The sequence below is a fragment of the Dicentrarchus labrax genome, unplaced genomic scaffold, assembly GCF_905237075.1.
Source record: "Dicentrarchus labrax unplaced genomic scaffold, dlabrax2021, whole genome shotgun sequence".
Lineage (NCBI taxonomy): Eukaryota > Metazoa > Chordata > Actinopteri > Moronidae > Dicentrarchus > Dicentrarchus labrax.
In genome coordinates, this window is record NW_026136721.1 from 34,940,199 (window position 1) to 35,010,156 (window position 69,958).

General features: G+C 38.4%; 3 protein-coding genes and 1 long non-coding RNA gene across 6 annotated transcripts; 1 reads left to right on the plus strand and 3 right to left on the minus strand.

The window, feature by feature from the left end:
* Window positions 1–9,371: 9,371 nt before the first annotated feature.
* egln3 (egl-9 family hypoxia-inducible factor 3) lies at window positions 9,372–29,537 on the minus strand. 2 transcript variants are annotated; one of them, XM_051383777.1, is made up of 6 exons: window positions 29,422–29,537; window positions 23,300–23,969; window positions 13,768–13,887; window positions 13,535–13,671; window positions 12,595–12,668; window positions 9,372–11,111 (listed from the first exon to the last, which is right to left on the minus strand). In XM_051383777.1, the coding sequence occupies exons 2-6, from the start codon at window positions 23,885–23,887 to the stop codon at window positions 11,077–11,079; spliced, it is 954 nt and encodes a 317-aa protein (XP_051239737.1). In that variant the 5' UTR covers window positions 23,888–23,969; window positions 29,422–29,537; the 3' UTR covers window positions 9,372–11,076. The 2 variants fall into 2 exon arrangements, with proteins under 2 accessions (XP_051239737.1, XP_051239738.1); XM_051383778.1 differs by lacking the exons at window positions 23,300–23,969; window positions 29,422–29,537 and adding an exon at window positions 20,743–21,643.
* Window positions 29,538–30,954: 1,417 nt separating this feature from the next.
* sptssa (serine palmitoyltransferase, small subunit A) lies at window positions 30,955–35,985 on the minus strand. Its single transcript, XM_051383787.1, has 2 exons — window positions 35,788–35,985; window positions 30,955–33,373 (listed from the first exon to the last, which is right to left on the minus strand). The coding sequence occupies exons 1-2, from the start codon at window positions 35,888–35,890 to the stop codon at window positions 33,270–33,272; spliced, it is 207 nt and encodes a 68-aa protein (XP_051239747.1). The 5' UTR covers window positions 35,891–35,985; the 3' UTR covers window positions 30,955–33,269.
* An 821-nt stretch (window positions 35,986–36,806) lies between these two features.
* Window positions 36,807–39,331, minus strand: eapp (e2f-associated phosphoprotein). Of its 2 annotated transcripts, none has more exons than XM_051383779.1 (6): window positions 39,145–39,331; window positions 38,746–38,924; window positions 38,378–38,509; window positions 38,183–38,297; window positions 37,977–38,102; window positions 36,807–37,895 (listed from the first exon to the last, which is right to left on the minus strand). In XM_051383779.1, exons 1-6 carry the CDS (start codon window positions 39,222–39,224, stop codon window positions 37,601–37,603), a joined length of 927 nt encoding a protein of 308 aa, XP_051239739.1. In that variant the 5' UTR covers window positions 39,225–39,331; the 3' UTR covers window positions 36,807–37,600. The 2 variants fall into 2 exon arrangements, with proteins under 2 accessions (XP_051239739.1, XP_051239740.1); XM_051383780.1 differs by having other exon boundaries at window positions 38,372–38,429; window positions 38,714–38,924.
* LOC127354116 (uncharacterized) lies at window positions 38,885–41,738 on the plus strand. Its single transcript, XR_007881458.1, has 3 exons — window positions 38,885–39,025; window positions 40,839–41,030; window positions 41,361–41,738. It is a non-coding gene; the product is annotated as an uncharacterized LOC127354116 (long non-coding RNA).
* Window positions 41,739–69,958: the final 28,220 nt, after the last annotated feature.

Here is a 69,958-nt window from a genome sequence, read left to right on the forward strand (position 1 = left end):
TATTATTATTATTATTATTATTTTCAAAAGACATCTTTTTGAGTTAATTTACCACGAATAATGCTGCAAATCCGAAAATGTACATACTTCATTTTTATAGCAGTTGTTCTTTTATAAGTTTACTAGGTTCTCATCCGTTCAGAGGAACATGTCACATACATGGTTGTCTTTCTGTAACCCGGTTTTGACCATCTTACAGGTGCCATATTCATAATAAAAATTTCTCTCGAATTTGTTACCAGATTGCATCATTTCTTCTGTTTTGACACATTCAGCCATCCCGCCCCCAAATGCTGTCAGTTTTTATAGTCGTTCAGCTTTCTTTCTCTTCTTTCTTCTGCTTTCTGTTTGTTTTCTGGTTAGAGAGATTGACCAGGGAGAAGACCGGGGCCTTGTGACAACAAGTGTGGTGTGAGCTTTATTTTAGTTTAATTTGCAGGCCACTATCACAGCAGAGTCCTGGTACATCTGGAAATGTTAGTTCTCCAGTCATGGAAACACCTGGAAATGAATTAAAATGAACACATATGAAGTAAAACCAGACGCAAATTAGACTTGCATCGATCTTTTCACTGTCAAGTCAAATATTTTCCATAGCAGAGCGATGTTAATTATATGTGCAACTATCTAGAGGGTAAAATAAAATTCTGTTTGATTTGAACTGCTACTGCAGTGGTTGAATTAATGTTAAGGTTTGATGAAAAGTGTAGTCTATTTGCTGGAGACCACTCCGGTGAGACCACAGCAGAAACATAAAAGCAAGCTAACGCTGAGTGTCCCATTGACACTGAGGACCTTTGACCGTCAATTATACGACTGTTTGTGAGCAACTGTCCTGTATTGATTTTAAGACGTGCTAGAAAACTTTAAAAATATACACAGTACGATATCTCAACATTTCATTCATTTCTGTGAAGAAAAATTAATGAAACTTATTTTTAAAGTTTAGATTACGCTGTAAAACCAGATGAGTTAATTTAACTCAAAAAACCTTTGAAACAGATTTTTTTTTTACTCAATTTGGTAAGTTATTTTTAATTTTAAGTGACAGACTATATTTAAAAATATTTATATCAGGTTTTGAATATAATATGAATAGAATTCTTTTTTTTTTTTGTTAAAATAACTGTAGCATTACAGTGTATTATTTAATATATAAAGTTTGATGACACAAGCTGTATTAGAACAATGGCCGAGTAACACGGAGAAGAAAATTGGTCCAAATGATTGTTAAAAATAAATAGATAAATAATACAGACAGAGGATTGTATAAAAATATAAGAAATATTCCTCCCTGATGAAGTATTCACAGGAAATAATCTTAAAATAATGCCAAAATTCATGTTTTACATGTTTTAAACTTCCTGCAGTTACTGTGTTCACTGTTTGGGTTCATTGTTCAGTTTGTCAGTTCTTCTGTATTTGTTGAATATAATCAGTGGTTGTCAGTTTACTCAGTAATAGATGAGGAGTCTCTTAAGGAAAAAGGTTGGGAACCACTGGCCTGTAATATACTGTGGGTTGGAGTTCTTGTCCCCTGTGTTGAATGTCATTAAAGGGATGACATCGCCAAGAGCTGCTTCCTGTCTCCTTGCTGCTCGCCACAATATTTTATTTTATTAATTATCCTGCGACCCCAGGTTGAGAACGACTGCCCTATAGGACACCGTGTCAGTGTCACGTTTGGTCTTTCCTCGGTGTGAAAAGTTCACACTTGTATAACGGTACAGTACCAACAGGGGGCGACAAGTACGGGAGCGCCGCACTGAGCTCTTTGTTTTCCTTTAAAATGTCGTATAAAATAAAGGTTTTGCCGTCAGATATCACAGAGTTAACAGTCTTTTACTGTCATTGATACAGTGTAGATAGATGGAGGAGACGCTGCAGAGTGAGGGACGCCACCACATCTAAAGAACAAAGATTAGCCCAGTTAATGGTTTTATTTCTCTCATTCACTCAGTTTGTCCTCTTTCATTCACTTCATGGTTACCAACAACCTGCCAGCACTCTTTTCCAGGGTTGCTCACGTATTTCGAGGCCGTCTCCTGGCGCCTTGTTTGAAACTCCCGTATAATTTGCACGGCCCTCCAACTGTATTAAAAATAATCTTCATACACAGAGTTTGTCTGAGCAACTCACAACCGGATTTAATGAGTTACAATATTAACAGAAACAATCTAAATACACCTGCAGATTTAAGACGTTTCTCAGTAAACTGTGTGAATTAAAGACTCTCCCATATGAAACCTTAATGTTGGCAGTTACACAACTGGATGATAAAGACTACAGGGGTTGTCAGGGACATTAAATGTTTAGTGCTGGTGAGGTTTAGGTTGTGCGTCTGTGGTTCAGTTTGTTTAAAGCGGAATTTCAGAAAATCATAGAAATGGTGATAATTAAGATTAAGATCATTAAGACTTTCTGCAATAATTTAAAATCAAGTGGTAAAATCCCAACGAACCAGGTTAACAAACTAAACTGGAGTTTAATCGGACACAATTACCAACTTTATAGAGTGAAAAATGTGTCAATCAAAACGAGGTTGCTCAGCCTTGGCTCTTATTGGCTGTCTCAGTGAACGCAGACATCTGATTGGATAAGGGGGAATTCGGTCCCGCCCCCTGCAGGTTGTCGTTCGGCAGTTAAAGCGTAAACACGAGCAGAAGAGTGAAGTTATAAAGTAAATTAGTTCATCTGAAACGAGTGGAAGTGGATAAATGAGTGAAGGCGACGTTGAGACGACACCGTGGGGAGCTGAAGGGCTGATTCTGGGGTCAGTGTGCCGGAAGTTTACCGCGTGTTGGCTTCGTCTTGGTGAGTTGAGCGGCTAATGCTTACTAGATAAAAAAGCATGGCGCCGCAGCGAGCGGTTTGTTTACATTAGTGATGTTGACATTGACATTGTGTTCAGAGTGAAAGCAACATATATCTGACAGGGAATATAACATATAATATAACATATAATATAACATATATCTGACAGGGTTTTTCCTTTAATGTTGGATTTTAATACTTTTATTACGTTTGTTAGTGTTGAACTGTTTAATATGGAGATCTATTTCCGCCAGTGTGATTGACAGAAAGGTTGTTTTGAGATGTTAAGTCACCATATCGAGGAGGTTTCTCATTATATTGACTTACAGACTGTGTTCTCCTGTCACACTGGCTCTGGTGGACCTCCACACTGGGAGCTGACCTGAGGTCTGTACTCGGGGTAATCAATGAAAGTCAGACAAACTCTGATCACTTTCACTGGTGTTAAACATTATTACTCTTCTAAAATGATGTGGCGTTACATTCATTGCTGTGACTGCAGAGTGCTGGTTGAGAAAGGGAACTTTTATCTTTAATTATTTAATAATACAACTTATACTCAATACTTTAACATTTAGGGTTAAAGCAGCCCGTAGCTCCAGTTGCTTAGTGTCTGTCATTGTCTTTCAACTCGTCCTACATCCATAAAAGTGACCTTGTTTTCACTTTGGTGCCATATTGGGGATCTGCTCCTTTTACAGTACTGGTTAATTAATTGATTACTTCAGTCAGTGGTGGGTGGAGCTAATCAGCTCTAAGCCAGAACTTTAACCTTCTGAATAGAAACAACTTGAGACACTCAGATCTGTAGTTCAGAAACCACGAGGAGCTTTCATCCAGTCCCAAAAGTTTCTGTTCATCAGTCGGAGAAATGCCAGAAAGTGACGGAAAACCCCGGAAATTAACCTACGATTACTTCTGTGGACGGGCAGCAGTAAAACGTCACTGCAGACGGGCTGTTAGTCTGTTGTCTGTTAGAAATGTTCAGTTTGGGTCTCCGGCGTTTAGAAACTGCCAGATGCTAACTTGAATATGTTGGGCAATTTGCATAATGAGCATTAATAATGAGCTGTATGGACGATGTTTCAGCTGTTGATTGGCTGGTTTGGACAATGGAGGAGGAGTTTCTGGGTTTACTGAAGATGTTGAAACCATTTCTGACATTTTCAGGCCATTTAAACGAGAAGTTTCAGTTTTAACTCACAGGGATGATTTTAATTCATTTTAATGTTATTTATAAGCACAAAGCATTGGACCGGGAATCAATGTCATTGGTGGGATTGTTTCAAATTATTTATTTTTGTTTTATTTTGTTGCACAGGGTTTCGTCATTGACCTTTGTCTTTGCTGCTGTCGTTGTGTATTCATCGTATAAATCACTGTTTCCCAACCTTTTTCTTTAAGGACCCTTTCTATCATTCAGTAAAGTGACTCTGACGTATTTTATGGATAATTCACATTATATTAAAACTGTACAATGAGTCCAAACAGTGAACGTTTACAGTGTAAAACCAGAGATTTGGATGAATTTTGAGCAGATTATTTCCTGTTTAGGGAACTTTTTATACAATTCTGTCTGTGTTATGTCTTTATTATACATTTTAACAATCAAACAGACTTTATAAGATTCTTTTTTGACAGAAGGTGTTTTCGTGTCCCTGACACTTGGACACATTTCTTCACAAAGGTAATCCAAATGTTGAGATATGTGCCGACTGTGTATATTTCTAACCCAGGCTGAGAACCACAGCCTCAAAACGGACTCCTCCAAAACCACTCCTATATTGTCCAAATCAGCCAAACCGTTACTGAAATATTATTAATATACAGCTGATTATTAATGCCAATTATGCTAATTACCCAACATATGCAAGTTATCACCCGTCAGTTTCTAAGTGCTGAGGACCCAGACTCAACATTTCTAACATTAATCTCTTTCTGGACTCACGCTGCTGCGAAGTAAACTGTGAGTTAATCAGAGGACCTTGACCTCCCCAATGTTTCTATATCTCCGAGTAAAACAGCCACTGAAACGAGCCAGCACCGAACATTTAAATTCAGTCTGATTATCAGGCAGCTATTGATCCACGGAGCCGATATCCATCCATATATTCATCCATATATTCATCCATCCATCGCTCCAGTTTTGTATCAGGCCTCCTCTTCGTCTCTCTCACTTTTATTACCTTCCTCTTCTCCTCTTTCTTGCCTGTATCTCCTCCCTCCTCCTCCTCCTCCTCCGTGCAGTAATAAGAGCGGAGAGGTCAGTCAGTCGACCCTCCGAGGCCGACCAGCCAACTTTAAATATTTCACACTATTTTAAATGAGCGCACATGAATCATAGATCACAGGCAGCGCTCGTGTGTGTGTGTGTGTGTGTGTGAGAGAGAGAGAGGAGGTGAACCTGAAGCTCCTCCTAATAACCTCTGGCTGTCCGTCTCAGTGAGGAGGTCTGATGTGGAATTTAGATCCGACAGCGTCAGTCGTCCACCGGAGGCGTAACGAGCCGCCTTTCATCATCGGCCGTGATGGACGGGTGATGAAACAAAGCGGTCGAGATGAAAACTCACCGGTTTCTTCATCCTGGCGTTTCACGGGCGGGGGGGGGGGGGGGGGATCTCCCTAATTCCCAACATGCACCAGAAGTCAAAACATCACAAAAATCTGTACAAGTATTTTGGAGACACGCCGTCGCTACTGGAGACACGATGTGACGTTTAAGTTCCTGAAGAAAGAATCAGTCCTGTAATGTTCCTACAGGGAGTCCGACTGACTGTCTGCAGCTTTAAAGAGAATTTATATTGAATTGATCATATTTATCTACGACCGGCGCTCCTTCTCTCTGTTTCATTGGAGTCTTTTACAGGCTGTAGAGTCTCAGAGTAGATATCTGTAGAGCTGCACCATGATTAACAGGATAAGAAAGAGGAAAGATATATATTTATTGTACACAAACAGATGGTTTTCTTTTCTCTAATCTTTGTTTTTACACATAAGAAACACTGAACTATATTTCAAATGAAACAAGTTCTGCTTTAACCACAACCTGTGACGAGGCTTTGCAGGTAGATTGTTAAATGGAGTTTGGTCTGTTAAGTTAACACTGATGTAGTTCGTAGAAGCTCTCTGCTTTAGGAAGCAGATGTGATTGTCCATGAGCTGGTTAGTATTAAATTGCTCTGTTTTTAAATGGAGTTTGGTGCAGGAGCAGTCACACTGAAGTGAGTTCATGTGTTGAATGTTGAAAGAAGACGGAGAGACGTGGTGGATAGAACCTGTAAACGTATTCACTTTATATTGAGCTCACAAGGTGATTGTTCCAGCCAGGTGAGGCTGAGAAGGTGATGTCTCAGTTTCAGTCATATTTTTGCTCTTAAACGTGAATTTGTTTGTGTCTACATTCCCTTTAAAGTTGTGCAGCACTAACCGATATCTGCTGTTAGGTTGGAGGTACAGCAGTGTGTCGTGTAGAAGAAGCAGAAGAATGAGGCTCATGGAAAAGATAAAGATATATTAATACAGAAGACAGTAACAGTATTTAAACATTATCTTTATCTGAAGTTGTTGTTCCCACAGAGTGAAGAGTGTTTGCAGCAGAGTGGAGCTACAGAGACATCCAGAGGATCAACATGGGAACTGCAGGTGAGTTCAGATCCTTTCATCAGAGCTTGTGTTCACTGCTCAGTCAGCAGTTTGTGAGTTTAATGCCTTTTAATTTCTTGTTTTTGTGCTACAGCTCAACAGCTTCTTAAATTAGAGACACATAATGCATTTTAACTGTGTTAACCCATTAATGGGGAACAGTTTTATAATTGTATTTACTGCACAAACTGAGCTAAACACACATTTTTAATTTGTTTTTCTCAACATACTTTCTTTAGTGGTTACTAGGGTTTCTTTTTTATTGTCCAGGAAAACACCTCTAGAACAAAAAGGTTGTTTTTTAATGGTCCAGTACTCTCATCATGACCTTTAGAGACATTTTATAACGTGTTCCTATGTGAGATAAAACCAGTAACCAATAGTGACTTATGATTAAACACAGAATGAGGAAGAAAGCCACATTGTTCACGGGATTGTCAGCGTGTATGTTTGGATTAAAGTGCTGGATTTTTAAATGGGGTTTGGTCTGCAGAGATTTAAAAGAATAACAGGGATGTAGCAGACGTCTTCCATTTCTATCCGTCTGTATCTTTATCCTCTGTTATTGATGTATGATTCATTCACTAAAGACTGAAGCTCTGTTGAATCATTGCAGCACAATATTATAAAACTCACTCACTTTCACTCAGATATCAGAATAAAACTCTCTCAGTCTGCGCGCCACGTCACCGTTATTCATCCCTCTGTCACTCAAATACCCTCATACCCCCCCCGAACGCCGTGGTTCAGAACAGCTTCAGTTTCAGAGATGTCTTGTAGCCACGTGTGTTAACAGTTTCCACCTTCAACAGAGAAACGTCTGTGAGGGATTCCTGAACAGGCTCAAGTTATAGAAACTGTTTGAATGTCAATGACGATTCATCTAAAAAAGTATTGACAGATTAATCTGTATTGTTAATAATAAACTAGTTAGTGGACTTCAGTTAAAATCTCTCTGCTTTGCTCTTTTGGGCTTCTTTAAAGAACCGATCACTCTCTGATCAATACCCTTATTGTCTGTCTGTCTGTCTATGAATCAGGTGATTGATGAGTTATTGTTATTATTTATTTCTCTAAAAGCAGTTGGAGGATTGGTTTGTTTACAGCGCGCTCTTATTTTGACGTAAAGGCTTACATGAGTAGAAAGCTCTGTATGATTGCCTGTTGTTACTTTGATGTTGCCAGGCAACCAGCAGAGTAATTGCGCTCCTCTAACTCGGTCTAAAGCTACATTTCTGTTTGTGTTAAACAAACGAGGTAAAAGGTGTTAATTCATTTAATTTCAATGTGTATTATTGATCTTTGGACTGCTAGCTGTTTCCCCCTACTTCCAGTCTTTATGCTAAGCTAGGCTAACCACATCCTGATTCCAACTCTGTACTGAAAGACCCAGAAAACCTGACTTCAAATCTTTTTTATAATAATAATTATTAATTATTAAGGCAGATCTTTAGTTCACTCAGAACTCTAATGTGTGCTTTGATCCGGGGTCTGTCTGTATAATGACGTCTTATTAAATATTAAATGGTGTTTTCATTCATTTGAACATCCAGAATAACTTATAGCTTATTTAAAATAGTTATTTCACACCAATTTATAACTTTTTACCAGATAAAAGTGATTTTAAAAAATGAGTCAAACCCTCTTTCCTGCTATAAATCTCAGCGTGCTCATAGAAATACGTTTTATTATAAGTTTATGAACTAATGCTTCTCATTCTGACAGCTTTTAGGAGCCTCCTCAGCACCCATAGTTTGATCAGATTTAAAGAATGCTTAATTATAATTTATTATATATATTAATTATATATTTTAAAGTAGAAGAAGGTGGCACACAAAACAGTTAAAGTCTTAGCAGCTTCATAATTTAATAAAAGATCTCTGCAGACGTGTTTTTGGTTGCTGACTGGTGCTCGTATATACACTCATATAATAACTTTAAAGATGTAATCTGATACATTTTTAACAGGTAATTAGTAACTAAGTATTGTACTGTTTACAGCTGGTATTAACCTGCGTCTCAGGTGATCTGATCACAAGTAGACAGATTTAAATACAGTGTAAACGACCTCCTGTGATCCACTTCAGAAACCTGCTGTCTGTGTAGTTCACTGATATAAATCACCTGTTTGAGAGATCAGTAGCAGTCTGTGAACTAGCGCCCCCGATATTACCAGACCAGAGTTATTGAGTGAGGAGGAACTTTATAAACTTTACCTACGGACTGATTGTTCATTATTCAGGCTGCACTGTAAATTTGGCAAACGTTCCACATTATTTCTTACTAACTCTTCCCAGCGTGTTCAGTTGGTTGCAGTCTGCAGTCTCACCACCAGATGCCACTAAATCCTAAATACTGGTCCTTCTTTAAAGCAGTGGTTCCCAACCTGGGGGTCGGGGCCCTCATTAGGGGTCACGAGGCATTCTTGATTTTAAGGGGTGTAAGAAAACTTAAAAAAAACAGACACAGTTGGTTTATAGTTGAGCATGTCCTTCATTTGTGGGAAGAAAACTAAGTTAAATTGTTATTTTTTTATAGTTTTATATTATTATTTAAACCGGCTATATTCACAGAGCCTTCACTGTCTGATAAACAGCCTAAAGTATGAAGCTAAAATACCCAAAGAGCTTATTGATTTGGCAAAAAAGAAGCCTGTTAAGTTTGTATGATTATTAAAAAATAAAAATAAATACATAATACAGACAGATTGTATAGAAAGTTCCCTAAAATCAGGAAAACTCATCTCTGATCAATAATAATCTGCTTAAAATTCATCCAAATGTCCTGTTTGTACTCAGTTTATCAGCTGTTATTGTTATGGATTGAATATAATATGAAATACAAACTTCTCGATTAATGAACATTACAGCTTCAGATTCGACCACAAAGTCGAGAAAACTCTGAAGAAAACTCACTTTGTGTCTTAGGTTGTGCATCGTTTATTGTTTGTGTCACAAACAAACAGTTTACAGAGCATTGAGAGAATCTGGACCGAGACAGAAGGTCTCTCTTCCAGCAGACACACAGTGCAGGTCCACTGAAACACCAACTGCAGTCAGAGTGACACATCAGTTTTAAAAAGGCGCACGTTGGCAGCGAGCGTTATTCTTTCAGGACGGCGACTCGGGGCTCAATAACGTCTCCGAAGAGCCGTTTGAACGGAGCATCAATTATTCATCCGCTCTCATACAGTCGGTCTGTGACAGCCGCTTCACAACGCCGCCCGTCAAATCTGCTGCATCAGTGGAATCTATCTCCTCTTCGTCCTTCTGCAGCGCCGGCGGCCATTTTAAGATTCAGGAGCAAAAAACTCACAGCGGAGAGAAAGTGAAGGAAGGAATCACAAAGTCATAACGCTCAGCAGCAGCAGCTCAGAGTGGAAACACACATTCAGTTATATATTCTTTGTAAAGGTGCTTTTTTTAATGTATTAATCACTTAAAATAACAGCCTGTGAACTGATTCCTAAAACCCACGGATGCTTTCCTCTCGGTGTGACCAGCACTCTCCACCAAGTCAGAGCTAACATTACAAAGTGTTACCTAACGTAGATACCTGTACAGACGGCTTGATCAATCGACTGTCAGTGCGGACGGTTATTGTTTGTTGGAAACACTTCATTCTGTAATTTCTTTATCTTAAGGGGTTTTTGTACATTTGAGGTCTACTCATTAGCTTTTATTGGACCTTTCAACCTCACAGTCTTCCTGCAGACGGAGTTTTCTCAGTGCAACTAGTAAGTGGACATTAAGATTGTCTATTATTATTACTACAAATGTTCTAGATGTTGAATTGACCCTCCATAAGTCCCACAGCCTCAGTCAACGTCCTCCTTTCCTGTATGTACTCCTGTGTATATGCTACCGGCTAAAAGACAACCACATCTCTTCTCCTTCTGAAGATGTGACTAAATGTCTCTTATCTTTTAAGTGTGGTTGTCTTTTCAACACAGATTAGCCTGGCACGTAGCATATCTAAGTACAGAAAAGGAGGAAGTTGACCGTGGGTTGCTCAACTGTGATTGGAGCACAGAGCAGAAAGGGGGCAGGGCTTAGGACTGTTGACTCTGCTCAACATGAACAAAATTAAACTTTACTTTCTTTTTTTCCTGCACAGTAAACTCCGTCCCTCTCCGTGGTCGTTTAATCGCCGCCGGCCTGCGTTAGCATCAAACACCAGTTTATAAAGTTTTGCAGATTTAAACATCCTGTTGTGAGTTCCAGCCCACAATCTGTCATTCTCTAGTCAACAGCTCCATGATGGTTCTCCACAGTTCTGTAAACACTCCTCCTCCTCCTCCTCCTCCTCCTCCTCTTCTTCGAAGCGTGCTGAAGCTTTAAAAGGTGCAGTCCGCTGTTTCCCTTAGTCAGCAAAGAGTATTGCACAAAGTAAAGCAGGAAAAGTCCAGAGCGGCTGCCGGTCACCTGAACGCAGCGTTCATCAGGTCGCAGCAGGTTGTTGTTTCCAGCCCCCCGACGGACCCTCGAGTCCTCCAGAGTCCAGAACAGAGAGAAAATACTTTTTTTTATGTCCTTTTTCTTTCAGCTTTTCCAGAAGCTTTGAGGAATCGCGCCGTCCTCTCCCGCAGATCAAACACCAGGCAGTCATGTTTGCTCTCCATCAGCCGGAGCTGCTGCCCTGCTGCTGGGTGGAGGCTGAAACACAGAACATCAGGATATCAGGTCAGTCTCAGGATGTAAAACCATCACATCAAACTGGTGATAGTCCCATCAGTCGGCATCTAAAGCCCCGAGCTTTAACTGTCGTACATCCTGCTGGGAACGCTGCTCGATCCACCGCTCACTACAACTACATTAATCACTCTGTAAATATTCTACACTTTTATGTTCAAATGTAGGAAATTATTTTAAAACCAGTGAATCTCTATTTGTGATTTTAAGCTTGAAGAAGATGTCAGAGAGGATTAAGAGACACTAACATGTTAGTGGTTTGAGATTTGTTGATAAAAGTCAATATAAGCTTTAATAAAACCAGATTTTATCTTTGTGTATTTACTGCATTTGGATTTGTTGTTGTTTGTATGTAACCTTTTACATGTTTTCTTCTATTCCAAATGCATCTTTACTTATTTACATTTGGGTTACTTGCTGACATTGAGTACATAACGATCCTCTCACAGTGTGACTGCAGTCTGTCATCGGTTGTCTTAAGATATCTCCAAACAGCTGACACTGACTCCGCTAACGACACATTAATGTAACGCAAGAGTCAGTGATTACAGACACATCAGCACAGACCTGAGATTGGTGCATCCCCAGTAATGATCTATATCACTGATTACCAACCTTTTAAGAGTTGTAAGAAAACAAAAAGAAAATATACACAGTATTTGATTCATTTATATTAAGAAGTGTATTAAACTGTTATCCACTCTCTGGTTGTTTTCTAATGCAGGACGAGGTTGTTTAAAACACTGAATCTGTCAGAAAAGAAGCCTATTAAGTCTGTATGATTGTTACACATTATAAAAACACAATACACACAGAGAATTGTATAAAAAGTTCCTAAAAAAGGAAACCTCATCTGTGATTAATATTCCGGAAATAATCTGCTCAGAATTCATCCAAATCTCTTGTGTTCACTGTTTGTGTTCATTAGACAGTTTATCTGCTGTTTATTGTTGTTGAATATAATATGAAATATTCATAAAATATAGGTTGGAAACCTTTATGTAATGTTTATATATGATGTTTGAATTTAGCTCAGATTAAGATTCAATGTACATTTATTGTTTTACTAATATTACTATTTTTGGTGGCGACTGTAGACCTTCACCTTGTAGACAGTAGGGTAAAGGGTAAAGCCTTAATAAGTGTCACTGCTGACAGCTGTGATTACCCGACTGTTTCATGTCAAAACAGCTGCTGTGGAAAATCTACTGCTCTTTTTATTTTTGGCCTCTTTGTTTGTTTGTGTAATTATAGACTGAAATAAATTCTCTGTAAGTGGTTTTTAAAACGGACTGTAGAGATAGCAGCTGTTGACAAGGTGAATAAACAACTTCTAACTCTTACTTACTTCTTAAGTTTTAAACTGTTCTCCCGTGTGTGTGTGTGTGTGTGTGTGTGTGTGTGTGTGTGTGTGTGTGTGTGTGTGTGTGTGTGTGTGTGTGTGTACCTGTCAAGTCTCTGAAGCGTCTCTTGGCCTCGGCTCTCTCCTCAGAGTCGAAATACCAAACTGTGATGGCGTACCTGAAACACAAACACTGACGTCAGTTTTCTGTGCAGTGAAATATATATATATATATAAATATATATGTGACAGGAACACCAGCTAATTAAAGCTGAACGCTCAGGACATTTGTGGTTTTCCATTCATGGAAGAGAGAAATAGAAATAAACATTGCCTCCATTTAAGACGCTGAAATTATAAACTGTTGTTATACATTCACACCAGCAGGTGGCGCCAAATATCTGTGGATGAAGTGTTTCTGACCTCAGAGAGTTTTATAAATAGTTTATCAGCATCTTATTCAGTGTTTTTTATTACAGCAGAACAGAAACTAACTATGGAAGCTCATCTGTGCCAGTGTGACGGAAAAAAATATTGTGAAAGTCATTTTAATGAAGGAATAACAAAAGGTTTCTCATTATAAATCCTTTTTTTCCATAAGATTGGAAGAAACGAATGTCTGTAACTGATTAAATATGTTCAGATTACAATTCACTCATCATGAGTCCGATGTTCGTGTTTCCAAAGATTAAAGATGGAAACCAACTTTAAACAGCATCAGAAAACAATTATTTACTTTAATGTTTTTATAAAATCTGTCAGCTTCCAGTCAGACATGCAGATGTTTAGTTTTTTTAATGTATTTCTGGAGTTTATTTTCCTTTTTTTTTACACATTTTACACTGATATTGTTTCTTTTACTTAAATAAAATTATTATTTTTGTTTAGTTTAAAGAAGAAAATAAATGAATTAATAGTCACTTTCGGTATGAAAGGTGAGGTAACGGTTTAAAAGTCCGTTTCAGGCTGCACTTTACATCCGTATCCACAAACCAATCAGTGGATCAATAACCCCGACTGGGAGATAAAATGATTGATTGGTTACCTGGTGGAGTAGGAGGGTTGCACCTCATGTGGGTTCCTGCGGTCGGACCAGAAGAAGAGCAGCCTGTCGAACAGCGGCTTGATGTCGGCCACGTATGATTTCCCCTCGGGAAAGATCCTGAGGATGCCGCCGTGCTCCTGATCAATAAATAAACAAACAAACAAACAAACGTAAGCCGGCTGCGACGTTAAACATCACAATCTGCTCTCCCGCGACATCGTGACTCTACGCACCTTGGCGTTCCAGTTCTTGTTGAGGTAGTAGATGCAGGTGATGCAGCGCCCGTCGAAGTTCGGGTTGTCCACGTGTTTGACGTAACCGGCCCCGTTTCCTGGGTAACATGCCACCATGGCCTACACACACACACACACACACACACACAGAGAGAGGACAAGATAGGTTTGATTAGACCTTTTGAATGGACCTTTTTCACAGCAGCTGCTGGGAGGAAGCAGATTATCTGTCTCATCATGTTCTACTGATACAGCGAACACTCAAACACTTTATAAAAGTTACCTACTGCAGCTTTAACAACTAACTCAGAGTCTGAAGGCCAGCTTCCAGTTTCAGACTATTAAAAATGATTCCAAGCATTAATGTTTCCTCCCTTTTTCTTCCTCTATGATACAATAGCATGTACTTAAGACCTTAATCCAGCTCCTGATTTAGTGAGGAAGAAGAAGAGGGAAGCACTGCTGACACGGTTTCTGTTAAAAATAAAAGCTGATGTGTTAAAGGTCAGTTATGTTGACAGACATCTTCACCAACTTCCTCCTGTGTGTGTGTGTGTGTGTGTGTGTGTGTGTGGATATTTGCCAATACGTCTTGTCGATGTGTGCGTCGGGGGTGTGCGCTGTGGTTGAATGCATACGGCTTCAGCTGCACGTACACAAATTGCATACATGCATGTTCATGTTCTCGTGTGTTTGTGTGTTCTGACTCAGGCTACTTTCGGGGACGCGTTACACACTTACACAGCAGATATTTGGGGCAGAGAGTCGAGTCCCCCAGTTGGGAAAAAAGCTGAATTTGTTTGAGAAAGTTAGTTAGTTTATTTTTTCATGCAGTTGCTGGTTTGTTTCTGTCAACCTCAGACAGAAAACTTGTTGAACCGGGGGAATAAAGTGCGCTGTGAAACAATGTCTGACAGTTCTGGAGGTCTTATAATGAAAAACCTTCTGACGATATCGGCTCAGGATCACAAAGTCATTATGTCGACATACTGAGTCACAATATTAATCATAAATAAGAGATAATAATTCAGAATCCTGAGACACTTTCTCAGTCTTTTCCTCCCGATAGTAACTCCCGATACTAATATTTAAGTGGATAAAAAGGTGAAAACAGTTTCAACTTCTGAGCTTCAGCCCTGAAAACTGCAATAAAAACCTGCTGCGTGTTAAATCATGTCTTTCTTTTACAGACAGGATGGGGGGGGGGGGGTCCCTGCATCCCCTCCCCGCAGCACTGAGACCTTCTGACCCGCACAGGAAGCGGCTGATAAACCGAGAGCAGCAGACGATTCACAAACACGTCGAAGTCGACACAAACTGTGGATTTCCTTCCAGGAACAACCAGCAGATGATCCTCTGAGAGGTTATCACAGGTCAGTTCACTGACACTGATATTCTATAAAGTCTGCTCCAATAACCACTTTATTCCCTATAAATTACTTTAAAATACAGTATAAATAAAGGTTTTACCATCAGATATCACAGAGTTTTACTGTTACAGAAACTTTAACCTAGTTACAGTTTTTACAGTGCGACAAAACTGTTTCTGTTGATGGTAAAAACTTTTATTTATACAGTAAAATATGATTCAAACTCATGAACAGCACTAATATAATTTTACTGTAATAGTAGTTCTACTGTATTTATTAAAGTAAAGTTCTGGCTGTCAGTTTTTTACCCTGTGTGTGTTAAAACACACACACACGTGTTTATATTATTTTTATGAGTTGCATTAAGAGAGCCTGAATATCATTATACAACCCTGCCATGTAAAATGATAATTATCATGTACCAACATTATAACTGTCTTTTGTTTACTAGAAAGATGAATATCTACAATAAAATACACCAAAAACACGTCAACAGAGCCTCAGTGAGTCTGATTTTATTTGTGATATTAAAGAACTTAAAATATTAAAAAATGCAGCAAAATTTAAAGCACTGTATTTTATATTTAAAAGTTGTTGTTTTTTTAAAGTACAAATAAGTAAAAGTATGAGCAAATTTGACTTCATTGATAATAAACTAAATAAATATGTTTTATGACTCGTTTATGACTAGTTAAACTTTATATTTTACAATAAAACCTCAATAACAGTAAAATGATCCTGTTAAGTGGAAGAAAAAAATCCATATTTTCTGAAGGACTCAATATGAACCAATAAATCTAAAAAAGAAGATAGTCCTTCAGAGTTTATAAGATAAATATAAATAAACATTAAACAGAACAACATATCCCAACAAGGAGGATTTAGGTTCATGTTATCGAACCCTCATTAAAACAAACGTTCGTTAACAGAACCTCTTCAGACGGGTACCAACAGTCCCGATTAACCCACTGACGTCAGCGGCCACCTGACCCCGATGATTACACGCAGATCGCACGCAACCCCCCCTCACCTAAAGCTTCTATGTGACGCACGCATGTACCCGTGTAATGTTTGAACAAGGCTTTAACGGGAACACAGACGCACGTTAAAGAGACAAAACTGCACTACAGCACGACTTAACTGGCGTCACCTGCCACCATCCCCGTTCTCCGCAGGGCTTTTATTGTGAAACGCCTCTTATTGTGAAACTAAAGCACGCAGGGAGCTCTACACGCTCCATAGAGACTCACATCCTGCTCCCTGCGGCTACTATACGATCACACTGCATACAGGAAGGTGCGCATTAACCCCCATCACACACACGGGTCCCTGAACGCAGCATCAACAACAACACACCTTTAGAAACCCCGCTGACGTCAGCGTCTGTGTTTACACACCCGCTGCATGCAACCACACTGCCACCGCCCACTGTCAGTAGCTGTAAACGTGATGAGGGAGGGTTGGTGGGAGCCGGGGGGGGGAGTCGAGCCCCTGCAGCAGCGTGCGAGGGACTCCAGAGAAACGCACGTAGGTCTGGTCTCCTCGGCTGCTGATGATGACAAACCCCCAGCGCTGATAAAGAGCGGCTGACCTGCAACCAAACCACAGGCGGCCCGAGCTGAGGGGAAGCAGGCAAATCACGCAAGACTGTTTACACAGCGCGCTGGGGCTCGCACACGACCACACGCACACACACCATCATCAATAGGAGCTGCTTACAGAGTGAAAACATGCAGAGAAACACAGGAGTGCTGGGCGGAGAGGAAATGATACACCGACTCAAAACAAAAACGCCTCCGACAGCTGTTTTGAATTGGACTTTATCTTATCTTGTGGCAGTGAGGAGGGAAGGAGGGAGGGAGGGAGGAGAGAGGGATTGTGGGAGGGCGGGGAGGTCTGTGCAGAGGTTTGGCAGGTATCCAGACTGCTGACGGTTTAATGGCAGAGCTACGTGTGGAGCGTGAGGCTGCAGTCTGCCTGGATCCACTTCAGCAGCCACAACTGTTCTCATCTCGCTCACAGAGTCCATCAACACACACACACACACACACACACACACACACACACACACACACACACACACACACACACACACACACACACACACACACACACAGATCACACAACATGGAGTATCTCAGCCCAGAGTATCAGTAATTAGAGGCTGAAACTGAATGAACAAATTCATATGTTTTATTATTATTATTATTATTATTATTATTATTGATTACGTCAGAGAGAAAAACAGACAATATGATCCAGTTTGATCAAAGTCAGACAATAATAAAGTTGTTTGTTGTACAAGTAATTCATTAAATTAACAATAAATGATCATTTATTTTAAATTCTTGAGCAAACGGATTGATGGACTTTATGTTCTTTGAAAACCAAAGTATGTTTTTTGATGAACTTATAGAAACGTATTGTTGTTGTTGTTGTTGTTGTGTAAACAACAGTTGAGTTTTGGAAATGTTCTCAAATATGTGACGGCACAAAAATCACCAAAACTGAGGAAGAAAATAACTTATTATAGTTCTTAAGTCTTAAACTGATCTCCTGTGTGTGTGTGTGTGTGTGTGTGTGTGTGTGTGTGTGTGTGTGTGTGTGTGTGTGTGTGTGTGTTTTACTATTGTAACTGGGTTGACCAGTTTTCTTAAACCCCATCTGATAGCACACACAGACACATAATGTTATGGGCTTACTGTACAAATGTGAAGTCGGGGCGGGAATGCTGGGAATGTGTGTGTGTGTGTGTGTTACTGTAAATCAGTGGGTGTGTGTACGTGAGCGATCGAGCATTAGTGTGTGCTGAGGAGGAGAGAGGGAGTGAATAATTGAATCAGTGTGTACGTGAGAATGTCCTGCTGCGACTGCATGCCTTTATGAGAGTGTGTGTGTGTGTGTGTGTGTGTGTGTGTGTGTGTGTGTGTGTTTCATATCCTCTCTGAGTTCATTACAATAACAATACAATAACAATAAACCAATAAAACCTTTTTCCAAAAAGAAACTGAGACTAAAACTAAAAAGAAAAAGTGAAAAACAAACAGACGGATGAATGAAAAGCTAACGTTACATTCAGAGGAAATCTATCAATAATCAAATCACTAAAACACAACTAAATATATATTATCGATCAGAAGCCTAAGGCCTCCAGGTGTTTGCCATCAACCAGTTATTCGTTTTGTTCATAAAATGTCAGGAAACTGTTTTTTGGGACGATTATCTCGGCCAGAATAACTGCGATACACGATATTATCACGACAATCATTATAAACTGGCACTAAAATCTCTTTACAGTTAGTGTGTGAGGATGTACTGTCTGTTGTCCCATTGCTAATTCACCCCCTCTCCCTTACAAACACAAAGAATATTCAGTTTTACTGTCTGACAGAAGAAATCCTGACGTTTGAGTCCGAATTAAAAAAAACAAAACATAAAAATGCTGATTAAACAATTAAAATTGTTGAGTAAAGATTAGAACCGGAGTTAAAATGAGACTCCGGTTCTGATCGGGTTTATTCCTGCGTGTTTGTTCCAGAAGGTTTCGTACATTTTCACTACTGATCGATCGTATTGGTTTGAGCTGATCGCTTCCTTTGATCAACGCCAGCGTCTCTCTGACAGTTGGACAGTCCCACATCGACTGTTCCTGCTCTGTGACTCCAAGCTGATATATTTTATAGATATTTAATGTCACTGTAGGAATATTTGGATGAATTTTGAGCAGATTATTTCCTGTAAATTATATTTTTAGGAATTCTCTGCGTTATGTATTAATTCTACTTTTAACAATCAGAAAGACTTGATAGGCGTATTTTTTATCTTTTCATTGTTCCGTTAGTTCTTTGGTTGTTTAAAGTATAAAATCAAGAAGGCCTCGCGACCCCCTGTGAAGCTTTGGTGACCGTTAGTCGGGGTCGGGACCCTCGGGTTGGGAACCGATGTTTTACTATACTCTCATTGATCCGCTGTTTGTGCACGTTGGAAGAAGCCATCTTTGTTTCAGGTTCACACACTGCGGAAAGATCTGCACGTATTCGCTCTACACGCCATGAACACGCCTGTCTGTGTGATTTATCTACACGCCACCGCCGCAGTGGAGGACGCCCACAGGACCCGAGTGATCCAGTAAATGTCCTTCCTGTTGTAGTTTCCGAAAGCTTTGGCTCAGGGCCCAGAGGAGGGTCGCTGGACTGCCGCCAAGTGGCCGACATATTAAAATGAAAAGACAGAGAGACTCTGAACTCACACTGTCGATTCCAGCTGCAGGCCAATGCATCCAATCTGCACTGGTTCCATGTTCAGTTCTCTAGTTATTAAAGCTTCATATTCATTATGAATTAGCTGCTTATTAGCAGCATATTGACTCTTTATTAGTCATTAAAACGCACTTATTAATGCTTTATTCTGCATATTCTACAACTTTAATTAACATTAAGTAAAGATCTCGAACACCGACATTAAACAGATTTCAGACGGTAAATAAACGTCTTCCAGAGCTTGAAGTTAAATCTGTAACAATATTAAATATTAACTTTTCAATCCACATATTTGTTGATTGATTATTCAGCTGGTAGAACAAACATTATTAGGGACGTACGATGATTATCAGCCGATAACGGGAAATTTAAATGATTATAAATTAACAATTAATAGACTTTATGTTCTGTGAAAGTACCAGAAAAAGAAACTAATGAACATCTGAGGAGTCAGAGCTGTTGTTGTTGTTGTTGTTTGTTGTTGTTGTTGTTGTTGTTGTAAACAACAGTGATGTTAGATTTGTTTAGAACAGAGTCGTTAAATATTAAATTTCCATCTTCGCTCACTATATCTCTTCATTTATTATCAGCTGTGTTTATTATTCAAATACAACAGTGATCAGAATCAGGTAATTATTGATTATCGGTTATCGGCTGCGTCCCTGCACATTATCTATAAATCTGTTCCTCTGGTTTCAGACTAAATAAATAAATAAAAAACACCAGAGCTGAACCACACGGTTCAATATCATACTGATAACATCTGATTGGTGATCAATACGGAACGATCGTCTCAGCATCAGTCATTTATTGATTACAATGTGTCTGCAGAACTACAGGATATTTTATCTTCATTAAACAAACTACAGCCGACAGTTACAAGATCCTGGAAGTCTTTAATGAGGAAGTCTCAATAATCTGACTCAGTATCTCAATATCTAATCAATATCTAATCAATATCTAATCAATAATGTGAGAGTTTCTTATTATAAACACTTTCAGACTCTCACATTGGCAGGAATGAGCTTCTACAGATCGACAGATAGATAGAGTTATATTGATCATATTGATGTTTTTAATATTATTATTTTAATGTTTATTCACTTTATTGTTGTTGTTGTTTACGGATCTGTTTGTTTATTTACTTCCCCCTCTGATGCCATCTCATGTACACTGTAATCAGAAAGTAAACATCTTGTTTATGTGGACAAAGCTCCTCTAGAAAGGTTCAATATCCGGTGATCAATATAAATTATTGATTATAAACTTTTGATCCTTATTGTCAGATCATTAAAAACAAAACTGTAAACTTTATAAACGGTTCCGATCCGGATCCAGAACCCTACCTTGGACCTCTCCCGGATCGCCTTGCACCCGAGCCGGCTGGCGCACACGGAGATGAGCTTATCGATCAGGTTGAGCAGGAAGCTGATCGCCTCGCAGCCGCGCTCCGATCCGCTCACCCAGCAGATCTTATCCCCGCGGATGTTCCTCCGGTGGACGCCGGGCACGGAGCCCGCCAGCCGGCCGTCCTGCAGCGCCCCGGACCGGTGCATCTCCATCACCTGATCCAGCACGGCGTCCCCGGCCAGCTCCCCGAGGAGACCGTCCACGTAGCAGAACCCGCAGGCGAGCAGGCCCGGGACGACCCGGTCCAGAGCCAAGCGCTCCAGGTCCGAGTCCGAGACGTGGTCGATGAAAGGCATCCTGACCGCGGTGGGAGGGGGGGCACAAAGTTCTGATAGAGTGGAGTGAGGCTGTGTGACTGACAGGCGGAGAGCTGATCACTCTGATCACTCTCTGATCGATTATTGACAGCTGAGCTCTGATCGATAACAGTCTCGCTGGCTGCCTCTCTCCGGACTGACTCCCGCTGTCACCGAGCTTCCTTATGAGGAAGGACACGGGCGGCAAGAGGCCAAAATCCTAACGCACCATTTCCGGTTAGCGATTTCAAAATAAAGGCCTCACGGATGAGCCCAGTCCTCCAGTTGTTTCCTCACATTATCCGGAGTCTGAACCCCAGAAAGCTGCCAGGAACTCACCACAACCCTCGCTCTATATTGTTTATTGATCCTGTTTATTGATCCTTTATAAACATATACATATATCTCATGTTTGCTTTTATTCACTGCTTTTAGTTTTGTGCTGTATAATAAATGTAAACATTGGGGTAGAAAACATGCAGTCACCTTCAAAATCCATAAATAATTATATTAATAATAATAATAATAAGAGGAATATTAATAATAATATGTTTTTATAATTTAAAGTGAATATCTTGAGTTTTGGACTGTTGATGGAAAACATGCAAAATTTAAGAAAATTGTAATAAGTTTTAAAAAAATATTTTAATTAATTAAACAATAACTTGTCTAACTGGAAATAATTGTTATCCAACTGTCAGCATTGGAGAGGTTTTACTTTGAAGGCGGACATCCGGGTGAGGGTGAACGTGCTGGATGAGACGTTCACTGGGGGAGTTTCACTTTATCACACTTCTGTAGAAACCCACATTATTACATCACAGCTCTTAATAACCGATAACACTATTATTATAATTATACAATATATAAACAATAAATATATACATATACTATATAATATAATATATATAATATAAACAATAAATATATACATATACTATATAATATAATATATATATATATAAACAATAAATATATACATATACTATATAATATAATATATATAAACAATAAATATATACATATACTATATAATCAATGAGCTCCAGGTGAGTTAATAATCAATAAGCTGTAATCACAAACTGTACAGGCTGAGGATATTAATCAATAACTTCACTGTATCGGTATTATTGATCAGCTGTCAGCTCCGCTCTGCTACGTGCCCGCGCGCTGGGCGTGCCCGCCGCCATTGAGGACTCTGGGAGTCGCATGTAGCCCTCGCGCTCCCTCCCCCCTCCCTCCTCCCTCCCTCCTCCCTCCCCCTCCCTCCCCCCTCCGCGAGGAAGTAAACAGTTGAACGTGGAGTTGACCACGCGCCCGGAAAGGACTGAGAACAGCTGATAAGAGCTGATAGACCGCACAGGATGATAATAATAATAACAATAATAATAATAATAATAATAATAATAATGTGTGCATTAACCTTTCTGCAGTGAATCAGAGTTGAACTTTATTTTATTGATCTTTTATTTCTGCTGTTAATAACTTTTGTACTAATGTTTCCTCTTTATATTCTTTAATCTGAATAAAACTAGTCTGAATAATAATAATAATAATATAATATTATTATTATTGTTATTATAATATCTGCTGTGTTATTTGTATGAACTCCAGGTTGTACTACTGTTCCTATAGTAACATCTACACACCTCCTTATGCATACAATAATCATTATACATTTATACGTTCACGCTTCAGTTTCAAACCTGGAATTTATCTTTACTAATGTTTGTTAAAATGTGTTTTCAGGCTCTTTACCTCTGAGAACACCGGCCCCCAGTCCCCAGGGTCCCCAGGGTCCCACGTCGTTACAGCCCTGGTTCTGACTCTATGATCCTGTTCCCGCTCTCACTGAGGCTTCATGTTTGAGCCAATACAGCCGCTCAGCACATTATCATATTATAGAGGTTAAACAAATGTCTGCAAGCTTTGGGAGTCGGTTAGAACCGTATTCAGCTGCAGACAGGAGGGTCAAAGAGGGGAAACACGTTGAGTTTGAGTCTTAGTTCCAGTTTGCTGTTTAGTTTTTGTCATAAACTAACTGGAATATCTGATGTGGAAGATGTTAGTATTGTTATTGTGTGCAGGGTTTGGGTGCAGTGTAAGCACAGATACTCTCAGATAGGGGGTCAGAGGGGGGTGAGAGGGGGGTCTGTGTGGTCTGTATGTGTTTGTGGGTCCAGGACCAGGTACTGACCTTGCTGTTCCTCCCTCTGATCTTGTGGTTTCCCAGCTTCCCGTCTGCGTAGGTGATCAGTTTGTCCATCCTGGAGAGCAGGTATCCGATGTTCTCGCAGCCCGGTTCCTTCCCTTCCACCCAGACGATCTGGTCCCCGCGGATGCTGCTGGTCCGCTCCGGCCCCCTGCTGGCGAGCTCGCCGTCCCGCATCTTCCCGGCGCGGTGGAGCTCCTGGACCTCCTGCAGGATCCGGTCCCCGGTTTTGCTCCCCAGGAAGTTGTCGATGATGCACATGCCGTAGGAGCTCATGCAGGGGACGAGGTAGTGGAGCACCAACCGGTGGCTGCTGCGGTACCGCCGGTCTTTGGACCTGGGGAGGATGCTCCAGAGGTGGCGGGCGCAGGGTGGTGGTCTTTGTCCGTCTGGAACTGCCGCTTCATTCCTGGCTCCGTCTACAGCCCCATTCCTGCCTCTAGAGCCGGGTCCAATGCCGTCTGCAACCCGGACCCCACTGGAAGTTCTGGTCCCCGTCCCAACGTCTGTCCCAGCCTCGGTTTCATCTTTAACGTCTTTGGATAGAGGATTCATGTCTGCATGTGTTCCCATCAGAAGCTTTACTTGCTCCGCGCTCTGCAGGATGATTTATATGAAGCTGGAAGGCGTCCAACATCTGGAACCCAGGCGAGGTCTGCTTCCAAAATAAGAGCACATGTTGCTTTAAAAAGCAGGAACAACAATTACAAAGAATTATATCTAAAGATCAATTTATGAAGTAATATTACACGAATAAATCCTGGTGGAAAACTTCAGATTCCTTAAACACATTCAATTCTATCTTATTGACAGAGGCTTTTATTTTGAAAGTGCAGGCGGAAGTTTTGATTTGTATTATATATTGAGCAGAATTTAATAGAAGCAGTAAAAGTTGTCTTATTAGAAGTAATTATTATTGCTAATAATAAAATAAAACAGCTTCTGTTTCTTTCAGGATTTGTTTTATAATTTATTTTTTTATAAATAAAAGTAAATATTCCCTCAGAAATAAACATTAGAACAAACTCGTGCCGGAGTCCTAAAACTTCTCCCCGGTAATAATCTGTCGGTAATCATCGCCGTCTCTCCGGACATTAAATGAACCGGTGTTAATGTTAACTGCAGCCTCGCGCGCACCGAGGAAGCAGGAGAGGAGCTCGCACTGCCAGGAAGTAAATTAATTAAATATTAATGCGTTAATGACACACAATGACATTTAACATATTTATTAATATGAATTATGTTTAATAAATATCTTAAAATATATTATTATTAATATATTTCCTATTATTCATATTTACAACTTAAAAAAAAATAGAGATGAAAGTCATTCTTATGTCCTTGCAGTTGTTAAATGTACTATATAACCTATTAAAACATATTATGATGATATAATTGGCACTGCAGGGACATTATATTTATTATTAAAGGTTTCACCATGGTAAATGTTTGGTGTCAAAGAAAACACAATTGAGATTAAATTAGAAAAATAACATGTTAAAAACATAAGGGGTTGTGGCTGGTGGAGCTGGTGGCCCATGTACCGGGCCCATGTCATGGGTTCGAGTCCGACCTGTTGCTGTGGTTCGTTCCCTGTCTCTCTCTCTCACCCTGCCTGTCTATCTGCTATCATATTATCATTTATCATATTAATAAGGACGACAGAATATCAGCGTTCAGTCCCGTTACCTGAACTCTGTGTTAGATGTGTTTATCAGATGTTTGTGTGTTTTTAAAGATGTTTGTTAAACCACCTAAAGGTTCTCCTGATATTAGCACTGATGCTACGTGGCTACATTTCATGTGTTTGCTAAAAAGATAAATCTGAGTCCTGTTAGGAAAAATGTAAATCTTCCACTTAGAAACCTCGTAATAAATAAATAAAATAGCCTAAGATTGAACTTTTACACTTTTAAAATAATTAAAGTGTGTCGTTACTATGACAGTTTTTCACTGTAAAAAAAACCTTTTTTGTAACGATGACAGTAAAAGACTGTAAACTGTAAAAAGGTTAAAGTGTCTGTAACAGTAAAACACTGATATCGGAGGCAAAACCTTTATTTATACGACATAATAAGTAAAGTCGTTTTCTATGTTATAGACTGTAAACTGCACAGAACAATAAATTATTAGTTTTTAAATATCACTGTAGATAAAGTGCTGAAAAAAGACGAAGTTTAACTTTGAAAACAATCAAATGGCACCGATTTAATTAAATTATCTGATCATAACATATTTTCTGATTAAGTTAATTAGTAAACTAAATATCTTTGGACTGTTGGTTGAGTCAAGGTCACATAAGACTTGTTAAACAAAGTCTTAGTTTCCAGAGCTTTCGACCACATTTACTGGGCTTTCTCAGTCGAAGAACACTGAGACTTAAAGCTCCGGAACAAGTGGACCTTAAGGAGAAAATGTAAGTACAGAAGGTTTTAAAGCAACGCGGGGTAAGTTAGTTAGGTCTATCAATACATTTATTACAGTAAGTCGACAGAAAATGTAACTGTAACTGATAATCAATTTATTGTCCTTTAATATGTTTAATATGAAGCTAAAATATTCTTTGATTTCAGCTCCTCAAATCTGAGTATTTGCTGCATTTCAATGAGAGTGAAGTGAATATTTTAGACTTCAAATATGTTTCAGAATATTAATAATATTAAAATAAATATAATAAAGATTAAATATTCCTCAACTACCAGCTGTTAGTTCTTCCTGTAAATATTATTGTCCGACTGTGTTATCCTGAGTGTTTATAGTGAGTCAGTATCAGTCACTGACCCTGCCTGTTGTGTTCAAGGACATCTGGAAAACAAACAACCCTGTATCTGATTACAGCATACTTAATAAGGCAGGTGTATATCAGTCATTACATCGATGCAGAAGGGGCAGACGTGTCACATCGCGCCCCGCCACCGCCGCTCGCTCCCTGGAGCTTCATTTCTGAGGAATGTGTGCATACGTGAGGCTCCACACAGCAGCAGCTGGCTTCCTGCTGCCAGACGAGAGAAGCTGTGCCAGCTCTGCCACAGGGCCGGGCGTTAATCAGCGCGGTGACACCCCGCCGACTCAATCAATCAGGATCTGCTGTAAACTGCTTCCAGTGTAAACAGCGAGTTTCCCTCTGTTCGGAAGCAGCAGAGGTCACATAGAGCCGCAGGGGGCAACGTTATTTCAGTAAGTTCAGCTGGTTTCTGTTCCATGAGGTCGCCAGTTCACTGACTTCATGGTTCAACTCAGTTAAAGCTGCACCAGTCAATGTTTTTACATTAATAATGGGAAAAATGTATTGGTGTATTGTGTAAGTGCTCACAGAGACAAACATACAGAGAATTATAGATTTTATCTGTGTGAACGGGTTAAAATTTATTATTCTAAGAGTTTACTTTTTTTAATGTGTGAACACACATTAAAAAAAGAATCCAAAACTTATTAAAAAAATATTCCTGAGGGAAAAATACATTTTGTTATCTGTGAAAATCGGTTTAAAAAAAAAAAACATCTAAAAAAATTCCCTCAGAGACAAACCTGCTAATTAGCACACTGCAGTTTCCTTTAGCTCTACTGAGGTTTTATTATACATTATATATGTATTTTTTAAATGATCCTTTAAGGTTTTAATAAGCTCTGAAAAGTTCTTTCCGAGGGGAAGAAGTTGCGTTTCCCAAGATAAACAAAGCGAAAAGTTGACAGGTGTGCACATGAAGCTGCTCCAAAGTCAACAATACAAACTAGAGCCGACCAAAATGTTGATTTAACAGACAGAAAAAAAGGAACTGAACCTCCAGGACGTCACGATGTTTCAGTCGCAACCATTAAAGCAAATTCAACCAATAACCAGGAATTCTGCACGACTTGGCTATTGTGTCCAACCACTGCAACTTATAAGCTAAATCTGACCAATCCCAGCAGCCCCCCATACCTCACCAAACTATTTCATTAATTATTCTATTTTACTCTTATTTGTTGTTTTTTTCCTCTTTTTTCTCCCACAATTTCATGGAAAAAGACACAAAAAACATCACAATATTTAGTATAAAAAAGCTACCGTGCAGTCAGACACTTTAGGATCTGACTAATTTTTAGCATTAGTAAATATGTCTTATCTGTTGTGCCTGTGCACTTTATCTGTTTCACCGTGGGAGAGTGACAAACGTCCTCTTGATTCCTTTGTATGTCTGGTGCATGTGAAGTAATTGACATTAAAGCTGACTTTGATGAATCGAGTCCTCTAACATCTTTATAAGGTTCATAAACATCACTGAAGTGTAACTCCACCCTTCACTCTGCAAAGGACAGTGAGTGTGAACATCAGCCAGTAAAGTTAACTGTGATTTATAAGAGAAAGGTTTGAAACTACTGCTCCTCTGGCTGCACGTATAGATGCTGTGTGTGTTTGCGGCTGTTCAAACTCCAGTCAGCAGCTTTGTGGTGCGTACGTGAGAAGAGCTTCATCGTCTGGGTTAACCAGTAACCAGACCTCAGTTTCCTTTCTGATCCGCTGCCAGGGAGAAGCAGAGAACGACTCCTTGGCAGCGCCTGTGTGTACGTGTTGTAATCTGAGAGAAATGTCTGAGGTTTACTTTAGACATTTATTGAACTTGAAGTTGCAGCATTCCACATGTTTCTGTTGAGAGGAGCTGCAGATAATCAGTGGAGATCAATTTGTGATCATTTCTACACGCCCGTGAAGTTTACCGGTAGTTTATTTCTCGGATGAATTAACAGCAGCCTCTGGAGCAGCACGAGGACGTGATACGCTCCTGTTGGCTTCATTCAGGTTCAGGGTGAGGTCAACACAACACCAACACCTGACAACAGCTGCAGAGGAGCGGCACAGCAATGTCTCACAGCCAGAGGAAGGAACAGTACAAACACAGCTTACGGCGTCTTTACAGGTTATATTACAGGTTATTTATTTATTTATTTATTTATCTTTACTTCCTACATACAAATAAATATTTCTCCTAATATGCACTTTATATGATTCATGTGCAACACTCTGGTTTATTCTGTAACTAATACTGTATTTAAGGATTCAGCTCTCACTATTATTATTACTATTTATTCATTACACTTCTGTCATATAATATGTCACATACCATTATATACATATATATATATATTTTTTTTTTTTATAAATATATTGTCTTATATTGTATGATGTATATATATAATGCACAGACTTCAGACTCTATTTTATGTTTTATATATTGTTGTTAGATATTATAATTAAGTACATGTACATCGTTCTTCTTCTTATTTCTATTTCTTTCATGTCTTGTGAACACCTTGAGCAAAAGTAATGAAACAAATTTCCCCCGGGGGATCAATAAAGTATTTCTGATTTCTGATACAGTTTTACACAAATATCTGTACTTCCTCTTGTTTACATTTCCAAAACAGGCTCATGATTTCTGTTTTGATGCACTTGAGTGTAATGAACCTTTTCATGTGAGTGAAATACAATATTGAACATTTTCAGGACAAATAGATTATTTCCATAGATTTCTAGGTGTAGGCAGCATTATTAATTATTATAATGCTGTTTTGTCCCAATGTTTTTTGGGATATTGCACTTTATTATTATTATTATTTATTTTTAAATTGTGCTACATTTCATTCAATTCTAACAGCAAAGCACAAAAAGTATATCCTGATATTGTTTTATTTTTTAATACTTATATTAATGCTGTATTTTATCATTTTGTGTATTTTGTCTGCTTTACATTTTTTAATAACGGTACCACGTTGTTGTTGTTGTTCGGGAGCCAATAGGAGAGCGGCTGGAGGGGGTCCGACCAATAGAAACGCAGAAAGGAGAGAGAACTAGCCAATAGGAACACGCTAAGCAGAGAGGGCGGGAAATATGAGCGTAACAACCGTTGCAGGCAGTGAGTTGAGTTTTATATATTGAAATAAAACGCGTTTTCTTTTGTTTTTGTTCGGAATAAAACTAAACTATGACAGTCAACAAAGAGGAAGAAGGAGGAGGAGGAGGAGAAAGAGATCCTCCTGCTCGTTAGCTACGATAGATTCAGCCCCGTTTCACTCGTCAATAAAAGTTAAAGTCAACACGAACAAATGTAATAAATTAAACTACTAACCGGTCTGAAGACAGGAGGAGTATCTCAGCGACATTTCAGCACAATCCACGTCAATATCAGGTGAGTATGGAGGAAGGAAAACACGACTTTCTCCGACGGAGTCCACAGAAATTACATTAAAAACATCCTGTGTAAAATCCAATATGGCGCCGGACCTTCTTCTTCTGCTCAGCCGCGGGTCGCTCAGTGCTGCCACCGGCGGCCATGTTGGATATGGAACCCTTGATGGTTTAAGACCCGTATGAGTTAAAGTTTAACAACTATTTTACGTCCATACTGCCAAAAAAATACATATTTTATTATTATTTATTTTATCATTATTAGAATGATCAGTTTTGGTTTGGTTTTGTAGTTACAGGACGATCAATACTTTTTTTCCCCCCAAGAAGCGAGACTGAAAAAAAGATTACTTTATATAAATGTTAAATTCATGAATCCAAATAATTCTTAAGACCTATGAAAATCATAAAGGCCATTTTAAAGCCTAAAATTTTGATTATTGGATTTTATACTTTTTTATTTTAATTGTTTTCATGCACTTTATTGCTTCCGTAACATGTCGACCTTCAAGACTACTGGGAATAAAATACCCAAAATACACATTTAGGTGTTTATTTTACTTAGTAGGTGTACTATTTAACTTTTACTTTACTTACTACTCATTTGTGTATTTAAACATACAATTTCAGAAAACTTTTAATACAAAAACTAATTGTATTAATGTAAGAAATCAACTGGGGAAGTTTCATGCTGATATTTATAAAAAAATAAATCAGACACCAAACCTTCCAGTTTTTCTCCTCTCTATATTCTGAAGGTTTGTACACAGAGGTTTGTTCATATGTCATTTATAGTCTGCTTTATTTCACATTTTATTACTTAAAAACATGATGAAAATCGATCCACAACTGCCTCTGTATAAATATGTGACTCTAATACTTTGCCCAATGTTGAGATGTCTGCTCTGGAAATGTGTTCAAAATAGCACATTTTAATTAGATAGTGCCCAATTTATATATTTAAACATTGAAACAATTTCAAATTGTATTACAAAAAATAATTGTCTTATTATCAGTAATCAACTGGGGAAGTTAGTGTTATCTATATTGAATTTTATAATACATATCTGTACTCTATACTCCACTTCAGTAGCACTTATACACCAAAGCTTCCAGTCTTATTCCTCTATGATTTATATCACATTTTATCCCCAAAAACATGTTGAATTGTTTTGTGTTTTTATGCCTGTTAACATTGTTTTCTGATGTAGGAGTAATATAAAGAGATATCCTTAAAAACCTCTGTCTTTAATATGTCAACCGGAGTTTATGAACCTACCTTTATTAATGATTCCTCCTCTGGTGATGTATGTAAAATAGCACATTTTACATTTGTTTATTTAAACATATGCTTTACATGTATTACATGTCAGTAATCATCTGGGAAAGTTTAGTGTGTTTATTTCCTGTGTCTGGGAATAAAATATATATATTCAATAACATTTTAACTAAATGGATAAAAAGTCAACTTAAGTGGCTGTTTGGGTTATTTTAATAAATCATTGAGACAGCAGTGACACAGCTTTAATGTGAGAGTGTTTCAGAGTGGAGAGAAACATGGAAACACTCCCATCTAGTGTCCAATAACGGCAACTACAGGGAGGGAAATCATTTCTACACGCCGCTTTAACCAGCGTACATTAGAGAGTTTTCACTGTCAGTTCGATTGGAAATGAAAATTAATTTATACATTACAAAACATTAACTTATTGGATGTTTACCAGAACAGCCCACAATGAAACTACAGCAGTTTGAACCTTTAAATAGCACAATGTCAGTAGGATTTCCTCATTTAGGGGATTAATGCTGATACACTCACTGATTAAATTAAAATAAAAAGATGAACCAGAGTAACATCAGGTTTAAACTGTTTTAGCTTCATGAAACATCCCTTTAATAATGATTTCAGTTATAGAACAGTATTTACCATCAGTAGCTCACAAAAAAAACACAAATATTTGTTTCTATACGCCGACGGATCCGACTACAAAACTTTACAAATATGTATACAAGATTATATACACAGTACTGAGAAATATACATCGTTTGGCAGGGAAAAAAATAATGACAATTTTCTAAAAGGGAAACCAGTAGCAGTAGTATCATAAAATATATGATTACATAAAAATGGAACTTCTTAAACATTTCTGTGCAAAGAGGAAACTGTCGACTGCTGTGCGGTTTGAAACTAAACGTGGGACTTTAAAAGGACAGTCGGGTCATTTTCAACCATCGTTATCCGTCACAGCGGCGAGTAACCCCAGGACGCTGCAGGTGAACAGGAAGCTGCAGACACCGGCGCACAGGTAACAGGAGGAATGCTGAATGACGTCCAACGGTCATCAGATACTCTACAAGCCGAGCTGGAGCCAGGGGTCGGGGTCAGGGGTCACACGAGGAAGCACTTGCTCACAGACGGTCGTATTATTTACTGATCGACCTCGTATTGATACATTTAAGTTTTTATAAAGGTTGAAACTGATTTCAATCGAACATTTTAAGTAACAAACTCAATTTATTCCTTTAAAAAGATCCTTGAAGCAGCTTTTATTAGTGGTTTTAACTGACACTAACTCAGTTTTATAAGTGGCAGAAACATTCCTGATGTATTACTTTTTACTAGATATTTACAGTACAAATACATTTAAGTCAGTGTCACTCTGACTACTGATATCACAGGTGATAAATAAAAGGCATTAAAATGTAAAGTATGTGTTTGTATTGAACAGCCAGATGCGATTGATGAGTCGGTTACAGCCCTATAATGACGTACACGTTCATTCCTCAGGCTCCGTTTCATCTTTATACTGAACTTCCAGACCAAACACATCCTCATCAGGTCATAAAGACTCTGAAGTTTCCTCCTTTTTCAGCTCAAACTTGGAGAACACCGGTGGGTCTCTTGCAGTCTCCAGGAATGTTCTGAACTTTGGGTATCGGCCGATATCGAGTACCGGTCCGATACGTGTGCGTTAGAGAACTGAGATTATCTATATATATATTAATATTTAACAATCGTATGCTGCTGCGCCCGTATGATTGCTTAGAGTGGTATCGGATGCCATCAGAGCTCGATCTCTACCCAGGAGAACAGAATCCACAGAGGCTTTAAAAGTGTTTCAGAATGATGGCGAAGGTTGAAAATGGCTCAAGTTGTTCCTTCAAAGCAGCTGCTGCCCACCGGGCCTCACTCGGGGACTGGGTCCCGTTCTAATAATCTCATAAAATGCAGTAATGGGACGAAGTATTTCATCCATCAGCCGCTGCGTTTTTTCCTTCATCCTTCATTAGACTCTTAAGACAACATGGTTTAATGTCCCAGTGGGATAAAAATAAGACTCCAATCACTCAACAACCACACATCCGTATAATTTACACATTTTTAAAACAGTAAGGTGTGCTTGATTTAAAGGAGATAAAAAAAAACAAAACAGGTGAAACGAAGGATCAAGCACACCCTCTCGTGAGGCCGTGCCTCCGATCCCGACATTGTTCACAGTCCAAAATATTTCAGAGGAGGAGAAACAGTCCCGGGGAATGACATCGCCCGCCACGACGTTCTTTGACCTTTGATACTGAATCAGCTTTGGAGAGAAGAGGAGGAGGAAGTTCTGCCTCAACGTGGTTGGAAACGATCCCCACCTCCAGCCCAGGAGACAGACAGACAGAGAGAGAGACAGACAGACAGACAGACAGACAGACAGACGGACGGGTGGGTGAGTGATAGATGGACGGACAGGAAGTCGGAGACAGACGGGACCTGTGGGGTGGATGGGCGGAGTCATCGTGTCATTGGACGACCTCGAAGTAGTGCAGGATCGCCATGATGTGCTGCGGCATGAAGACGTAGCCGGTGTAGACGGCCATGCCGGCCACGGAGATCAGCAGAGAGTCTGAGGAGGAGACGTTAAGGAGGAACTGCTGAAGGAGCAGAGATTCACTCACTCTCATAGCTGCTGCTGTAAACATGTTATTTAACCCTTTAAGGTCACATCCTGTCTGACAAAACATTCACAAAAACTCAATTTCTTTGTATCTTTTATATCAAAATCTTTTGTCTTTCCTTAAAACAAACACTCACATCGTCAATCTTCTTTTAGCGACAGACACTATTATAACCTGTAATCAATGATTCATCTGAAGACTGCGCTTTGAATCCTCATGAAGCACTGACTGACTGACTGACTGACGACTGACTGACTGACTGACTGACTGACTGACTGACTCTGCATTGTTATGTTACCCTCTGTAAGAGCTGGTTCCAATGAAAACTGCTGCCCTGAGCATTACAGTGGGTGACCGGGACATTCAGTGTTTATAATACGCACTCGGATGAGCAGGTTACTCAGAACTTGTGTTAACGTCCACATGCACACGTCCACCACACACACACACACACACACACACACACACACACACAGTCCACTGGTCCTTCAACGAACAACGAAGACGATAAGATGAAGATAGAAACTGTTTGCAGAATGAGGTTAATAATGGAGATATTTACAGAAACATTGTCTTCTAGTACTTTAACGTTGAAGTGGACCTTCTGTGTGACGACAGTAGCAGCTGTGGCCCCAACCCACTCTGAGTTTGAGACCCCTGGTACAGACACTTGTATAGGGACCCCTGAGACTACAGCTTATCAAATATGGGTCCACAGCCTGATGCGCATCAGTTGAGAGGCTTTGACTCAGACAATAACCTGAAAAGCTGATAATGAAATTAGGATGTCAGGATATCTTAAACCAACAAATGATCCAACAAATGCTTTAAAAACCTAATATTACATATTGTTTTATATTATTTTTTATAAGAACCAGTGGGTGTATACCGACTATGACCTCCTGTCTATATATTGCAGTGGTTAAAATAACATTTATAGAATAATTAACTCAACTTTCTTTAATGAAAATAACCTATGTTAATACGGGCCGGTGCCTCACTGAAGAGGTCGCTTTTTAAAGGTTAACTCCAACAAATATTTGGTTTCATAAAAACATGCTATGAATTGTAAAACAAGCACCTCGCTCCTGAACGCATCACTGAAGTGTCAATAACGACTGTAGCACTCACGCTCTAGGGTCATATCTCTAACACACCTTTTATCCATCAACACACTCAAGTTCTCCAACTGTCAGCTCACATATCACAAAAACCTGACAACTGATCTGCGTGAGGACACTGTAGCCTGATTCATGTCAAGTGGAAATCAAGTTTCTTTGCTTTTATGAAGCTTGTAATCGAGTAACCCCCCCCTCCCCTCTGAGCTGAGGGAATTAACATTTGATGGGAGGAGCACTCAGGCTGATAACTGAACAACAATAACACAACCTGTGTGACTCAAACACACCTTACCCTCAGGGAAGAAGAGACACACGCTGAGGGTGAAACCAACTGTAGGAAGACGACACATCATGTACACAATGTGATAGTGACAGATCAAAGTACAGCCATAACACCATCAACAACCACGCACTTTAATTATTAACCGCACATCTCTGCGGGTTAAAGTGCCACTGGAATTACAGCTTCATCTCAAATACGAATACAACTGGAAGCATATGCTGGAACTAGGATCATGTTGCATGTGTGAGTCACCAGACTGTGGATGGGAAGCAGCCAGGACGCGCCCGCCCTCTTGTATATGCCACCACACGCCAAACTCCGTTGACAATTCTGCCAATTTAAGGCGTTTTTACTCAGAGGCAAAGGTTACGAGAGTGCTGGAGCAACGTTTTAACCTCACTCTTATTCTTTAGGGAAGAGTCTTCAAATCGGCACTTAAACATTGATTAATTATTACAAATAAGATTGATTTTCTCTTCTGCAAAACGCGTCAGCGACCAGCTAAAAGTTTAGAGTCAATCACTCAAAACTCTCTTAAAATCGTTATATATTTAGCGATCAACTGGTTATACCTAGCTTATAGAACAAAATATAAGACTTCTTCTACAGCAGTGTGTGTGGTTTATTAATTCGGCTTTCATTCAAAACTACAAACCTTATTCAGTTTGACTAGAAACCCAATTTCTCTTTAAGCATGTTAGCGAGTGGCGAACAGTCCTGATTCATTTCAATCTCCACAAACATTATAACCGACCGTAACATTGTCATTGTATGAGAGCCGAATTCACCACGGAGCCATACACATTCGCAAAATACCTTCACCGATGTCCACAACCCAACTTAAACGCGTTTATCAAGTAGAAGAGTTACCGTTGTGTCTCCGGGACAGAGCTCTGGTAGCTACAGTTAGCACGTTAGCTCGTTCCGCCGGAAGTAATTTGACCCAGATAAAGGATACTGAACACCGTCCGCTCCCAGGGCTCCAGCATGTACAGCGCCGTCACCAGAAGGTACTGGTAGTAGAACCAGGAGAGCTGCTTCCAGCAGTCACCCAGAGCCATGGTTTCCAACTTTAAAACACAAACTTCTTCCTCTTCCTCTTCACTCGCTGCTTTCCTATTTTATTCTGTCTTTCTGCGTGATGGCGTAGAGGGCCGGCGTATGACGTCTACTCATGAGGTGCTCATTTTCAGCCAATCAGGATGAGAGTTCGAGCTGTGACGCAGCCCAGGGAGTTCCAACATCCTGATTTCAAAATAATGTCACTTGATAAAAAATAAATAAAAATAAAAGATTTTTTTTAAAAAGTGTTCTCGTGAATTAAAATGTGGCCTAAATTTCTTGGATTTTTGTACATTAAATAATAAATTTAAAATAAATGATCGACCTCAATTTGGAATATTATACAAAAACATCTCTAAGTTTAGTTATTTCCTGTTTAGTTTACAATTGTTTAATGTATTTTTTAAATAACTGGAAATATCATTAAAATTACAAAAAAGATGGTGAATTTACATGTCTAATTTTAAATTAAGAAGAAATTAAGAAAAGAAAAATACAACAAATCGATATTGATGATTTAAGCTGCTCCTCAAATCTGAATTAAAAGTGGTTTTATTCCCTTTAAATCCATTACAAAGCCAATATTTTATGAATAATTGCCATAAACCATTGCAAATTAGAACAGTATAATATAAATTTGCTCTGGTGAAGAGTACAAACGCTCTATTTCCTCCTGTTGGTTAATAAAATATGTGTTTGTTCACACATTCAGTGAACCAAACAAAAACTACAAGAAGCTCTAAAACATTTCAGTCACCTGACATCAGATTGGTCCTCTGATGTCAGGTGGATTCAGCTTGTCACTGTACCCACAATGCATCTCATAGCTACACCGAAACATGTTAACTTCATGTTCTCGCAGCTCTAAGTGAATCTGAATCAGAACGTCGGCAGATCATTCACAAACATCATCCATCAACCGAAAGCACTGACAAGTTTATTTGATTCAGCATCCTGATCACAACTCTTTCAAAATAAAACAAATGTTAGCAACATTTTACTTCAACCCCTTCCTTAGCATTTATGAGCATTATAATGTAGTTGTAAGCAGATAAAAGGACATTTTACAGTATTTACTGAAGAGAGAAGAAGAGTACACTGATACACCTTCACAGATGAAGACATATCTGATATTGTGACGTCTGTTTTCCTATATTGTCATAAAGCATGTTTCTGCAGCAGCCTCCACTTACAGGAGGAATACATTAATAAACACTGCTCTCTACAGCGTGTTAAAAAGCATTTATTCACTGTTTATATGCAGATTATGACTCCTAAACTTTGGGTTAAAGGAAAATGTTGCCAAGAATAAACTAAACTAAAATGAGTATGTGATGTATTTATGTAAAAAAACAAAAAGAAAAAGGCTTCAGAATATCACAACAATCCTCTGATATTAACATCAGTATCAGTCCAGTACAAGCTCCGATGACCTCCGCAGCAGCATCGAGCTGTATTCGGGGTTAAATTCCAGTTTTTGTTCGACATTTAAACAGACAGACGACGTCCCACTGCTACCCAGAATCCCTTGCTCCTCATCAGGGAGGTGAAATGATTGATATAAACACTCAGAGCCACCACGTTGGGATTCTTCAGCCGGGACGCTTCTCTTCTCCTCCCAGTCTCTGCCTGCCTGCCTGTCTGCCTGTCTGCCTTCTGTCTGTCTCTCTGTCTGTCTGTCTGTCTGCCTGTCTGTCTGTCTGTCTGTCTCAGCAGTGGCTGGACAGGATGTTGAAGAAGTGGTAGACCTCGTCCTTATCGAACACCGCCACCTCAGTGGAGCACTCGGTGCACTGGACCGGGTGGTAGACCTCGTCGGCGTCCATCCCCGCCGGCGCCGGTTCGGGAGCCTCGACCGGCGGCGTCTCCGTTTTCTGTCCCCTCCTCCTCTTCCTGCTGCTCCTCTTCCTCTCCTGCTGGGTTTTGTAGCGCAGCACCTCGTCTCTCTTCACCACGCAGTTCATGACGAACATGGCTCGGTACTGCGTCCGGTACTTGTCGTGCCTGAGCGGAGACAACAAACGACAAACGGTCAGTTTCTGCTGGAGCCGGAGCAAACGAGCTCTCGGTGCTGTGAAGTCTCACCTCTGACAGTCCAGGCAGAGCGTGGTCATGCAGGCGGGACAGTTGAGGATGGCGTCGCTGCTCGGTAAACCCTGAGACTGCCGGTTCTGTGACTGAGAGGCCGCAGCCGCTCGTTTCCTGCTGTACCTGCACAGGACGGACGAGACGCTGAGAAGATGTCGTTCCATCGGACCCGAACAAACAGACGTGTATTGATAATGTCTTACTGTCTCCTCTTGGCGTCCACCCAGGCCTGGTCCCTGTCGTCCTCGTCGGGGTCGTACAGCAGCTCGTCGTTGGTCAGGACGGTCCGCTGTTTGCGCCTGCGGCCCGCGGAGCTGCCTGCGGAGGAAGCAGCAGGTTGGTAATTCACTGTGATCAATGCGTCTCCGTTCTCCGTTCTCTGAAACACTCACACTTACTCGCTGTGTCCTCGTCCTCCGAGTCAGAGTCAAAGTACACCTCGTCGTACGTCTCAGGGTTCGGAGGTCCAGGAACAACGCCGCCCTCCTCCTCCTCCTCCTCCTCCCCTCCTCCGCTCCCCGAGGTTGCTGCTGGAGAACAAACACACAAACATCCTGACTTTAATGACGTTTAAAACAAACCTGTGTGGCCCTCTGTGGCCCTCTGTGGCCCTCTGTGGCCCTTTGTGGCCCCTCTGAGGCCCTTTGAGGCCCTCTGTCGGCCCTCTGTCGGCCCTCTGTGGCCCTTTGTGGCCCCTCTGTGGCCCTTTGAGGCCCTTTGTGGCCCTCTGTGGCCCTTTGAGGCCCTTTGAGGCCCTTGTAGCTACCTGCTGTCGGCCCCCAGGTTCCCTCCATGGTCCTGATGGTGGTGCTGAGCTCCGCCTCCATCTCCTTCTCAAACTCATCCCCGCTGGAGGACTCGCTCTCCCCCGTCAGGTACTCTCGGATCAGCTTCTTCTTCTGCTCGGGAGTCCCGTTGAGCAGCACCTCCAGCTCGTCCTCCGAGCTGCAACAGGAGTGGGTTTATTTATTTAAAACTGGGTTTTATTCTTTAATATTTATAGTTTACGTTAAACTCAACTTCTGCTGTTGGCTGACTAACACAAGGTGAGCTGTAGAACTGGCAGAAGCTCTCGGTTTTAAACTTTAAACACATTTAAACTCGCTGTGGAAACTGTTTGTTTACATGTTAGCCTCGTGGTGCTAAGCTAACAGTAGAGACGCACCTGCTCTCTGCTCGCTCCTCGTCACTCGGCTCCTCGAGCTCATACGAGTCATAATCCCGCGCTTTGTTCGGTTCGTTCATTTTACCGGTTTCACAAAGTCAACAACAACAACAACAACAACAACAACAACGAGTTAGCAACGAGCTAGCAACGAGCTACCGGCGACCGCTTCCGCCTCTTCTTCTTCTTCTTCCTGAGTTTGTGGAAACGGAAGTGGACAAACATCGAACTATCGCCACCTGCGGCTGGGAGGGCGGCACGAGCCAATATTATATTATTATTATTATTATTATTATTATTATTATTATTATTATACATATATTATATTATATATTATTATATATTATTATTATTATCATCATTATTATTATTATTATACATATATTATATTATATATTATTTATTATTATTATTATTATTATTATTATACATATATTATATTATATATTATTATTATTATTATTACTATTATCATCATCATCATCATTATTATTATTATTATTATTATTATTATTATTATTATTATAATACATATATTATATTATATATTATTATAATATTATGTATTATAATACATATATTATATTTTATATTATTATTATTATTATTATACATATATTATATTATATATTATTATTATTATTATTATTATTATTATTATTATTTTATTTTTTTTTATTATTTTTAGTGTTTTATATATTATATTATTATTATTATTATTATTAGTATCATATATATATATTATATATTATTATTATTATTATTATAATACATATATTATACTATATATTATTATTATTATTTCATCATTATCATCATTATTATAATACATATATTATATTATATATTATTATTATATATTATTATTATTATTATCATCATTATTATTATAATACATATATTATATTATATTATTATTATTATCATTATTATTATAATATATATTATATTATATATTATTATTATTATTATCATCATTATTATTATAATACATATATTATATTATATATTATTATTATTATTATTAATATAATATTATTTTATAATACATATATTATATTATATATTTTATTATTATTATTATTATTATTATATCATATTATTATTATAATACATATATTATATTATTATTTTTTATATATTATTATTATATTTTTTATATTTATTATTATTTTATTATATTTATTATTATAATAATTTATATATTATTATTATTTTATTTTTATTATTATAATACATATATTATATTATAATAAAGTATGATAATAATATATTATAATAATATATTCATAATAATAATATGTTATAATAATATATTCATAAAATCGGGTGTAAAAAAAATAAATAAATAAATAACCCAACATAAGTTATTTAGTACATTTATGAATGCCTCAAAATGTCTCAAGCTGTCTTTACATAAAGAAATGTGTGATATTTTTGTAAAGCTTGGCTCAATCAAACTATTGATCACATGAATTACACTAAATTCACTGTTACGTCACTATTACGCACATTAAACAACATTTTATTGTTCACACTGTCAGAGAACATTACTGGAGTCATTTAAAGAAAAGTTCCTCACTTAAAATGAAAATAAACATAAGTTTCATAACAATAATGTATATGTTTAATTTGGTACATCATACATTTAAATATTATACCCTTCATTTCTCTTTCTTTCTCTTGTTTATTAGGGTCACCTTCCTGTTTGATGCTGACAGGTGACGAGGTGAACTTCGTCCTGTGCTCCTGAGACGTGTTAATAAATGAACTAAGCTGTTAATACGACTCCCACCGGTTCCACCTGCTGACCTGTGAGACTGCTGCTGTCACAGCAAACCTCCACCAGGTGGCGCCAACAGACCAGAGATCTCAGAGGTTCAAAGGTCAGAGCAGCTCAGGGTTCATTCACAGGCCTGAAACACTCTCAGTGTCTGTAGAGTTTACAGTGAAACGCTGTAGAATCTCAGGACAAAACCTTTATTATAAATATATATATATATATAATCACAGACACATTTTAGGATTTAAAAGAGCTTCCCGTTGCACAAACACGAGCGGACACAATAAAGTTTTGTTTAAAAAGGATAAATAATTAGAATTTATTTATTCTCCTCATTATGTTTGACATGTAAAATGATTTCTCTTATTTCTATTATGAACTCTCTGTTCTCCCCGAGCCTCCTCAGAACAGCCTGCTCTGTCTGTTCCTGTAGAGGTTTCTGTCGCACCATCCAATGAAGTTCTGGATCAGGTGTCTGTAGTCCTCCTCCCTATCGTCTGTGATACAGCCGACAGTGGACGAGTCCTGGAGGACAACGTCTGTAACGATCCCGAGTTGAAGCAGAAGTCTGAGGAGTGGAGGAGGAACAGGAGGTCTGTCAGTGCTGCAGTCTGTGATCGAGAGATGTGGATCGTATTAACCGTATTAATATAAATATAAATAATATGTATTTTATATATATATAAATACTTTATCACTGACTGTGTTAACTTCACTGTACAGTTTGAATATGAAATATCAATAAAATGTGTCAATGAGTCCGTTTAATAAATGATAGAAAAGGTTGGGAACCACTGCACACAGTAATACTGTAAATATAAATAAAAATATAAATAAAATAAAATAATAATATAACTGTATATATTTTATTTTAAATTCTATTAATTTAATGATATTTTTCTATGTCCGTTCATTTTCTTTGTGTTGTATAATAATAATAATAAATCCTTGCTCATGATTAAAACTTACTGATCTGTTCTCTGCATCCCAACCGGAAACCCGATATATATGTATATATATATCAATATATTGATCAAACCACACGTTGTCCGTGCAATTGGAGGAGACAGAGAGTTGATATTGTTTCATAAATCTACTCAAGATACTAATTAATTCAACTCTAATGTATTCTGTTATTTATTGGACATATTGATTTTTGGTCCTGTTTGGCTTCCTGGGTTTCTGTGTAATTTACAGTCTGTAATATAAAATAAAACAACTTTATTCTGTATATATTCCTTTAAAATGTCGTATAGATAAAGTGTTTTCCATCAGATATCACAGAGTTTTACTGTTACAGAAACTTTGACCTATTTACAGTCTTTTACTGTCGAACAAGTATTTTACTTTTTTTAGGATTTTTATGTAGAAATTTTACTTTTTTTGTAGCAGAAATAACATCAGACACACATTATGGTTCTAATCACAGTGAGTGTTTGGTTTGTCTGCTCTGGGCTACTGTAGAAACATGGTGGTTAAACATGGCGGACTTTAAGGTTTTTCAGACACTGAAACAAATCTGGTTGCATTAGAAGACCTTCCTGTTCTCACGTCTTTGTGAAGGTTTCTCCTTTATGTCAGATACAGAACAATATGATTTCTGAATACAACAGATGAAGGATAAAGCCTCCTGTCATTATCATAATTAGTCCTGTAAAAACAGGCCTTTATTTCTGACTACCTGGTGAGTTTCTCTTTGTGTTATTTGGTATTAGAGGTGGCAGCTATAGACATTCACTGCCACACTATCATACATTTGTGTTATTATTATTATTAAGTGACAACGTCCTGACCTCCAGCACCGACTAACACGCAGCTGCTTCCCCGAGCGTTACAGTGGGAGGTATAAAGGACCGGAGGGTGAGGAGGGTGAGGAAGGTGAGGATCTGTGTCTGTTTGAGACAACAGGAAGAGGTTTGATAGAACGTGTCCAGATGTTGTTCACACCTGATCTCCAACAGACTGTCAGACAATGACAGTAAAAGACTGTAAACTCTAAACAGGTTAAAGTTTCTGTAACAGTAAAACTCTGTGATATCTGATGGCAAAAACCTTTATTTATATGACATTTTAAAGGAATTTATACAGAATAAAGTTGTTTTATTTTATATCACAGACTGTAAAAACCACAGTCAGAGCATCATATGGTATTTACATATGGTTAAACTATCAGCTGTGGTTGCCAGAACTTCACTATAATAAATACAGCAGAATTTATTCTACTATTACAGTAAAAGGATATTAATACAGACGAGTTTTAATCCATAATTTACTGTATAAGAACAGGTTTTTACCATTAAAAGAAGCAGTTGTTCTATATGAGAATACCATATGATGCTCTGACTGTGCTATAGCAGAGGAGTTATAACAGAAAGACACAGACAGTGATTAAAACCCTCACACATATGAACCCATGATCCTGTGAATGACGGTCCGATTACTGACATTACAGACCAACTGTTTAATGTCTATCAACTGTGTAGACTGATTCAAATACAAACACTTAATTGTACATTGATGTCGTAAAATAAAGTGTTTGTATTTTAAAGTGTTTCCTGTTACTGTTAATGAATGTGGATGACATTAAGTGTGAGACTATAAATATCTACTGTGACAACGTCTACATTGATTGGTTACAACGCCGTCACCTGCTTATATACACCGTCGCCGGGTGAAACAGAGGTGTGTGCATGCAATAGCCTCTTGGAAAGGTGTATAAGATTTCATTATGCTGAGGTCAAAGAGTCATGTAGGTTCGTAGAAGCATCCATTGCAATGTAAACGGGAATATTATGGCCATGTTAGTACACACAACTCTTTTACTGTTTATCTTTTTGTAAAACTGCATTTTCAGTGTTTTTTTCTCCGGTTGAGTTTACACCTGGACGCATGCGGGTGTACCGCTCTGATAGGGTTTTATTAACACAGGGTCTAAAAACTGAGCTTGCTAGGGCGGTTTGTGGCATCAAAGCATCAAAGGAATTATTATTAGGCAATTATTTCATTCCTTTTTCTACTATTACAGTAAAAAGATATTAGTGCTGTTGAGTTTTAGTCCACATTGTACTGTATAAGTTTTTACCATTAAAAGAAACAGTTTTACCATATGATGGTCTGACGGTGGTTTTCTGTTTACAGTCTGTAATATATAAAAACACAACTTTATTCTGTATAAATTCCTTTAAAATGGTGAAATGTCGTATAAATAAAGGTTTTGCCTTTAACCTATTTGAAACTTTAACCTATTTAGAGTTTACAGTCTTTAACTGTCATTGTCTGACAGTTTTTGTCTGTTTTTTTACAGCGTGTGTCTTGTGTGTGTGTGTGTGTGTGTGTGTGTTCTGTGTGTGTGTGTGTGTGTGTGTGTGTGTGTGTGTGTGTGTGTCTGATCTGTGTGTATGTGTGTGTGTGTGTGTGTGTGTGTGTGTGTCTGTGTGTGTGTGTTCTGTGTGTGTGTGTGTGTGTGTGTGTGTGTGTGTGTGTGTGTGTGTGTGTGTGTGTCTGTTCTGTGTGTGTGTGTGTGTGTGTTTGTGTTTGTGTCTGTTGTGTGAGTGTGTGTGTCTGTCTGTTCTGATCTGTGTGTGTGTGTGTGTGTGTGTGTTCTGTGTGTCTGTGTTCTGTGTTTGTGTGTTTATGTCTTCCTGTGTTTTTGTTTGTCTGTCTGTGTTTGTTTTGTGTCTTTTTCCTCCAGTTTGTCCTTTAACGTGTCTCTCTGTTTGTGTGACTGTGTGTCAGAGTGTGTGTGTTTGTGTGTGCGCGGAGCCGCCGGGTGACATTTTCCATTCCAGGTGTGACATCTCGATTCCCCGACACACACTAAACAACTCTCTGATTTTACCTGCCTCCCACCACACACACACACACACACACACACACACACACACACACACACACACCTCAACGACCACCTCTGTCTCAGCTCTGCCGCTCGACAAGCTAATTTAGCCAATTACACACAGGTGTGATGCTAATTTCCCCGAGCTGGCAGCCAGCTCCTGGAGGAGGTAAAAATAACGAAATTACACCCATCTGTCCCCCATGCCGGCAGGCGGGCTCTCCCACTGGGTGTCGGCTCCACCGCCACCACAAAAACACACACAGGAGGAAAAAAAACACACTCTCACTGTTGGCTTTTGATAATGGAGGAGAAGACAATGGACTGTGTGTGTGTGTGTGTGTGTGTGTGTGTGTGTGTGTGTGTGTGTGTGTGTGTGTGTGTGTGTGTGTGTGTGTGGAGGAATCCAGGCCACAGTTGCTTTTTCTCCTCTTTGTTTGAAGCTTTCAATGGATTCTCAGCGATACGCCGCAATTTCCTGCAAGAAAAGAAAGAAAAAACACAGACTTTCGGTGCGGAGGGGTAATTATGTGAAGCTGTTTTCGAAGGGGTTGGATGTGTCGCTGTGTGTGTGTGTGTGTGTGTGTGTGTGTGAGCTCAAACACAAAAACACACAACGTGGTCAGAGCAGACGGATGGATGATTCTCTGCTGCAGACATACGATAATGCAACGTCACTCACGGTGCCTGAGGACTGTTTTTAAAGGATAACTAACTCCAACTGACTAACGGAGAAAACAAGTTTTTAATTCACACTTTCAAAATACGTCCATTAAAAGTTATACCATGGTCTGTGTGAATCCTGCATTGTGATTGGCTGCTGGGTGTCCATTACGTCCTGCTGTAGGACAGCTACTGAGATGTTCCAGTGAAACTGTCTGTTCACCGTTCTAAATGAATGAAATCAACTGAATTCAAACAGAATGTGAATATCTCATAAATCTATCTGACAGCACTGAGTGTCGTCCTTCATCCTCTGAACACCACAGACCGACCCCCCCTCTGAACTCACTGATACTCACATCCCATTGGCTGTTCAACTCGCTACTTCAGGCTGCGGCCGTCAGTGCACATGTCCTATCGTTGGTCCAAATCTGCACATTGATTTGGGGACAATGACCTGGCTGATAGAGCTGTTTTAATTTTACAATATTTACTCGGGGGAAAAAAAAATAATTTAATTAAATTTATTCCAACCAACAACCAAACCTTTTGGAAAAAAAAAAAAAAAAAAGTGGGAAAAAAAAAAAAAAAAAAAAAAAAAAAAAAAAAAAATAAAAAAAATTTTTTTTTTATTACACATAATTCGGTTTAAAAGTTCCTTAAAATAATCCAAACAGTTTCTGCAGTTCACTGTTTGGGTTCATTGTACAGTTTGAATATAATATGAAATATAAATAAAATATGTTCTTTAGTCAGTTTAATAAATGATCCCTTAAGGAAAAAGGTTGGGAATCGCTGCTTTATCTCCTCCCATCAGCCTCGTCCACACGCTGCAAACAAGGAATCTCAAGACAGTAAAACAGCCTTTTTTATCAGAAATTATAATCTTGTGAAGCTTGTCTTACATGAGAAAAATAATCTACAATAACAACAATGGTTGCATAATATCCCAGCAGAGGAAGATTATTGTCCTTCAACTTCTCAGTTTAAGAGAAAGTCGTCTGGTCTCAGTGTTGGAAATGAAGCAGCTGTTTAGTTTTTCATTGTTTTAATAAGAAATGATAAAAAATATGTTTCTGGTTCCTTCATTTAACACAAAGTCACAGATTTTTATTCTGCTGCACAGAAATTAATGTACAAATTCTTAAATTCTGCTCGATATAACTTTACGTTTCAGTCTTTCAGTGGGCAGATTTTTATGCTAAATTTAAGAATTATAACCAAACAACACTGTTTTACCCCACTGGCAGATTTCTCTGCTCAATAAAAGAAGATTTGATGACATTTAAGAACATCTGGCTCGTTTCTAGAAGGGCTGTTTTTTGCAGTGCACAGTGAATGAGTCTCTGTTGTTGCTTCCTACAAGAGATTCACAAGCGATCTGATAACCCCGACTGTAGAGCCTCCATAACAACCGCCATGTTTGTTTCATGCACCGACACCTTGCTTTCTGTCTGCTGTCTCTGCGCCGTGCATGTGAAAAACAAGGGTTTGTTTCTCACATGCACTGATGGAGTGGATCATTATCCAGCCAGCCTACAGATCTTCCTACACGTCACCTTCCTGGACCACAGTGTCTCCGGATCTAAATACAGTTTGAGAGGATTTCATTATTGAGACTTCTGCTGTCATGTGGACTCGCGTCTCAGAGGCCTTCCCACCCTGCCAAGAAAAATAAATTGGTCCTCGCACATAACCTCCTTATCTACATTCCTGCCGTCACATAGTCCCTGTTTCCTATGGAGCGTGTGTGATGACTCCGTCCATACAGGTTGTGTTATTCTACATTCTCACATAGATGGATCTGTCAGTCTATCTGTCACACAGCGACATGTTCAGGAGCCCCACTGAGACCCGCCACACTCTCACAAATAGAGGTTCAGACACACCGCGGATGGTCTGCAGCAGGAGGACTCGGGCAGGAAATAAAAGCACTCACAATAATAGCAAAAACAGGGATGTATATTCTGACCTTAGATAAAGTAAAGATTACAGAAAACATTTATTTAACCAGGCGAGTTAATGTAAGAAGCTTTTAATTGTTTCAGTGGGAGGAGAAAATATATTGTAGTACATTATTTCTTTAAAAATGTAAAATAAAATCCCAGTTAAATATCTTATTGTGAAACTGCAACAGCAAAATTGTTTTCTATGTTTTCCTCCAATATCCACTTTGAAGAACATTTCAGTGTATAAGACCTTCAGCAGGTATATAGGAAGCACAACAACATCATAAATGTATGTAGATTAATGAGCTACGATCCAATCTGATACAGTTCTCAACATTTGTTTAAAGTAGACATTTATTGTACATTATAAATTTAAAGAAGCCAATTCTATAAAAGTAACACAGCTTTCATTCAAATACATAAAATGGAAGAAACAGTCTGCACTGATGACCTTTAGACCTCGCCCAGTTGGAGCTCAGTTGTGGATGGAAAGTGTTAATATGGTTTATGCTCGCTGTGTTAGCATCCACAGACACCATGCTGTATCACCAGGTGAGTGTTAAGAGTTGCTGTGTTTCCACTGGATTCATCTCTGTCCAACAGATCTTACAAATACACTTTTGTCCAACTTTCCTTCTTAAAGAATCCAAATGTTTTCCAAACTTTGGATGTTAGAGTTGACGGTGCGCTGTCGTGGCGAGCTACGCAGTGCTAACGTTACCCTCACATTGACCCTGACGCTGTCAGTCAACAGATTCATACCTTCAGACCATCAGCCGGTTCATGGTACCTCTAGATCCATCCAGCACTGATGTAGTCTTGTATTGGGAAATCTTAGGGGTCAGGATAGGAGCTTCCTCAATCGTTGAATCAGAGGAGAACATTGATTAATTGATAGGCGATCACCTTGAATCACTCCAAACGTACACAACAGCAGTCACACAACAGTGCCAACACACCAGAAATACACAAAGTACCCTGATGCCAATAGATCTTGAGCAACATCCAACATACAAAATGAAATAAAGTCTCTTAAATTAACTGGTAGTGTCGCACTGGCAGTTAATGGCTGGACCTTGTGAGGGACAACAACCGAGAAATGTCTCCAAATTTCAGACTTGCTTTGTTTATGTTTTGGCAAGATTTGCATGAGATCCCAATTCCCATATCATCCCAGTTGACCTTCTTCCTGCAGCTGCTGGAGGCACGTTCTCACTCCCAACTCTTTAAATACTGTCGCTTGGTGAGAGGCCATTCGGACTAGAGGTAATCCTCTCGCTGTAGCATCATCTGAACAACAAATAATCAACCTTAATACTTCAATAACTTCACATAAACAGTATGTACATAAACCAACAGAGCTTCCTGGGTTTACGAGTTTATTTGAGTCATCCACATCAAACAGACATTTTTCGGGAATGTTTGTGGGTTACGGTTGTGGGCGGTGATGCAGCGGGTGAGCATACTCTGAATGGTCCACCTGTAGAGTATCCTGGAGTCCACTTAGTGAGGGTGTCTGTGTGGTGGGTCCGGGTCAAGTCTTCTCTCTTTGTGCGTTCACATAGTTTCAGTCGAGTTTCATGCGCCTGACCTCAGCTGCTGCCGAAGCTTTACGGCGTGGAAATTACACTTTATAGTTTTATGTTCCACGTGTTGCCGAGATGTAAATCTAAAGTAAATCCAACAGCGATTATATTCAACCAAAGAAAGTTCAGGACAAATACGTGTAATTACCCCGGTAGATTCTGGTGTGCGTGCCTGCAGGTAACCCCGCTGCTCTCAGAGTGTGGGCTCTACCTGTTGGCCTGCGGTGCAAACACAGGAGACGGCCGGGCTTCATTATCTTCTGCCACCTCCGATGAGCTGCACTCATCCCTCTCTCCCTCTCTCCCTCCCTCCCTCTCTCTCTCTCTCTCTCTCTCTCTCTCTCTGTCTCTCTCTCGCCATGTAAAAAGTGTGGGGACTTGATTATCAGCTCATGCCGGCGAGCTGTGATCTGCAGGAACCCACTGACGAGATAGAAACACACCTGCACTCACTCACACACACACACACACACACACTCTCTCTCTCTCTCTCTCTCTCTCTCTCTCACACACACACACACACACACACACTCTCCATGAAGTCAAATTAAATGACTCGGTCCCTTGTTATTTCCTCACACTTTCAATGTCCCTCTGACACTGGGGAATATACCAGAGTGTGTGTGTGTGTGTGTGTGTGTGTGTGTGTGTGTGTGTGTGTGTGTGTGTGTGTGTGTGTGTTTCCCAACAGTTTGCAGCTGGACCATTTCCATCTTTTTCTCCCTTCATTTCATCCCTCGCTCCCTCTCGCCCTCTCTCCCTCTTCTTTTATTGCCTTTCCTCTGTTTTCTCCATCCTCCTCTGTTATTCTTCTACAAGCCCTGTCTTCCTCCACTTCCTTTCTTTTCTCTATCCATCATTATTTTCCTACATCCATCCCTCTCTCTTCCCTCCATCTTTTCCCACTTTATTCTTTTGCATCTCCCCTCCACTTTCCAGCCCCTTTATCTCTCTTTTTCCTCATCTCATCCTTTTGTCTTTTTCAGCATTTTCCTGTATAAATACAGGTTTTTACCATCAACAGAAACAGTTCTACCATATGATGGTCTGACGGTGGGTTTCTGTGTAATTTACAGTCTGTAATATAAAAAACAACTTTATTCCATATAAATTACTATTTTCTGTTACAGAAACTTGAATTTATTTAGAGCTTACAGTCTTTTACTGTCGTTTGAGAAGTTTTCGCCATAAAATCTGCAGAAATTCTCTTTTTTCCTCTTTATCACTTCTCTTGACATCATCTCCTTCTCCAGCTCTCTTTTCTCTCATCCTACAGACATGAATTAAGACAAATATACAAATAATCTGCTTGTGTTTGATGTTTCTTCTTACAGCTGCAACATAACGTTAATCATTGGGGCCAAATCTCAAAGTGCGTCCACTAACAGTAGTTGTTTGTTCCACTAACAGTAGTTGTTGTTTGTTCCACTAACAGTAGTTGTTGTTGTTTGTTCCACTAACAGTAGTAGTTGTTTGTTCCACTTACAGTAGTTGTTTGTTCCACTAACAGTAGTCGTTGTTTGTTCCACTAACAGTAGTTGTTGTTTGTTCCACTAACAGTAGTAGTTGTTTATTCCACTAACAGTAGTTGTTTGTTCCACTAACAGTAGTTGTTGTTTATTCCACTAACAGTAGTTGTTGTTTGTTCCACTAACAGTAGTAGTTGTTTGTTCCACTAACAGTAGTTGTTTGTTCCACTAACAGTAGTAGTTGTTTGTTCCACTAACAGTAGTTGTTGTTTGTTCCACTAACAGTAGTTGTTGTTTGTTCCACTAACAGTAGTTGTTTGTTCCACTAACAGTAGTTGTTGTTTGTTCCACTAACAGTAGTAGTTGTTTGTTCCACTAACAGTAGTCGTTGTTTGTTCCACTAACAGTAGTCGTTGTTTGTTCCACTAACAGTAGTAGTTGTTTATTCCACTAACAGTAGTTGTTTGTTCCACTAACAGTAGTAGTTGTTTATTCCACTAACAGTAGTTGTTGTTTGTTCCACTAACAGTAGTAGTTGTTTGTTCCACTAACAGTAGTTGTTTGTTCCACTAACAGTAGTAGTTGTTTATTCCACTAACAGTAGTTGTTTGTTCCACTAACAGTAGTTGTTGTTTGTTCCACTAACAGTAGTTGTTGTTTGTTCCACTAACAGTAGTTGTTTGTTCCACTAACAGTAGTTGTTGTTTGTTCCACTAACAGTAGTAGTTGTTTGTTCCACTAACAGTAGTAGTTTCTGCCACTGACAGACTCAGGTTGTTATTGTCAGTGTCTGACAGCATTATGGAAAGGATCCCTACAGAGAGAGACCTTTAGTTTAACCACAAACAGCCGTAATATCACTATCACTCTCCACCAGACTCCAGAGACAGAAACACTCATTTTACCTTCAGATCATCGTAACTTCATTAAAGTGGACAGAAACGGAATAAAACTCATTAAAAGAGTCTCTGTTAGTGTTTCCAACAATCACCAACTCTGGTTTGGTGGAAATAAATCCTTAATTCACCGACGTAGATGATAAAAACAGCAGTTTCAGTCGGAGCAGACCGGCTATGGAAACAAACCACAGAGAGGCTGCGATACAACACAGGCAGAGGGAGAGAGACACCATGTGAGAGATAGAGAATAGTTAAACCTGTCAAACAAATCTTAATAAAAGTAAGTTACCATAAATTAAACCTCCAAATAAAACTAGTCACTCATTCACACAACTCAAAAATGAATTGTTGACGTAATAACTGTGTTAGTGAACTTTTGTTCAGTATTTTAATTATTGGTGATATAAATCCAGTTTGTTCCGCTGACTCATTTTCTTTACACAAATAAAAGCCCCATTGAGCTATAATACCTGTGATTTGTATTTTAGTTTAATAAATCATCATATATCCAAATAATCCGCCAAAGTGCAAATATTTCAAGTATTTAACAATTTAATTACAGCAGTTAGATTAGATGAGAAAATTAACTGGCCACATTTTGATCTTCAATTAATTGTAAATTGTTTTTATTTTAAAGCAGCTGCTATGACAGGTAAAAAAATTTAAAAAAACTTTTAGGTTCAATAAACTTAATTTATCCAAGTTACCTTAACAAATACTTGAGTTACTTGTATTCAAACAAAATATCAAGTTTCAATTGTTTGAGTTTATACATTTAAACGGTTTAAGTTGGTTTTAATGTTTTAAATCTCATATATGACCTTTAATGTGTGGTTATGTAAAGCTTGTTAGACACTTTATGGACGAATTTCAACCCCAAATTAGCCTTCATCTAATTTTTATAACAGCTGTCCACTCAGGGTTATATTTACTTATATTATAGGAACCTAAGTGTTTATTGTTGAGGCAATTTGGGTAAATTAAGTTAATTGAAGTTCACTCATACACACCCCTCCAAAAGTATTGGAACAGTGAGGCCAATTCTTTTCATTTTTGCCTGTGCAGACTGCATTTATAGTTAGAGGTGTAACTAACATGAAAACCAGAGAGCTGTCTATGGGTGAAAAACAAGCAATTGTGAAGCTGAGAGAAGATGTAAAATCAATCAGAGCCATTGCACAATCATTGGTCATAGCCAGTACAACCATTTGGAATGTCCTGAAGAAGAAAGAAACCACTGGTGTACCAAGTAACAGACGTCAAACGGGTAGACCAAGGAAAACAGCAGCAGTTGATGACAAACATTGTGAGAGCTGTAAAAAAAAAAGACCCCAAAACAACTGTTAGTCAATTCAATTCAATTCAATTTTATTTGTATAGAGCCAAATCATAACAGAAGTTATCTCAGGACACTTTTCAAATAGAGCAGGTCTAGACCGAACTCTTTAACATCAGTGACATCAGCAACAACCTCTAGAGGGCAGGAGTGACTGTTTGCAGAAGACTTAATGAAACAAAAGTACAGAGGCTACACCAGAAGATGAAAACCACTCATTAGCAAGAAGAAAAGGAAGGCCAGGCTGGAATTTGCCAAGAAGTACAGAGACGAGTCTCAATGATTCTGGGACAAAGTTTTACGGACTGATGAAACAAAGATGAACCTTTACCAAAGTGATGGAAAGGCTAAAGTTTGGAGAAAGAAAGGATCTCTTCATGATCCCAAACATACAAGCTCATCTGTGAAACACAGTGGCGGTAAAGTCATGGCTTGGGCTTGCATGGCTTTTTCTGGGACGGGCTCATTCATCTTCATTGATGATGTAACACATGATGGCAGCAGCAAAATGATCTCAGAAGTCTACAGAAACATTTTGTCTGCCAATTTAAAGAAAGATGCAACCACACTGTTTAGGAGATCCTTCATCATGCAGCAAGATAATGACCCAAAACACACTGCAAAAGCAACAAAAGGAGTTAATTAGGTACAAGAAGTGGAAGGTTTTAGACTGAACCTAAACCCTATAGAGCATTTTACCTGCTATCTTTAGCTGGTGACTGAAAGGAGTTAACCCCCCAAAACAAACAACAACTGAAAGAGGCTGCGGTGAAGGCCAGGAACAGCATCACAAAAGAAGAATGCAAAAGTTTGGTGATGTCAATGGGTCACAGGCTTGATGCAGTTACTTAATTAAGGATTTGCAACTAAATATTAAGTCTTATTCACTTCAATCTATTTTAAGTTTAGCTGTTCCAATACTTTTGCTCACCTAAAAAAATGGTGTTCCGTAACAAATAATGCTATCTTCTAAGTTGTGTATCAGATCCAGATATAAATACATGGAAATAAAAGCTGAAATGTTGATCTCTTGTCTCATGTTCATCTTCTGATGTCAAACTAAAATGTTTTCAGTCTACAGCAAAAATAAAAGAACTGGCCTCACTGTTCCAATATTTTTGAAGGGGAGTGTATGCAGCATTTCTCCAAACTTATTTAAATAAATAAAGTAACTTAAATCCATCTTTTTTATCCAAATCTTACCACGTAGCCCCTTCAGACCCGCCTTATGTTCCAAGGTTGTGAAAAATATAATAATGACCTTTTCCCATCCTAAATGCAACCAGAAATGAGAATCAATAAAAAAAATGTTTTTAATCAAAACCCTTTAATTGTTATTTTTCTTGTCCATTTCAATGGACATCGGGTCCAAACAATTCTTAAAATACCAACATCATATGACAACATCATACCTATTTTTTGTCTGTTAAATGTAAAAAAGAAGCCCCTGTCAAGTGACGTCCATTGTAATGGACACAGGGTCTGAAGGGGTTAATTTACTCAGCTTTCTTACACTAATGCAAATGATTATATTACCAAAATTATTCAAATGGTCTAATCACAAAGCTTTAAACAGCGTTATCGGACTGTGTGGTCGACTTAAAGAAAATGAGTCTGTGGAACAAAATTATATCACCAAAACTAGAAATACTGCACACATTTAAGTTGAGTTAATGAACGGGGACTGACTCAAAAATCAAGTTATGTTACTTTTTTTATTAATATACGCTCAGTCCCTGTCCTCATTCAGACCCTTTCCACCTCCCATAATCTCTTTCACCAATGTCTATAGATTCGACCTTTTTGTAATTTTATTTTTTCTCCGTTTCCTCCGATTCAGCCAATCAGCTTGGCCCGGATTAGCATGTGAGAGGGGGGGGGAGCGCGAAGGAAAGAAAAGACAGAACGAGAGGAGAGAGACAAAAGTCCAGCTGTGACATGAACGCGGGATGAACGGAGGAAGAATAAAACGGATCTTATCTTTCTGGAAGAGAAACTTCCAGAGCGCGGCCCCGGGGTTATTACCATGTAAATCACACACACACACACACACACACACACACACACACACACACACACACACACATTCAGCATCATGTTGCACAAACACAAACAGCACCAACACACACTCCTTTCATTGACGTTTGATTGGGTGTTTTTGAATGAAGTTGGCTCCTGCCTGGTATTTTGATGAAGTTGGTTATTTATTGGCTGATGAAATTAAGTTAATTGCTTATTGGTATTTTAATTAAGTTTCTTTCTCCGTGGGTGTTTGAGTGATTTTTGGAGTATTTATTGGTATTTTAATGAAGTATTATTTGGCTGCAGACTCAGTGGGAGAGCAGCTGAACAGGCATACACACAGCAGGTGGCCCCAAACACACACACACACACACACACACACACACACACACACACACACACACACATCATATCATATCATACAGGCATCACACACATGATCACATATTAACACACATACAAGCAGAGATAGAAATATCCATGCATGTATGTAGAAACGTTTGTAGATTTTAGGATAAAAGACTGTAAACTGTAAATAGGTTAAAGTTTCTGTAACAGTAAAACACTGTGATATCTGATGGTAGAACCTTTATTTATACGACATTTTAAAGGAATTTATAAGGAATAAAGTAATTTTTTTTATATTACAGACTGTAAACTGCACAGAAAACCACCGTCAGAGCATCATAAAATATGGATTAAAACTCAACAGTACTAATATCCTTTTACTGTAATAATAGAAAAAGTTCTACTGTATTTATTACAGTAAAGTTCAAGAAACTACTGAGAGTTTTTTACTGTAAAAATCTACAAATTAAACTACTTCCCAAACATAATGTCGACGTAAATCTTTGAAAACACGAATATATAGTTTAATGTTTTAAAAAGGTTCAGTAATTTCTGAAAACAGCAGCTCAGTGCAGTTAAACAGAATTTATTGGGAACTATTTTCAGCGGCGTATTAATCCACATTTGGTGCTCTATTAAGTATTTGGGGCAGCAGGACAGTCTGTGTCCAACTCTTCCTCACAGGTTAGTTAATGACAGACAGTCAGTGAGTGTGTGTGTGTCCAACTCTTCCTCACAGGTTAGTTAATGACAGACAGTCAGTGAGTGTGTCTGTGTCCAACTCTTCCTCACAGGTTAGTTAATGATGTTACTGAGTCAATGTGAGCAGATTGTGTCTGTAGATTGAAGAGAATCAGAGTCTCACTGATGGTGGAAATAAAGGTTTTACTTCCTTAAAACAGCCGTTTTTTGAATGGAGTTTGGTGTGACAGTGTGGAGCAGAGGGGATTTGAACCTTAATAATTCCCATAAACTGAGCTGACCTACCTTCTAATAATGAACCTTGGAAACAGCAGAAAGTAACAGGAAGTGGACATAAACCCTCCTGTTTTCTTCTTCTGTGGATGAATGTGATGGAGGCGGACTGAAAGGACACTCATCAGCCTCTATTTCTTTAGTTTTTATATATAATGACACCAATCAGCAACCACATCTATGTCTGTAGAGTTTACAGTAAAAGACTGTAAACTCTAAATAGATAAAAGTTTCTGTGACAGTAAAACACTGATGACATCTGACGGCAAAACCTTAATTTATACGACATTTATCTGGAAAAATATGGATTCAAACTGAGCCGAACTAACACCCTTTTACCGTGTTTATTACGGTAAAGTTGTGGCAACCACAGCTGCCTGCTGCAGTGTTGGTTGAGCAGATGCTCTCTGACAGTCTGTTAGGAAACACGTCTGCAGTTTGTGTCACATGTTCCAGCAGCAGCAGCACTGACGCTTGATTAGAGGCGGCATGTTTAGTTTCAACACGCTAAGTGTTGCTCCCGGCTGCAAGGACGTGGTCTGGATGTTGTTTGAATGTTAGTGTGTCAGTATGAGACTGCAGGCTGTCTGCATGACTGAGCAGGAAACACTCGCTCTATCTGAGGTCAGTTACATTCAGGGGACGAGCAGATGGTTTTCACTCCTCATGTCTCAGCTGGGGGACGCTGTCATATGTTGTTATTGGTTAGAAAGAACATCGACTGGCACGTTAAACCTCATTCAGGGTTGTGAGATCTTCGTAAGGTTCACACTGTACGCAACTCTCAGTCTTAATCGGGAGTCTTGACGTCGTTGTGAGGGTGAGAATCGGGGCTGAAGGGTGTGAACACGACATCAAGAGGTGTAAAGACGGAGTAATGTTTGTTGGTCAGTTGGTAGTTCGACGCTCTGAAGTAGCTCTTTACTTTACCCACCACCTCCATACGCTGACCAGGCAGCGGTAATTGAGTTGGGAGTGAATAAGTGGAGATCTCTTAGTGATCCAAACCTGCAGTTCCTCTAACGGCCACTAGAGGTTGGCTCCAGCAGTGAGTCAGTTTCCATAAGGCCCCATATTAAAATGTTTACAGCCGTTTAGTCTCGATAGATAATTTCCCCGTTCATGTACAGAGGATGCATTTATATACAACTCACCTGTTTAAATTATATTAAAGATTAAAGTTATGCATAATTAATGAGCGTAGCTGCTTTGAGTGACAGGTGGAGTCAGAACCATCAACGTATATGAAGATGGACGACCTGACAGCTCTCCCTCCCTCTCTATCTCCCCCTGGTGGCTGACTGCAGTATAGACTCTCTCTCTATCTCCCCCTGGTGGCTGACTGCAGTATAGACTCTCTCTCTCTATCTCCCCCTGGTGGCTGACTGCAGTATAGACTCTCTCTCTCTATCTCCCCCTGGTGGCTGACTGCAGTATAGACTCTCTCTCTCTATCTCCCCCTGGTGGCTGACTGCAGTATAGACTCTCTCTCTATCTCCCCCTGGTGGCTGACTGCAGTATAGACTCTCTCTCTATCTCCCCCTGGTGGCTGACTGCAGTATAGACTCTCTCTCTCTATCTCCCCCTGGTGGCTGACTGCAGTATAGACTCTCTCTCTCTATTTCCCCCTGGTGGCTGACTGCAGTATAGACTCTCTCTCTCTATCTCCCCCTGGTGGCTGACTGCAGTATAGACTCTCTCTCTCTCTCTCTCTCCCCCTGGTGGCTGACTGCAGTATAGACTCTCTCTCTCTCTCTCTCTCTCCCCCTGGTGGCTGACTGCAGTATAGACTCTCTCTCTCTCTATCTCCCCCTGGTGGCTGACTGCAGTATAGACTCTCTCTATCTCCCCCTGGTGGCCAATTGCACCTGGCTGCAGTACGCAGATCGGGGTTGGGCTAAATGTGGGCGGAGCTAAACGTTTGACTCCGCGTAAAACCCACGTTGTAGAATGTAGAATAACGATTAAAATATACAAGCAAATCTGGAGGGGAAAAGCAAAATATACATCAGGTTTCAATGTTTCACAAAACATATTTTACCAAGATCACCAAGACCCACCAGACACATTGCACATGATGTAGGCCTAGTAGCCTGCGCACAGGTAGCCTACTGAAACGTACAGTAAGTAAAGTTTTTCAAACAGCATCCTCTGCTCTTCATATGTAAGATGTTCTCCCATCTAATAATTGATATGATGTGTCTGCATCAAGGTCTGAATATGAGTCATGCTTCTACCCCTCTTTAATGTCGAGGGGGCTGGAGCCTTGGTATCTGCTTACAAGTGCTTCTTGTGCACTCTCCACTCTGTTGGAGCCGATTTATATTTTAACCAAGGGAAATGCAAATTGTGTTTTGGGAAAAGAGTAGATAACTCTTTCAAATACTTACTCAAGTATGAGTAGAAGTAGTTTTGGAAAAGGCTGCGGCCACTACGCTTCATCTCTAACGGCTACTTCTACTTGAAAATTGCAAAAAAAACTACCACCTAAATGTTATTATTTATACGACTGACATAAACATGAGGCCTTTGCACGTTGCTTGCATGAATAATTTATTTATCAACTTGGTGGTTTCTCCATAAATTAGTTTATAATTTACACGAACAGAAAACGGCAACTTACCTCTCGGCAGAAAAGCGCGCAATTATGGACTCAGACACATTCTTCCTCTTCCGGTTGCTATTGGGCAAGTGTGCGGAGTCAAACGTTTAGCTCCGCCCACATGTTGAGCCACTCCTCGATCTGCGTACTGCAGTCAGGGCTTACTCCTGGTGGCTGACTGCAGTATAGACTCTCTCTCTCTATCTCCCCCTGGTGGCTGACTGCAGTATAGACTCTCTCTCTCTCTCTCTCTCTCCCCCTGGTGGCTGACTGCAGTATAGACTCTCTCTCTCTCTATCTCCCCCTGGTGGCTGACTGCAGTATAGACTCTCTCTCTCTATCTCCCCCTGGTGGCTGACTGCAGTATAGACTCTCTCTCTCTATCTCCCCCTGGTGGCTGACTGCAGTATAGACTCTCTCTCTCTATCTCCCCCTGGTGGCTGACCGCAGTATCACTCATAAAGCCTCTATGTTAGCAGATGGGACAAACAAAAAAAATCAAATAAAATGTTCCCAAAGATTGTTTCTGTCATTTTAGGTCGTTCTTATCAGGCTGATGTTTGTTCAAATGTTCATTTTTATCATCAGTTTGGTTTCAATTTGTTATTTGAAGATATAAAAAGGGGGTTTTTACAACATGATTGACAGCTGAGTCACTGAGTCGGCTCGGCGGGACTTTGATTCGACTACCACACCAGCACCAGATGGCAGCGGCCGTATCAGATATTTTAGTCAAATTTTTGTACAGTGGGAGGAGGTGGAGATGTCCATCTTTTGCCAAGATGGCGTCGGCCTGAACCGCCCACAATGAGCTTCACAACGGCTCTTTAGAAACCTTTACAGTCTACACTGTAAAAAAAAATTTATAGTAAAAAACTGTCAGCTGTGGTATCCAGAACTACTTTTGCTATTATGGTAAAAAGGTATTAGTACAGTTGAGTTTTAATCCACATTTTACTGTATAAATACAAGTTTTTACCATCAACAGAAACAGTTTTACCATATGATGCTCTGACGGTGGTTTTCTGTGCAGTTTACGGTCTGTAATACAAAAAAAAGACTTTATTCTGTATAAATTCCTTTAAAAGGTGTTTTACTGTTACAGAAACTTATTTACAGTTTACAGTCTTTTACTGTCATTGTTTGACAGTTTTATTATTATTTATTATTGTTATACTGCTGATCTATTGAACAGTGATCGATTTATATTTAACCTCATTTTTTGCCAGAAACTGAAATATAGAAAATAATAAATAATTCGTCCCAAAATACAAATTAAAAACTGTCTCGCTGATCATTTAATGGTTTCTACATCTGCCAGCACACACACACACACACACACACACACACACACACACACAGACACAGACAGACACACACACACACACACACACACACACACACACACACACACAGCGACAGCAGCCGTTCAGGGTTATGGGTTCAATTCCCTGGCAGAGCAGGAAACCAACCGTGATTCTTTCTGTTGACTTGGGGTCAGAGGAGGCTTCTGGGTAGTGAGACGGGACAGGACGGGGTGTCACACACACACACACACACACACACACACACACACACACACACACACACACAGGCTTAGAGCTGTGAGAACATTTTCTTGTGGCCTCGAGGTGTCAGGAGCACCCATCAAACCACCAACAACTAATTATTACCTTCCTTTCCTTTCTCACCGTGTGTGTGTGTGTGTGTGTGTGTGTGTGTGTGTGTGTGTGTGTGTGTGTGTGTGTCCGTGTGTGTGTGTGTGCGTGTGTGTGTCTGTGTGTGCGGGCCCCCAGGGGCCGTTGGTGTACATAATGGCTTTTTGAAGAAATTGTCGGTTTGTAAAGACGTTTGATTGACACCTCCTGATGTCTCAATCCAATTAGAGAGAGAGAGAGAGAGAGAGAGAGAGAGAGAGTCCTTTGTGTACAGTGTGTGTGTGTGTGTGTGTGAGTGTGTGTGTCACACCTGAACAATAAATAAGTTGATTAATTCAAAGTTTCATCTGATAAATCAATAATTTTGCTTGCAAATGTCAAAGTTTTTGTTCCGTCTCTTTAATATTTTATTTTATTTATTCTTAATTTTATTCACTTTATTTTATTATATTATATTAACTATGAGCAGCATTAGTGATTATTCTGAACACTTCGTACAAGATTTTAACTGAAAATAATTGACATTAATTTATTTATTTTCTCGGTTTTAAAACCAAAAACATGATTTAATTTCTTTCTTAATAATTAACAAAAAAACACCTTTTTTTTTGTTTCTCGTCTGATTTTTTCTTCCACAACTGCTTCATTTAATTTTTATTACATGAAGATAAAGTGCAGCTTCTTTAATGTCTCCGTTAGATCTTCAGCTTCAGACAGAGTTTTATTATTTAAGGGCTGATTCATGGAGACTATAATAATTATTAAAGGATCTTAAAGGTTATTGTTCATGTTTATATGATTATTAATGAGACATAAATATTTAATTTAATGATTAATTACAGGTTGTCACTTTATTTACTTTAATTGTAAAAGAAAACAAGCCTCTGAATGAAGTTAAGTTTAATAAAGACATTAAGGTTAAGTTGGTTTTATTTCCCTGAAATGTTTGTCCTTTTAGAAACTAAAACAATATATTTATATATTTACATATTTATTGATAGTAAAATCCTTCTTCCAGGAGTTTTTGTAATACTGAGGCATAATTATTACTGCAACATAAATAGATAAAATATTATGAATAAATACAAAATAAAATTAAATATAACACGTTTAAAAGAAAATTAATAAATACAAACAGATTACATACAAGTATTTAATGTTTAATAAGTAAATTTAAAAATAAATAAATTAGAATACTATATATAAAGACAATGAACACAGTAAAACCCACAAACACAATACAAATAAAATAGATAAATTCAAGTAAAATAATGTAAATATATTACAAGATATTAAATTTATACAATAGTAAAATATATTTAAATAAAAAAATTCAAACTATATTAAAAGAAGTTTTCATTTATTCAAATAGTTCAGTTTTATTTTCTGTAGATTTTATTCTCCAACGTGTTTTATCTTCCGTAACACTGCAGGAGGCAGAAATAATTCATCTTTTTGTTTTATTATTTATTTTGTTATTTTGTTTGTTTATAAATAATAAAAATCAAATATACTGAATCTAAAACTGGAATTATGTTTAAAAATATATTTCAACCATCTTTAAGTTTTTAATTGTCAATGTGATCTCAAAAACCCTCGTTCTGTGTGGACACCTTCCTTAAATTAAGAAATAATTTTTCTCACTTTGTGTTCATGATTGTTGTTGTTTTTGATATTTTATATTATATATTATATGATATATTATATTTGTGTGTATTTATGTATTTTATATTAACTAACCTGTAAACCCAAATTCAACCTACAGGAACAATAACGTCACTAAATCGTGGCAGTTTGATGCTGACTTTGGTTTATTTGAATCACCTGTTTTATCCATTAAAACTGGAAACTGATAAAATAACAAACATTTGGGTTTAACTGATTTTACCGTACACACACACACACACACACACACACACACACACACACACACACACACACACACTCTCTCAGGGTCCTCTTTTCAGACTGAGTAACAAAGCCCAGGGCCTCAATCCAGCCTGTTTGAAAAAAACACTCTGAGTTTGTTTTGTAAGTGTGTGACTCTCTCTCTGTCTCTCTCTCTCTCTCTGTGTGTGTGTGTGTGTGTGTGTGTGTGTTTTGTATTTGTGTGTGTGTGTGTTGCACTAACAAGGTCCAGGCCTCAGCATGATGACGATCTTAACGAGCTGTCTGTCACTCTTCAGCTCTCAGCTCAGACCTCTGTGTCATTAATGACGGTGTGTGTGTGTGTGTGTGTGTGTGTGTGTGTGTGTGTGTGTGTGTGTGTGTGTGTGTGTGTGTGTGTGTGTGTGTGACTGTGTGTCAGTGGTATAAATGGAATAATGTCTCAGCAGGACAGAAAAAACATTTAGTCTCTTTTGGCGCCACAATGTCAAGGTTTCAATGGCTGCTTTCTCCTTCTGTGAGAGTGTGTGTGTGTGTGTGTGTGTGTGTGTGTGTGTGTGTGTGTGTGTGTGTGTGTGTGTGTGTGCGGGAGCAGCTGCCAAATCCCCAAAACTTCACTATTTTACCAGCCAGAGTGGATGTTTAGAATAACAGACCAGGACTCTTTGTCCCCGGTTCAGACTCTCCTTCTTTTATTGAATGTCAATGACGTCACAGTGTGTCTACCCACAATGCATTGCAAGTGTGCATCCTATTAGGGGAGCGGGAAAAGGTTCAGCCAGCCGAAATACATTTTATACCCTCTTTAGTGTTTGTACAGTTCTGTATCTCGTAAACATCTCAAACAGCCTCAAACCAGTTTTATATATTTTTTAGAAGCAGAAGATTCGAAGCCGTAATTCCTCGTTCTAAAATGATCTTTACCCACACGGCCGGTTTGTATTGATCCGTTTGTGAACTGGTGAATAAAATTAAAGCTGTGGGTTTACTCATTAAACTACATGAGACACAAGAAATTAAGTTTCTTTTGCACAATCGTTCAAAGTCCTGATACTGATTATAATTTGATGCTGATGAGCCAAAAGATTAAGTATTTCCTTATTTGTGAAACCGATACCAAAGTATAACTTCACAAGATGCTCAACATTCCTCATTTTAACGCAGCGGGAAGAGTTCTCATAATATTACGACTTTATTCTTGTAATATTACGACTTTATTCTCGTATTATTACGACTTTATTCTTGTAATATTACGACTTTATTCTCATAATATTACTACTTTATTCTCGTATTATTACGACTTTATTCTTGTAATATTACGACTTTATTCTCATAATATTACTACTTTATTCTCGTAATATTACGACTTTATTCTCGTATTATTACGACTTTATTCTCGTAATATTAGGACGTTTTTCCTCATATTATTATGACTTTATTCTCGTATTATTACAACTTTATTCTCGCAATATTATGACTTTATTCTCATATTATTATGACTTTATTCTCGCAATATTACGACTTTATTCTCGTATTATTACGACTTTATTCTCGCAATATTACGACTTTATTCTCGTAATATTATGACGTTTTTCCTCGTATTACTATGACTTTATTCTCGTAATATTACAACTTTATTCTTGCAATATTACGACTTTATTCACGTATTATTACGACTTCATTCTCGCAATATTACGACTTTATTCTAGCAATACTATGACTTTATTCTCGTATTATTAGGAAGTTTTTCCTCGTATTATTATGACTTTATTTCGTAATATTACAACTTTATTTCGATATTCGACTTAATTCACGTATTATTACGACTTCATTCGATATTGACTTTTTTGAATATTACGACTTTATTCTCATAATATTACATTTATTCTTGTAATATTACGACTTTATTTCGATTATTACGCTTTATTTCATAATATTACTACTTTATTTCGTAATATTACTTTATTTCGTTATATTACTTTATTTCATATTATTATGACTTTATTCTGAATATTACCTTTATTTCGTAATATTACAACTTTATTTTGCAATATTAACTTTATTCACGTATTATTACGACTTAATTCTCGCAATATTACGACTTTATTCTGAATACTTGACTTTATTCGTATTATTAGGGTTTTCTCGTATTATTATGACTTTATTTCGTAATATTACAACTTTATTTGAATATTCGACTTAATTCTGTATTATTACACTTCATTCTAATATTACGACTTTATTTGATATTACGACTTTTTTCTAATATTACACTTTATTCTTGTAATATTACGACTTTATTTCGTATTATTACTTTATTTCATAATATTACTCTTTATTTGTAATATTACGACTTTATTCTCGTATTATTACGACTTTATTCTGTTATATTACGACTTTTTTCGTTATATTACACTTTATTCTCATATTATTATGACTTTATTCTCGCAATATTACGACTTTATTTCGTAATATTACAACTTTATTCTGCAATATTACAACTTTATTCACGTATTATTACGACTTAATTCTGCATATTACACTTTATTTAGAATACTTGACTTTATTTGTATTATTAGGAAGTTTTTTCGTATTATTATGACTTTATTTCGTAATATTAACTTTATTCTGAATATTACGACTTAATTCATGTATTATTACATTCATTCTCGAATATTAACTTTATTCTGAATATTACACTTTATTTCATAATATTACTTTATTCTTGTAATATTACTTTATTCTGTATTATTACGACTTTTTTCATAATATTACTACTTTATTCTCGTAATATTACAACTTTATTCTCGTATTATTACGACTTTATTCTGTTATATTCACTTTATTCTCATATTATTACGACTTTATTTGCAATATTACGACTTTATTCTCATATTATTATGACTTTATTCTCGAATATTACGACTTTATTTCGTAATATTATGACGTTTTTCCCGTATTACTATGACTTTATTCTTAATATTACAACTTTTTCTTGATATTACAACTTTATTCACGTATTATTACGACTCATTCTCGCAATATTACGACTTTATTCTAGCAATACTATGACTTTATTCTCGTATTATTAGGAAGTTTTCCTCGTATTATTATGACTTTATTTCGTAATATTAAACTTTATTCGCATATTACGACTTAATTCACGTATTATTACGACTTTATTCTCGCATATTACGACTTTTTCTGCAATATTATTTTTTTATTATTACGATTTTTCTCGCAATATTACGACTTTATTCTCGTATATTATGAGTTTTTCATTACTATGACTTTATTTTTACTTTTTTTATTCCGAATATTACGACTTTATTCGCAATATTAACTTTATTTAATGATTATTGTATTATTAGGAAGTTTTTCTCTTATTATTATGACTTTTTTCGTAATATTACAACTTTATTTCGCAATATTACGACTTTATTCTGCAATATTAACTTTATTCTGCATACTATAACTTTATTTCATTTTTGACTTTATTTCGTAATATTACACTTTATTTCATAATATTTACTTTATTTCGCATACTCCTTTATTACTTGTTAATATTACACTTTTTCTGTTTTTATTCTCGCAATATTACCATTTTATTCTCGTAATATTACGACTTTATTTTCGCAATATTATGACTTTAGTCTCGCAATATTATGACTATATTATATTATATGTAATTTATTTTATTTACTGGGGCACCAAGACCTAAATTAAAGCTACAGGCAGCAATGATCGGGCCCTGTGTTCAGGAATCAGAAATGTGAAGTTTGGTGAAGATTGGACAAAGTACACTGAAGTTAAAAAACAATGTGCAAAATCGCCATAAAATGACAACAAAAGTGCAAATGGCCGACTTCCTGTTGGGTTTGGGGTATGGGTCCAAGAGGATTTTTTGTTTGCCTTGTCACAATACACGTGCGTGTCGGTTTTCATACATATCCATCAAACAAACAAAAAAAATCCTCTTGGACCCAAACCCAATAGGAAGTCAGCATTTTGAATTTAGTGGTCACGTTTTTTCAGCCGTTGTATTTTAACGGACTCCTCCCAGCGCTTTGATCGGATCAACATCCAATTCGCTCAGACGACCCTGAAGACGTCGAAGATGGCGCGTTGTGAAACTGTTTGTCGAATGCTGTTGCCGTGGCAACGAGACGAATGTGGATGTTTTTTTGGGGGGGAGATAAACATCCTCTCAAACAGCGCCCCCTATAAAACTTTACTGAAGCAGCCCCGGTAGCACGTTTTCACCACATATACGGAAATCGATAGACACGTGTATCACGTCCAGACCCACAGGAAAGCCTCTTGGACCCAAACCCCAAACCCAACGGGAAGCCGGCCATTTTGTATTTAGTGATGATTTCTTTTATCAAACTCCTCCTGTGGGGTTGATTGCAGTAAATAATGTGTGTCGCTGTTTAGCGTTTGGTTTGTCTGAAGCATCTGTACTGTTGTTATGGTTACAGGGTTAATATATATGTTGACCTCTGACTGTTGAACTCCGGTTCAGGTGTAGGAGATTAACAGACACCTTCCAGCCAATCAGAGCTCGGCACTTTCTGTGTTTGTTTGTTTGTTTGTTTGTTTGTTTGTTTGTTTGTTCCTCACAGTGCTGCACACAGTGTTGTTGTTGTCAGACTGTCGGTGCAAAACATCAGCCTTCAGCTACAGCTCACTGAGGCAGAAACACACACACACACACACACAGTAATACACACACCACACACACACACACACACACACAGTAATACACACACACACACACACACACTAACACACACACACACAGTTGCGGTCACACCTCTGCTGTTGAGTGTGTGTATTACTGTGTGTGTGTGTGTGTGTGTGTGTGTGTGTGTGTGTGTGTGTGTGTGTGTGTGTGTGAGTGTGTGTATTACTTGTGTGTGTGTGTGTGTGTGTGTGTGTGTGTGTGTATTACTGTGTATTACTGTGTGTGTGTGTGTGTGTGTGTGTATTACTGTGTATTACTGTGTGTGTGTGTGTGTGTGTGTGTGTGTGTGTATTACTGTGTATTACTGTGTGTGTGTGTGTGTGTGTGTGTTGCTGGTTGAATCAGTTCCTTCACACTGAGAGAATCAGCAGCTGATGTTGGAGTTACTATAGTTTGTGCTGAAACAACAAACACTAATATTACTGCAATAAACTATCTATGTTCTATATGTAGTTGCTTCAATCAATAATCTATAATCAATAAACAGTGTATACACTCTAGAGCTATGTTCTATATGTAGCTGATTCAATCAATAATCTATAATCAATAAATGTATGAGTTAGTCTAACAGCACTTTTATTACAAACAGAGTAATGAAGCATCAATATTTATATTTATAATGATTTAAAAGCAGAAATGTTGTTTTATTAATTGTTTCGTAATCAATATTTAATCCAGAGTAATAAAAAATAAAAACAAATTAATGAATTAATTAACAAACGATAGCAAACCGGTTCAGTCTGTGAGTAGATTCATCCGCCGCTGAAAATAGTCCCCAACAGACACATTATTCTCTCCTGTTTATTTATTTCAGGTGTTTTATAGATTCAGAAAGAACCAATGAGAGCGGAGCTACAGACAGACTGTCTCCCCCCTCATCCCTCCCTACTCCTCCCCCTTTCTTCTCCTCCCAAACTCCTTATCCCTCCCTAGTCCTCCCCCTTTCTTCTCCTCCCAAACTCCTTATCCCTCCCTACTCCTCCCCCTTTCTTCTCCTCCCAAACTCCTCCCTTGCACCCTCTCGTCTTTCTTTCCTTTTTATTTTCTACCTCAACTCTTCCTGTCATTCCCACTTCCTTTGCTTCCCGTTTCCTCCTCTTCACCTTCCTTTCTTCCCTCCCCTCCCTCCCTCCCTCCTCCTCTCCTTCACTCTTATCTTACCCCCTCCCTCCTGGCTGTTTTTTTTCTTTCGCTCAGAGTTTGCGTGCCGTTTTAGAGTGTTTTCATCGATGTCGAGACCTTGCTATCAAACATGACTGCCTCTGCTCTAATTCACCCCCAGGACACCACACACACACACACACACACACACACACACACTCACACACACACACACACACACACACTTGAATGAACATTCATATCCACACACACATTCTTGCTTTACACACACAAACACACTTTCACTTCATACTCACAGACACACACACATGAATGAACAGCCAGCTCTGCTAACACACACACACACACACACACACACACACACACACACACACACACACACACACACACCTATTACTACACTTGTGAGGACATTTATTCTTCAGCTTTAAACTCTACACTTTATTTTAAAGTGTTTTATTATTGTCAGGTTTCAGGTTTTCTTAGACAGTGTTGTTAAAAACACTACAAAGTTTATTTATTTACACCTAAAACCAGGTTTAATGTTAATAACGTTTATTTTTATTTTAATCAACCTTTCACCTCTAGATCTAAAAAAGCTTTTTAACCTCAATCACAGCAGTTAGCAGCGAGTAAAGCAGCAAAATAACAACAACAAACATACTACTACTCATAATAATAATAATAATAATAATAATAATAACAATAATAATAATAAGAGCTGCATCTTGGCACTGGGACCAAAGTATCAGAGGATTGTTGTAACACCGGTTTAGCTGCATATGTTAACTGTAGTAGCTGCTATTAGGTAGTCAGCGGTCCTATTAGCTGTGCGACCAGGACTCTGACTCTGGGGATGAAGACCCGGCCGGTTCAGGCAGCGACAGGAGAGGAATGAAACTGAGGAAGAGGAGCCAGTTATGAACGACCAGACTGTGTGATGTTACACTGTGTTGGAATAAATGAACTAAAGGTAGCAGTTAACAGGCTGATATAGAGATTATAATCATTAAATTAATATCATAAATGTGCAACAACTAGTCGACGAGGAAGATCTTAAGTCGGGGGCAGCCCAGATAATAACTTATATTACTGCTTTTACTTTAAGTTACATCCTGGAAGATCTAATGAGAGTTCAGAACAGTTTATAGATAAACGAACTGCACCGATGGCTGACTGAGCTAATAATGAGACTGTAACAGATGTTACTGCTCAGGCCATAACAATTATAATGAAATACATTAATAATAATAATAATATAGACGTAATAGCTTTCATAATACATTAGAGCTTAATAAAAGCTAGATCAGAAACTAGATTAAGAACGAAAGAAACAAAATAGACATTAAATAAAGATAAACGAGGGAAAGAAACAGAATTTTTGTCAGTAATAAAGTAAGAATTTGCAACATAATTTGATAAAATATAAATTTAATTTAAATAAAAGTTATTTAAAATCCAGGCTAAAGAGTCAGTTTGGACCATAAAAGCTTTTTACCTTAAGGGTGAATCATCACATTGATCCAAAAATCATTAAAAATTACACATCGCCATTAAATCAGTTCTGCTCATTGATTCACAACGGTCAGAGATATTAAAGAGAAACATAACCCAGATAGCGAACTGAGTCCCAGATACAGCGATTACATGAGTAATTCATTCATGTGGACGAGTGTAGGTGGACCGAGTGGGACAGGTATTCACTGTTCACTTAATGTTCAGATGGGGAAGGTTTTACATAGACGTCACCCGTCTGTGGGCAGTATTGAGAGTTAATTTCGTATTCGTTGAAGTGAAGCAGGAGATAAATGTACAAATATTTCTGTCTCATTTCAGGCTGAATTAAATATGTTTATAACAAACAGCGTTTATTATCCTTTGCTTGACGGCGAGTTATACACACTTCTTCAGACACGACTGCACCACTGCTTGT

What these genes read in the sequence shown, in the direction of transcription:
- eapp (XM_051383779.1), bottom strand. Translation starts at nt 39,224, where the DNA reads ATGAACGAACCGAACAAAGCGCGGGATTATGACTCGTATGAGCTCGAG. An exon ending in AACCTGGGGGCCGACAGCAG is followed by an intron (nt 38,510 to 38,745) that starts GTAGCTACAAGG and finishes TTTGTTCTCCAG; the next exon opens with CAGCAACCTCGGGGAGCGGA. An exon ending in GTGGACGCCAAGAGGAGACA is followed by an intron (nt 38,103 to 38,182) that starts GTAAGACATTAT and finishes CGTCCTGTGCAG; the next exon opens with GTACAGCAGGAAACGAGCGG.
- sptssa (XM_051383787.1), bottom strand. Translation starts at nt 35,890, where the DNA reads ATGGCTCTGGGTGACTGCTGGAAGCAGCTCTCCTGGTTCTACTACCAG. An exon ending in CTGGGAGCGGACGGTGTTCA is followed by an intron (nt 33,374 to 35,787) that starts GTATCCTTTATC and finishes TCTCCTCCTCAG; the next exon opens with ACTCTCTGCTGATCTCCGTG.
- egln3 (XM_051383777.1), bottom strand. Translation starts at nt 23,887, where the DNA reads ATGGGAACACATGCAGACATGAATCCTCTATCCAAAGACGTTAAAGAT. An exon ending in TCAGAGGGAGGAACAGCAAG is followed by an intron (nt 13,888 to 23,299) that starts GTCAGTACCTGG and finishes GTGTGTGTGTAG; the next exon opens with GCCATGGTGGCATGTTACCC. An exon ending in CAACCCTCCTACTCCACCAG is followed by an intron (nt 12,669 to 13,534) that starts GTAACCAATCAA and finishes TTTGTGTTTCAG; the next exon opens with GTACGCCATCACAGTTTGGT.